This window comes from Bactrocera oleae, chromosome 6 (assembly GCF_042242935.1).
Source record: "Bactrocera oleae isolate idBacOlea1 chromosome 6, idBacOlea1, whole genome shotgun sequence".
NCBI lineage: Eukaryota > Metazoa > Arthropoda > Insecta > Diptera > Tephritidae > Bactrocera > Bactrocera oleae.
The window spans coordinates 51,185,592-51,257,680 of record NC_091540.1 but is presented as its reverse complement, the minus strand read 5'-3'; the positions used below and the strand labels follow the sequence as shown (position 1 = coordinate 51,257,680).

General features: G+C 34.3%; 1 protein-coding gene, 1 long non-coding RNA gene and 1 pseudogene across 2 annotated transcripts; 2 read left to right on the top strand and 1 right to left on the bottom strand.

The window, feature by feature from the left end:
- Positions 1–438, top strand: part of LOC138857905 (uncharacterized) — a 14,152-nt pseudogene extending 13,714 nt beyond the window's left edge.
- A 12,668-nt stretch (positions 439–13,106) lies between these two features.
- Positions 13,107–59,049, bottom strand: LOC106623660 (homeobox protein caupolican). Its single transcript, XM_014243257.3, has 5 exons — positions 56,790–59,049; positions 38,827–39,471; positions 24,826–24,941; positions 19,838–20,226; positions 13,107–17,688 (listed from the first exon to the last, which is right to left on the bottom strand). Exons 1-5 carry the CDS (start codon positions 56,835–56,837, stop codon positions 16,514–16,516), a joined length of 2,373 nt encoding a protein of 790 aa, XP_014098732.3. The 5' UTR covers positions 56,838–59,049; the 3' UTR covers positions 13,107–16,513.
- LOC138857656 (uncharacterized) lies at positions 25,577–31,590 on the top strand. The gene is made up of 2 exons (XR_011396845.1): positions 25,577–26,078; positions 31,334–31,590. It is a non-coding gene; the product is annotated as an uncharacterized lncRNA (long non-coding RNA).
- Positions 59,050–72,089: the final 13,040 nt, after the last annotated feature.

Sequence of the window (72,089 nt, the reverse complement as noted above, 5' to 3'; positions counted from 1 at the left end):
TGTCTACACGACGATATGGACAGAGGCATGGTAAGGAAAATCTAAACGCGACGGAGCAATCTACCTGCGTGCAAAACTGCAAAAGTAATGTGTAAACCGGTAGATTGGAAGTTTTCAAAATTGGTACTGGCACTCGATAGAAGAGACTGTAGCAACTTGATCGGAATACTCACTGGTCACTGTTTGGTGGCTGCACATGCCTGCAAAATGGGGCTGATAGATCGAGAACACTGCAATAAATGTCAAGAGCTAGGCATTAGGGAAATAATAGAGCATCTCCTGTGCACATGTCACTCATTGTCAAGGCTACACCTTAAGCATTTGGGGGCTCCACGGTATGAGATACTGAAAGAGGTATGGATAGTGAGGCCACCGAGTCCATTGAAATTCGCGTCAAGCGCAGGCATTCTAAATGACTACTCCTCATGGACCTCGTAATTTAATTCCATCTGGTAATACAAAGGATCGAAACATGTCTATGCGTGGCTCAGTTATTCTAACCTAACCTAGAGAGGGTAAAAAAAAAATATTTATTTTGCGGTCGGCCCTCTGAAAAATTGGTTCTTGTACACTTCGTAAAACTAACCGTTTAGAAGATAAGATAGGATGAAATTTGATTATTTTAAGGCAAATATTTTTTTCTTATGAATTTTATAACTGCGTAAAAAAATATCATTTTGAATTACAAAACTCACAGTTTCGTAAGAAATTTACTGCTCTGCTAAAATGGTCTCTTTATGTTCAGTTTATTAAAAAAAAATTATTATTGTATATTTTTTTTCGTTGATTTTTGACGATGGATATCTCATAAACGCTTAACTTAAGCGAAAAATCATACAGATTTTAAGAGCTCATACTTGGAGATATTTTGGTTGAGGCGCCTATGAACCTACTTTCAGAATACTAGGCGAAAAAAAATCGATATTTTGATCCACCCTAATATACATGTATGTACATTTACTTAAATATATTTAACCTTTCTGTATCATTTCTTAAGTTATATCCCAACTATGGTCCGAATACATCGCTCGATTGATTAAAGTCGTCGAGGGAAGCGTTCCACCAAAATTCGGAAGTTTTAAAATGTATAAAGATATATCATTGAAAAAATATTCTATGGCAAATTCTGCGAAGATGTCTAGTCAAATAAGAAAGTTTTCCATAAGAACGTGTGGAAAATTTCAATCGATGTCTCAAAAACTGACCTCTGAAGCCCATTAAACACTGTCTGCTAGAATTAATTTACAATACCGTATTTGGACAACAGAAAATCCAGGAAAATGCGTTAAAAAAATTTATTGATAAAAACTGGTTTAAATAAAATAGGGCGCCATATTACTTTACGAATTATATAAAAATACGATGAACGTCTCACGCTAAAAAGAGGCGCCATTGAATGATAACTTCAAACTGCAGATTTAGCTCCCTGTCTTCTGCTTGGGAGGTTATTTTAAAAGCACAGTGTGCGCCAGCAATCCGTAGAGCAACTCAAAGCAAACATTCGTGCTAAAGATCATTGATATACATACCTTCGAAATTTCTCCAAAGAGTAACGCTGCAAAAATATATATTGATTTTATATAGTCTAATTAAATTATAAAAATCACAGTTTAGTTAAAATATCTAAAATATAAAAAAACGTTGATTTATAATAATATAATGTCATAAAACAAGATGCACCCTGTACACTTAAAAGTTTCTTAGAGTCAGAATGATTGTAATAAGATTTATTGAGCAGAAAGCTTCTCAAGCAATTAAACGTTGGCCTTCCTATTTTACTATTCTGCATACGCTGACATAACCTTTGTGCGTTTTTGCTCAATTTACCACTGCTGTCTATTAGATCCCCACAAGCCATAATTCTTCAGCGCCTATCTATGATCCTGTCTAACAGCATGAAGACAAGAAATTAGGGTCAACTTAGGTGTGCGTGCTAGCGAATAGAGAGGTGCTGAACCCGAACCTTAACAACGAAGTAATCAACAGTAACATTAACGCCACCACCAACAACACCAACACCAGCATTGGCAATATTTTCCAACAAAGCAACACGTTGACAGCGATGACAGACAACGTCTAGAGGCCAAATGGGTGAAGCGTAGTGCAAAAAGTAGTCGAAGAGTATGTCTAAAAAAGACTTAAAGCAGCGTCAGCAGCAGCAGAAGGCTGAAGAAATGGCGAAATCTTCATAAATTATTTCTAGCGCTTTCATAACATTTTAGGTAGGACAAATGTATGCAAAACTATTGGTGTTAAGCAGCTTTCAACACCTCATTGAGAACGCATGTCCCAAGCGACGTGCAGAGCATGAGTGGTCGATGGCACACACATACATACATGTGTGGCATGTTGCAACAACAGTGAAGCAGAAGCAGCAGCGGGGGCTGCAGCTGTTGCACGCCGTGGTACTGGGCAGCGATTTTCATCGAACATTTAGGCGAAAAAGAAAAACCTAAAACTGAAACAAGCGAGGTGAGGCCAAGTCCGAACGGCTGCAGCAACTGCAAACGTACAACACAAGATCAGATCGAACATCAAAATAAATCAACGCAAAATTAACTTGACTTATGCGCAGTCATATTCTTAGCGGGATATCGAATTGCCAACCGAACGCGTTATGCACACACGCACACACCAGCAACACCGCCACCTCAGCGAAAGAAATCAGCAGCTTGTTGTTGTTGTATTGTTTTAGGTGACTTGGCACTCAGTTTTACGCGCTACGAGGCAAGCGGTAGGCAGACAGCTACGATTGGACGTTGCAGCGGAGGGCAACAGTACACTGACGAAACAAAATCCACAAACAGATCAGTACACAGACAGGCGGATGTTTGGCGGACAGTAGGCTGTGATGGCCGTATGCTAAGTAAGCAACAACAGGACTGGCGATCACTAGCCAGCTAGCTGGTGCAGCCAACGCACAGCGAAAGCTCATCAAATGCATGCAAATGCCAAATCGCAAGCTGTGATCACCAGCCAACAGGCAGTTAGTTAACCGGGCTGTCACAGCGGCGCACAACGATTTACATAAACGAGCACCCGGCGAACAGGCGCATAGCCGAACATACGAGGGCGGTTTGATCAAAATTTAAACCACCAAACGAAGGTTTGAAAATTTTAGCAAATAATTTCTCAACTTGTTGTCAATTTACTGCGATACTTCTCAAGCGGTATTTCTGTAACTACTGTATTCCTGCGGTTTGCAAAGTAGGCCTCGGTGGCGGCAATAATCTCCTTATTCGGCCGAAATTTCTATCCGGCGAGTAACTCTTTCAAGTTTAGCAGCAAAAGGAGTTTGCACTACGTCAAATCTGAATTGAAAAATGAATACGGTGAATAGGGCAGCAGTTCGTAGCTTAACTCGACCAATTTGGTAGTAGCGTTGTCATAGTAGAAGAGTACCATTTTCTTCGACTGTTGGGAACGCTTTGCTAGGCGTTGATCACACCTTGTGAAACCGATAAAGCGTAGACTATCACCTTTGCAGTCGATATGACAATTTTCGTCGTCTTCGGAGAAAGTTCGCCTGTGACTCCCACTGTTTGGACCATTCCTTGACTTCTGAGGTGTACCATTGGGTCTCTGTTTGCTCAACAATCCTTCGAATTGTGCTTAAACAGCATCCAAACTGCTGCGAAGTGGTCTCCTTTTTGCATTTTTTAACTGAAGTTATCAAAAGTGACACCAATCGTTCCGACAGCTTTCTCATGCTCAGTATATTTAAATTTTTCTAAAATCCGCAAACACGCTGAAACTCTGACGGTAATCGTCTGCGCATATGTGTTGCACGATAGTAAATTTTCCTTATGATAGCGGCGCGATCGGACTGTATGACTATATATTTATTGAAACACCCTCGTATGCTGAATGGCAGAGGTTACACGGCAGCAAAAAATCTGAATTCGAATCTTCAGCGCTGGAAAAGAAACAACTACAACAAAAAATGCTGCCTATAAAGCGACAATGCCAATTGATTAAAAATTTTAATTATGGTGGAAGGCTTAGTTGGACCAAAGCGCCAACTGTGCGCCACTAGTGGTGGTTGAGATTGAGCCCAGAACGAAACGCTTTACACATTTATTGGCGTTTCTGCTTTGAATTCATATTTAATTTGTTTTATTTTCTATATTATGCATATACTTTTTATAATTTTTTTGTTGTTGTTCAGTTGTGCACCCGCCCACCTGAACAAAAGTCTCAGAAAATGAAGACAGCGTACATGATTTATGTATCGTTCGAATCATGTTTGGCATATGGTGTGTTCGAGTCATCTGTGAATGATACTCATAAATACGCATAGATGGCCGAGGGGAGAACTGAAATAGTATTTTGGAGCGCTGGGCCGCTTTCTAAATTTATTAGATGAAAATGCTTATATACATGTAAGCATATACGTATGTATACCTATATACATATATAAACCGGCACTTACATAAAATGAAGTGGCTAAAATTGCTTGCAGCAAGCATCAATCAAATTACCCCTGTTGCAACAAAAATTATCTGGTGCTTCTCCTTTCCAAAGTATTACAGATTTTTGTGCGTAAACGAATGCCCAAAAAAATTAATACGAGGGCAACTCGTTAATAGCTAAGCCTCATCACCCGATAGAGTCATTAACGCAGGAGAAACTTACCATCGTGTCGTACACTCTCGTTGATAATTATTTTGACCGAGTTTTAGATTTTTATACCCTGAATTAATAGTTTTGCGACAAAGTTTGTAGTTTGTGAAGGGTATTATAGTTTCCATGCAGCCCAAATTAAAATTTTCTCTTGTTTCAATTTAACGGCCACCTTTTTCTCGGATTCCTCGGATTGATGATCTAAATCGACTACCTGAAGAAGGATCACAGCGCAATTTACCGAAGAATAAAGTACTCTTCCACTAAGACAATTGATCGGCTTACACCTCAGCATCCGTTAAAATCATCCAAAAAAGATGAAATACAGAAGTTGGAAACACCCCTAGATCAAGTGTATCGACCTAAACGTAGAAATAAAATAATCACTATTTTTCGAAAATTTCGTTTTTGTTTTGTAGGTTAAATAGTTATTGGACCACCCTCGTGCTAAGATTAGAAAAATCATAATCAAGCACTAGCGCAAATGTTTCACGCTTATAACTAATTTCAAAACACTGACACTACAAGCTGTCAACCGCAATTATCCTACCCAAATATTTTACCGAATTTTATGTCATAATTTAATTTCCATTTTATTGGGGCGTGGGGAATTTAAAAATATCCACAAATGAATTTGAAAAATGTAAAATAAAGATTTGTAATCGCTGCACGATTATAAAGATATTTTTCTTCGTCGTAAAACAAAAATGGAGCGATCAATTTTCTAGTGTCTATTACAGTTGCTTTAGTGGCTCCAAATGACACACAAGCAGAAGTCAAGCATATTGTATAATATGCGCCCCAATTGTTGCAACAATCACTTTCAACCGTGAGTGTGTGTATGCAACTGTTGAAGATCAATACAGTGATCCATTGTTGTCATTTGACTCATCTTTTGCTCTTTCCATTTTCGTTAGTTTGACAGTTGAATGTCAACGTCACACATCCATATTTACACGCAACTACATACATACTTGTATATATTGCATAGTATGTGCATACAGCCTCCATGTGGCGCCTCGTTCACCAAATTACAATGGGAATATACAGTTTTGGTATTGAAGACGAGCAATAAAAATCATTGACACCACCAATTCACTCACACGCAATCAAAGTCAGCGATCTTTATTGATAATCGCTCTCAACGCTATGCAAGTGAGCAATATGTTGCGAAGGGTTGATGGCTCTTGCTCTTTGAGTTGCAAAGAAAGACGTGAATCGAGGGTTTGTATTTGTGTTTGTTTTCAACTGCAGCATTCCATCGATTGGTAATGGCATTGTCTTGAGAGTATATAATATCTTCAGTGTGTCACATGAAATGTCAAATAGTCGGAAATAAATTAGGCTTTTAGGCGATAAACAATTGAGAGCGATGAGTTTGATGGAATTCGTTGATAGACGGACATGTGTACATATGTATGTAGATACATATATGCATATATTAGTTATAGATAAACATTTTTATGGCGACAGTAAATGTTAAAATGATGTGTAGTATCAGCCAAAGCATCTTGTTCAAGCAAATTATGGATACTATATCGCTAAAAACATATTTAATGTAACTTTTCACAAATACTCGAACCTAAAAATATCGTTCAATTTGCTGAATTTCAAATTTTTGTTCTCCAATTTATAAGCCGAAAACAAACCTTTTCAGAAAACCTACAGAAGGATATAATATATATACCTCAGAGAGAGTCGGTTAGTTTTTATGGCAGCTATACGCTATAATGGTCAACAAATGAGCAGATGTGGGAACTTAAGGACGTGTACAAAGTTTCATCGTTATCACAAAAACTGAGAGACTAATTCGCGTACATATATACAGAAGGACAGAGAGCCCGACATGGATAAACCAACGCAGCTCCTCGTTCTCATTCTGACTGAGGGTCAAATTTGTAGATTATAAAAAAAGATTTCAGCAAAAAAAATTTTAACATCTAGAGGCTCACTTTTAAAGTAAAGTTTCGAGTTGAAATTTTTATTTCGTAAAAAGTTTTTGATAAGTGTTCTAGAAGCTGTGGAGAGTCCACTTTCTGGCCAATTACAATTTATCAACTTAAAGAAATTTTTTGTGGTCATTATTGGAGTTTTAAAAAAAAAGTCTTAAATGACAACATGCTTTCCTTAAGCGTTAAAATAAATTTTGAGTCAAAAACCGTCAAATTCGGTAATTTTTACATAAATGTAAAGAGTTTAACGCAAAAAAAACTTTTTTTTGTCCAAAAAAAGTTTTAACTCGAAATTTACTTTAAAAGCGATGTTAAAAAATTTTTTTTTTTTTACAAAAACTTTCTTTTTTTCTAATCTCTTCTTTTTTTCTTTTTTAATAATCTACAAATTTTACCCTCAGGCTAAGCAAAAAAAAATTGTTTTTTGCTCCAACCTTATAGATATATGTATACATATATACTCTATAGGGTCTCCGAAATTTCCTTCTGGGTGTTACAAATTTCATGGCAAACTTTGATACCAAAAGTATTACTGTATGCTGGAAAAATAATACAGACTTGATTAAAGTAGATCCATTCTAGTTTTGCTTGTCAAAACATTGTCTAGTTATTGTTTCTGTAATTATTATTCACACTTTTTAATGAATTCAGATTTACATACGTTTAGTGTATATTTGTTTTAAATTTTTGCAACTGAAGAAAGCACTAAATATCGACAAAACTTCCTGAACCGTATACAAAATTTTTTGATTCTTCAAATTTCCATACTCAGAACATAGTTTTCCGTCATGACCTCTTACGCATATATATAAATACATCAGTGCAAAATTTAGAAGGGTCTTGAAGATCCTAAAAAACTTTCATTGCACGATCAGAATGTTCAGCGCAACCATCGCTTCCTTAGGATCAAAGTAAATCCGTACCTCCTTTGTACGGTAACTTGACACTATGGTTGATGTCACGACTTTAGTTTCTCAAACAATCTTCCAAACGAACGTCAAACTATTTGTGTTGAACTATTTCGTTCCACTCACTCAGCAGCTCCGCTCTAAACAAACGTTCCCCACAAAAACAAGTTCAAGGGGCAATAATAAAATAGAATTGAAGTTACTGAGTGTACAAGGACATAACATACACAAGCCTTATAGCCTTAAAGTCTTCGCAATGACACAACTATCAGCATGCTGAGCTTAAAAAGGCGTTGAGAGGCACAATTGTTATGGTATAAATCGCAGCACAACAAAAATATTGTTAAGAGCCGTTCGTGGTAACGTTTAAGTTTAAGTTTTTTTAGCGAGTGTAACCTCTCACTACTATTTCCAAATATAAAGGCATTGTAATTAGAAAGTACTATACATATACATACATTTAATTTTGCTTTAAAAATACGTTAAGAAAACTACTAGAAAATTTTATATATCATAATAAAATTAAGAGAATTAGTTGGATTCGAAAAAGTTTTATATAAATTATTTATGAAACTTTTGGTCAAACAAAGTATAAAAATTTATCAAAATTTCAAAATATATTCCGTTAAAAATAGGATTTATAAATTTTTTTTATTAAAAACAATCATATAACTCCCTTTTCTCCGCGCGTATCTCCGTTTTGACGAACTTTCTAACAGCAACTTTCTAGACGATTTAAAAAATATCGCCAATTGTCTAATTATTTATGACAAGCAATTTATCATGTCTTCCAAATAATATTTCTCTTGATGAAAATATGTCAAGGCACTTCACGCTAATTGAATTTCTACAAAATTTTGTAGATATTAAAATTCAAGCGAAAAGCAAAAAATAATGCTCAATCCATTATCCGATTCTTAAGTGCTTGTTGTGGCTCCTTAATCAATTGTGACAAATATCAGATGAATGGCTACCACTAATCCTTTTCTTCTAATGTCACAAAATTGTTAAATAGGCACGCTGAGTAGGCCGCCAATATATGGACTTACTGTAAAAGTATGTATGTAGATAGTGTGTGTGTGCTTGTAATACACTCGACATTTTCAGCCGTGCGCGCACTCCCATATAATTAATTGAAACACATTAATAAAAAAAAGGAATGCTGAAAAAAGGCGAAAAAGTCAAACAGCGAAACGCCGAGTTGAACATGAAAAACACTTCAGACGAAATGAGCGATACAGCTAAAAAAGTAGTCGACGGCGAAGGCAAAAACTAACAACGAAATGCTAATAAAATGCTTGTATATGTGTGTGTATGCAACAGTTGTGAAGGTATCGCTTTTTTCTTTTAATTTTATTTCTATTTTTTCTGTTATTAATGACGGTAATTTTTTCAATGATCATCAGGTGAAGTCATACCGCTGCGCAAGAGCCACCGCTTCAGTTGATGAATAATAGCGATGCCACATACATTCATATATCTATACGAGTGAGCATCGCGGTCGGGCAGGAGCGTGTGACGATCGTACAAAAAAGCACTTGCTCCTTGAGCAGCGAGCATTGCGACAGCTAACGAACGGCTTGCCACCACTGCCGACACTACACAATAGTCAGTTACCGAAATGTGTGATATGAGGTGAATACTTATGACCACTGTGTGACTCCTGTCGGTCCAGCCTACCGTCTAACCGTCCAAGCGTCAGGCACAGTGCTGCGTTCATTGATGCAACGGCTGCGGCTACCATCTCTTCAGGCCTTTCTACCCTGCCATCTCATTGCCTCTCTACCTGTCTGCATTTGCTTGATTTTCTCGCGATGATGATTATGATTGCCTTGAGCCCATTGAGTTAAGATCCCGACAATGTGATAAGTTGTGTCATCATTTTTTTTTATCCACCAGCTTATCCGCACACATTTACATTGCCTGTTGCAAGTGCCCGCTTGCTATCTTCACGTTTTGACCATAAGCAATGGAGCGGCTGCTATTGGAGGAGTTTTCCCAGGAATAAAATTTCGGTTTAACCGCCAATAGTTGACTGCACAACAACATAAGCACTAAGGCTGTTGGACGTCTAAAAACATATATACATACGAGGGCGGTTCAAAATAATTTTGCCTCACCGCACGATGACGCCACTATCGCAATAGAACCTTGCTATACTAGTATGTTCTCGTAGTCCATTGCTGCCGCCGAATCAGAGTCTTAATTTTGTTTTGGCTGGCTGTGCACGCGGATTTTACAAAACTGGAAAAAGAGAAGAGTCGGTCGTTTATTTGATCAAAGGGGACTTGGCTACTGTATACGATGACTTTTCTCCTTCTATATTCTTAGTTTATTGAGTTTCAATGTGGTCACCAATCAATTTTCGATGAGCCACATCTAGGTGCCCTAGAAGATAATGTGAGAAAAGTCCATGCGTGAGATGATTGAGAAGTATATTAGGCATCTCAAAAGATAGTGCGGGTCATTCCTGCATGAAATATTGAGCATTATTAAGTGGTTGGCTCACTTCAGAATGGAAGCCCATTCACGAGCTATTTTAGCGCAAACCGAAGACGTGAAACAGAGACCAAGGAACAGTCGAAACAGCGCACTTTACCCGTTGATCTTACTCTGAAGAAAGCAAAGACTGATGAGCACCGTTTTTAGGAATTCACAAGTTCTATTCTAAATCGAGTTGCAAAAAAAACGCCCTTTTGAGCAAAGGAAAAGTGCTCTTCCACCATGACAATGTGACTCACATCTTCGCCGTCGCCACCTCCAAGAAATGTATTTTTAAAACAGGTTTAAGGAAGTTCGAGCATCGCTGGGTTAAGTGTATCGATGTAAAAAAAAATATGTGTAAAGTTTTAATAAATAAATTGCCATTTTGCCAGAATTTTCATTTGTCTTTATTCGGATAAATATTTTTCGGACCGCCCTCATATACCGCTTGTATTGAAGAATGAAATATTTTTTACCTCTACTAAAGACGTACTAACAAAAAAGGCTAAAACTGATTAGTTGTCATTTTTCAACTGTCATAAGCAACGGCTACTGGTTTTTCCAAGTATCTTCCATCCACAGCTCGTTTTACATACACATATGTACATATGTTGGGGCAACTTGATGGATTCTGTAACCCTGTCCGTAGTCTTCTTCAGTGGCTTTCAGTGGCTACTTGCCACTTAAATGAATGCGTTTTTAATTTTTATTGTTGGCCTTTGTGGCATTTAATGGGTTATTTGCGCTGCTTGACGCTCTAAAATTCATATCGCGTCCTATGTGTCCGTCCAGCAGGTAGCAATCGGCAATGATTAACTGCCACGACTACTATTAATATCGCACACGCTCACAACACAATGATGCGTTCCACTTCATATAACCAATTACGCCGTCGTCAATGAGTTTGGTCACATCTATTAATGATATTTGGTTCGTCGATTCTTTCATTCCTAGTCGAGCATCTTTCTTGAAGATATGAAACACACACACACACACTCAATAGCAATACGTCCATTCATATTACAACTACATATCTTCGGCTATTTATCTCCACTTCTCAGCATTGTTAAAATTTGATCCGCTTGGAACTCCCATGAATCTTTCACGCGCCTGCTGCGCCTGCGCACACCATTTACCCTATTGACTTTCGCTCGCCGATCCCAAGCAAATGCGAGAAAATCGAAGCGATTAATTTATCATCTCTCTACTTGTTCTCTCTTCGTACCTTTGTGTGGTATAATAGTATAATAATTTGATATAAAACACTCTAATCTGACTACTGCTGCGCTACGAAGCCACATTTAGATCACAGTTAAATTATTGCTATGCGCCTGACTAAACGATCTTTTTAACCTTCCTGGTATTTTTGTGAGATTTTTGAATTTCGGGGGATTTCTTGAAATGCTTCTCTTTAAACTCGTAGTTTTTCGTTTCGTAATTAATAGCTGTGAGTTTTGCTGACTCCGTACTAATTATAATAATTCACATTGTATGTAGTCACTTAATAATGTTGAGTGTTGTTTGTGGTTTTTTGTTGTAGTATGTTTTATTTGAAGAAATTGTTTGTAAATGATTTAAGTAATATATTGAAACTTCAGTTTATAATTTATTTATGCCATTTTTTAGAAGTTCTTATATTATACTTGTATATCCATCTTATAGTCCGGAACTGACATTAAGTGATTATTAACTGTTCCTGTATATTCTGCTGGTGAAACATTCGAAAGAAGTTTGTGAAAACCAACTGTCCTCGAATTTTCCCGATAGAGATGAGCGTTTCTTTTAGGTGCCATTATGAAATTACCTTCAAAACTGCAACAATTTATCTAACAATTTATCGAACAACATTTTATTTTAGCATTGCTACTTGTATAAATTTTATGTGTGCAATGAATGCAGCGAAATAGCAACGAATATTGAAAATGACGCAAAGATGCTTCTAGATGGCCATTTTAATCGAGAATTTAAGCATTTGAGTGTCAAAAAATATTCGTTATATTGTAGGACAGATTATACATGCTCTCCTTTTCTCCTATAAACCAATTTAAATCCATTTAGTTAACTCAATGTATGTCAAAAGACATGATTTGGTTATAATAATTTGAAAGAAGATTTTCAAAAGAAAATGTTAGTTAGTTATCGTTCCAAAAAATTTAGGCGTGGAAAATTTCTGCACAAAGTAGGCATCTTCTCACCGATTCACGGTCTTACAAAGCAATGTAAACGCTAGCAAAAATACAAGGAATGGGTTCGAATTGCTTGCGCTTTCAGCCCATTCTTCGGATCTGAATATCACTCATTTTGTTTTTTTTTTTTGCTTCCAGATAGTCGCTGAAAAAAATTTTCAATATTCAAGTTTATTTTGAAACATGAAACCAATTAAAATACGAAAATGATATCGGAAAGTTTGAAGATATAATCGATGTAGTGTCATGGCATCTACATGAAGTAATAAATTGGAATTTTGACAAAAAAGTGATTTTCTTTAAAATGATACGATTCACTCGTTCAGGTGATACCGTTTATAGATAAGATACAAACATATGTTCTTCAGTGCAGTAGCAAAGTCACTTTTATTTCACTCGAGTAGATTACTATAGAATTTCTCCTAACACAAATTCATCAAAAGTGTTATTTATAGATTTTTAATAGATCACCCTCTAAATATTATATGTTATTACAGTATTAACAAATTAATATAACCGAAATAATTTAAAATATTGCACTTTCTTAGTTTTAGACTCAAAGTCGATTTTCTTATAAATTGTATAATATTAGGCATTGTTCTAAAAAAAGAAAAAATAAATATGAATATTAATTTATGATAACATCGAAAAAATAAAGAGAGCGCTGCTTGAAAACAGCCGAGAAAGCATATGTTTAATCCTAAACGCACTTGCATCTATTTTGCATCGAATTGACACAATTATCGTAATATTTTGACCAAATTATTAAAGTATGTAATCTCAATACTTACGCAAAGTGGTGTATATAAGACCTTTGTGTTTTCTAAAAACGAAAGAAGTTATTAGCGTAGCAGAAATTTAGAATTTCTCCTTACGAGAAAGCCTTATACTCTCAGCACTCTAAACTATTACCCTCTCAAGGTTAAACCTACAGACATAGCATCAAAATAATATAAATTTAAATGTAGTATATGATTTCTTTATTTAAATTTGAGTTATAAGTGTACTTAGAAATTAATTAGTTTTATCAATCAATTATGCGAATCAACAAGATTTAAATTTACGATATACTTTTACGATATATATTATTTGTTATTGTGTTTTTTTTTCTCCTCTCTTCTCTGCTCTTATATTTATTTTATTTACATTCAATTGCAACCTAAGTGCTTAGGAATTTCATGGTTTTCTTTACATTTCAATAGTAATATTTATCACAGATTTTAATTTTTACTTAATCGTATTGCAATTATGTAGGTATATGTTTATACATGTAACTGTGTATGTATATGTAATGCTAGTATATACATTAAACAAATAATTATAGAATAGAATATATGTAATTAATATTATTTCATTATATATATTAATTATTTTTTCTGAATTTCGAATTGCAATTACATTCGTGTGTGTGTGTTTATGTATTGATTAATTTACGTTATTAATTTTTATACAATATATATATTTTTATACCATTGTAAGTAATACTATTTATATTGATTAAATTACTTGTAATTTGTTGTAGTTGTTATTGCTATTTGCTGTTATTACACACAAGTTAAACAACAAATTAATTGGCAGGTGTCTTAATTAATAATTTTGCGTTTGTTGTATGCCATAAATGTGCTACCGTTATGCACATATTATATGTGTATACTTGTGTATATACATATGTATGTGTGTACTATTACTATTACAATTGTTGCAGAAAAACATATTTTAACTAGGTTAATATGCATTTGTATATACATATATGTTTATATGTACACATTATAATATTATATACGTATCTCGGCAACGCACACGCAAAAGTAGTTGATCTAGCAATATGTACATGTGCTTTTAATTCAAAAGTTTTCTGTAAATTTTTTATTGCTGTTATTAAGTCAGTTATGAGCAATCATTATTTGTTTTGTGTATTTTTTTCGGTGCGAATAATGAAAATTTAATGTAAATGTGTTAATAATTAAATAAGTTTGTTTTTGGTTTTGCAGATTTTTATACGATGCCCATACATATCTACATAAGTGGTACTTATGAGGAGTTGTATATATTTAGAGCACATTGTTAGCGTAGTGGGTGGTCCGAAAACATATTTTCTTATATCCTTTATGTTTTAGAGCATTTTTAAATTTTTTATATTTTTAGTTTTCTTGATTACTTATTTACTTCTTCTATTTTTAACCCTTTAGACATGGTTGATGGATGTTATGAAATCGAGAAAACTAGTAAACAAATAATAAGTAAAATAAAAAACAACAAAAATCGATGGATTGAAACAAATAAAAATAATAATAAAATAATAAAAATAATAATAATAAAAAAATAAATAAATAAACAATACAAATATTTATGCTTTAAATTACAAATCATTAGCAACAGCGAAAAGGCAAAGTTACAAACAAAAGTTTTCATACCTTTGACGCTCACCATATTTACACGCTGTTATTATAACGTATATATATTAAGTTTGCCGCAAGGTTTGTAATACGCAGAAAGAAACATCGAAGACCCTATAAAATATATGCTACATATTAATGATCAGCGTGACTAATCCAGTCGATTTTGCCATGTATGTCTGACTTTTCGTCTGTACATACACGAACGCAGTTTTAGAGATATCGAACTGAAATTTGGGACACATATTTTTTCTTCAAGAAAATGTTTACTTGTCTGAAACCGCCGACATTGGTCCACTATGGCATTTAGCTATTATACAAACTGATTGGTAAAGTCCAGTCCTTGTATGGAAAACTTGTTTATTTAACGACATATCATTACGAAATTCAGCACAGATTACTGTCCAAGTCAACGGTACAATATCCGAAGAATCAAACTACTCTAGCATATAGCTGTCATATAAACTGACCGACCAAATTCAAGATAAAGATTTTTTTTATAATTTTTCATGCTATAACAAATGCACCTGTGAAGGGTATATTAGCTTAAGTGCAGCCGAAGTTAACGTTTTTTATGTTTTGTTATATAAAATGCTATGCGGTCTAAAACAGGACGATAATGTCATAAAATGTTCGCCTCTGTTTTACCGCCAAATATAAACTCTATTAAGTTTTACGCAGACTCCAAAGCTTTTCGTGCGAGAAAGTTGAAATGTGAATATGATTGTCGCAAGATAGATATTGCCTAAAATGGTCGCAATAAAAAAAAAAATTTTGATATCAATCGGAAACTGAGATCAAACCCTAAATCTTCTACACTTATTTTTTTCTGAAATTGAAAATACATTTTAATTCACAGTTTCTGTTTATTAATTTTGCTGTTGTGGTTATTTTTCATTATGTAATGTTATTATTATGATTACTATTATGATTATGACGATGATTATTATTATAATTATTATTATTAATAAAATTGTTTATGATTATTATTTTTAGTTTCTTGTTGGTTTTAATAATTTTATCATTATTTTATATTTTGTAAACATGTTTCCGAACCACTCCATATTTTTCGCCAACAGCAAATGAATGCCGCGTGTATGTGTACGCATTTATTTTTAGCACTTTTTAATTGCTATTTTTTTAATGTGCTTTTAATCTTAAATTATAAGTTTTACAAGCATTTTTATCAAGGTTTAATTGTTATTTTTACAACACCTTTGCGCTTGTTACCGATAGTGTTATTGTTGCAGCGGCGGTTTGCCGCTTAGTTGCGCCTGCTACTGTAGAAAGAGTCGTTAACCCGTCGCTGGTGTGACTAATAGGATGTGCGTATGCTTTAATTCGCTTTTATTGCTATATTAATAAAACACTATTAATTGCACAATAACAACTGCAACAGCACAAGCAATTCGCCGCAACCACCCTCTCCATATTTTCATGTATTTGCTGCGGCAAGTTCGCGCCTTAAGTCTTCAGTTATTACTTTAACTGTTTTCATCTTATCTTGTTTTTTGCGTTATGTTTTTATTATTTTTGTTTTACTGCGCGCGCGCGCGCGCGCGTTGAATTACGCAGCCGACAGGCGACCTTTTTTCCACGCACGCGAATTGCAATAAACACTTTTGATTACCGCTTACTCAAATTACGTTTTTATTGCAAAATAATTAGCGCGTTTAAATTGTGACGGCAGGCACTTCTGCGATCAACGGTTTTGCAGTGTATATACATATATACGACGTTGTTGTACAAGAAAAACTAATTAAAAAACTAGTGTGACTTACTTCCGCCGTCCGAAAGCGCTGCGTTTTTTTCTTCAAAATTTTCAATTATTTTATATTTTTACAATTGATTGCCTGTTTTTATTGTTGCACATGTCCCACAGATGACACGAGTTGCGTGCACTAATTGTTGTTGTCAGCTTTACTTCAGCGTCTGATTAACTCATGGTCTCCACCTGTCTCCACTCAGCCCTCAGCACGTGCCGCTGCCAACGCGTAATTGATACCAACATTCGAACCCAATCCGGCGCCGTACGCGCTTTGCGACACACCGATACCATTACCACCGTTGTAGCACATGCCAGCCGCGACGCTCGTAGGCGTCGACATTAAGCCGTTGCGCGCCAGCTGATTCAAAGCGATGCCACCGCTGCTGCCGCCGGCGCTCACCAATTTCATGTTGGGTGGCGTTTGTGGCGGCGTATCCGGCTGTATTTCAGTGAAACCCAAACGCTGCTGTTGCTGTTGTTGTTGCTGCAGCTGGTGATACTGTTGTGCTGTCAGCAGCGGTGGTCCTTGCGTCATTGAAGGTGGTGTGGAGGCGCTACTGTTGCTGCTGCCACTGCCAATATTGGCGTTGTGGTTGTTGCTGCCATTGCCAGTGCTGCTGATGTTGCTGGAGCTGAGATTGAGAAAATGAGCGTTGCTGTTGTTGTTGCTGCTGCCAGTTGCCGCGTACGCCGTAGGTATGCGCGAATAAGGCAATGCGCCGACGTAGCCGTTCATCATACTCAGCGATGTCGAATTGTTGCTGTTGCTGTTGCTGCTGCTGTTGTTGTTGTGCGCTGGCTGCGTGTTGCTGCTGCTGTGTGGATTGAGTTGACTGAGCTGTTGCAAGTGTGTCGGCATTTGTTGATAGTATTGCGATCGGCTCTGCAGCAACGATTGTTGCTGTTGTTGTTGTTGTAGCTGCTGCTGCTGCTGCTGCTGCTGCTGATATGTGTTCATTTGTATAGGTGGTGGCAATGTGGCCAGCGGCGGCGGCGGCGGAGGTGGCGGTGTCTTGCAAGCGACCGTGTCTGCCAAACTCCAGATCTTGGGTTTGCTCGCTGGGAGCGGTATACCACAGTCCGCCGCACGCAGCAGGTTTTTTGAGACATTATACTCATCCGCTGCGTTGATTTGGCTTGGTGTGCCGTAAGTCATACTAACTGCATGCTGCTGCTGTTGCTGTTGTTGGTAGTAAGCTGATGTATGTTGTTGTTGGTAAGGATGATAGCTGGGATGTTGTCCATAAGGTGAATTGTAGACACCACTCATATTGCGTAAGGAAGGTATATCGCCGAATTTCGGTTCATCCATTGGGCAACCATCCATTTTGTCCTCCTTCCCCAATAATTCGGACTTCACTACTGGGTCATCTGCAAAAGAGTGAGAGGAGAGTGGAATATGCAAATTAATTTAATTTCAGTTTGTTTGCGAATTGAGTGCGGAAATCTCTGATAACTCGCACAATTACACGTAAGAGTCATACACAATAGTTAAGTTACGACAACAACAAAAACAAATGTAATAGCAATTCTCCGTATTTGTCAAAAAAGGTTGCCAACCCTGCTTTGTGCTACCATTTCCGTAGGTGTTGAAGCGCTCAGCCCTCGCAATGCCACAACTTTCAGCTAAAAAATATTTCATCTTCCGTTAGTTTGAATCCACCCAACCCTCCTTTTATGCAGTAATTTCACAAGCAGTTCACTCGTGTTTACTCTACTCGCTGTTGTCTTGTCTTGAAGTTAACTTAATTTGGTAAAAGTCGCAGCATTTGCCGGGGCCACTTAAAGGCGTTGTTGCACAGCCCACCGAACAGCCCTTAAGTCAATGGCAGCCATATGCCAGCCATTTCCGGCCGCCGCCGACCAGCAGTCGAGGCAGCTCAGTTGTATAATTGTCAATATCAGTGCAAAAGTTGGCAATAACAACAACATATGTATGGAAAACAACAACGGCCCGCAAGTGGCAGTTAGTGAGTGGAAGAAGACAAAAGGGGGAATGCGAAATGTCGCGCCACATAAATATCACTTAAAGTGAATGAGCCGCCAGCCAAAAAGCCAACCCCTATGCTAGCGGTACATGAGCTCGTAAACGCTTTGTTGCGCTTTGTTGAAGCAAGCACTGATTTTGGCAAGCGAAATTTTGGCGCGTTTCGTTACAATGTGACCTTTATAAGGGTTGTTCGAAAAATACGCAAAACATATGAAAATTAAAGTTTGTGACTAAAAAGATTAAAGAGTAATTTTGCTTTGTAGTTTCGTATAACTTAACTTTAATCGATCTTAAAATGGATACATTTTGGAGTGAAAGTATTCAAGTCGAGGTGATAAAAGCAAGTTACACAGCTGTTCAGTTTCTGCTGTTATGATTAAAAGAATTTTTGAAGTCTTTACAGCGACCTTTAGACTTTTGTAAGCAGACAATTTTGATAGCGAATACTTTATAAAATTAGTAATTTGCATTACTTCACTAGCAGTATTAAGGCAATTACTTTTTTGCGTTCTTTTTGTGCGCAAATTATAGATCTCGAAGCTTTTAAGGTTTCTTTAAGCACTTTTTTGCTGAACTTCTTGTCAATATTCTCCCAAGCTGCCCCGAATTTTTTTTTAGGAAATTTGAACTCACAACCCTTAAAATGGACATCTGTTTAAGTTATAGTACCATTTTGATATATGGTTAGAACAAGTAGAAATCTAAATTTGTTTCGAATCTGAGTTTTTGACCTTACTCAAACCTAAGAGAGTATAGGAAAGAACAGATAACACGTTAGGTCTTTAACGAATTATTCTTACAAGCATAGGATCCTTGGAAAATGTTGAACTGTATTTCTACCTTAAATAAGAATTCAGGTGTGCTTTGGGAATGACCTATATTTGCAAACCCTTGTTTAGTAAGATAAAGCTGGCTAACAAGACGGAATGTGATTGGAAAAAAGATCATAAATTATAGCTACCGGTGTTTTAACACGCTTTTATTCGCGAATTACATAACTTTAATTTTTAAATCAATATATACGACTTTAAAACATTCTACATCGATATTAATCCAAAGTATTATTTCACTAACAAGAATCTCTAAATTTTCTACATCAAATATTTTTCGCACCACCCTCATTTGCAGTGCAACAAAAGGCCAACAACCCTCATGCGACGGACCAAAAGGAGTGCGGTCATCACTTTGTGCTGCTTAAGTACTTAAGGCAAGGAAACGACCTTAAGAAACAGAGTGTAACCATAAGCGATGCCAAAGTGCAAATCAACGGTTGAGGGTTTCAAAAAACAAATAAAGCAACAACAATTACCAAATGGTGTGTCTGACGTTGACTTAGGGCAGTAAAGCACTTAAAAGTAAACTTAAATTGACAAATCTTGAAGGCTTAAATTAAATTAAATAACCTTTATATTACCTACTTAAGTTAGAGAATAGTGATATAACTAATCTACGAAAAACTATAACACACACACTTCACTTGATAATATATTCCACATAATAAACATTTAATAATTAAGATCACCAACTCACCTTTACGCAAGTCACTGCCACTTATAGCTGCGCCACCGTAAACACCTCCAACGACGTCGGAAGCGCCAACATTACCACTACTCAGCTTATCAACCTCATCGGCATCTTTTTCCTTCTCATCGTCCGACAGCATTGCTTCATCATCGTCATCGGTTTTATTCTTTGGTTCCCAAGTCATTTTATTCTCCTTCTTGAGCCGTCGGCGCGCATTCGCGAACCATGTAGAGACCTGTGTCAGCGTCATCTTTGTAATGATGGCCAACATTATTTTCTCACCTTTGGTGGGGTAAGGATTCTTCTTGTGCTCACTGAGCCAGGCCTTAAGCGTGGCTGTGGACTCACGTGTGGCGTTCTTGCGGCGTGCCGCCAAGTCATAACTGGAACCGTAACTGAAAAAAAAAACAATTTTTTTTAAATATTTTTAAAAATTACCGTTAGAATGTGATAATTGCAGGATTTAATAACAATCGGACAAATGTAGGGTATAGCTGCCATACAAACTGAACGATCAGATGTTCAAAATAATCAAGTTCTTGTATGGAACACTTTTTTATTTGCCAAGGTATCTTCATGAAATATGGCATAGTTTTCACTCCAATACAACCCTACTTCTGCACATATTATTCAGATTGGATAACTATCGCATATATATGTCAAACAAACCGATAAATTTATAAGAAATACAGCTCAGAAAGGCTGCATAGCTCCGGTGCTACCGCAGTGAACGGTTTTTCTTGTATTTTAATAAAGAACTCAAGCTTAATTAGATTAAAATCGTCTTAATGTTTTCCCCACCAAGCTTCATCGCCTTCCAAGTGATTCGAGTATTAACTCGCTAGCTTTAAGCGGTCAATTAAAACAATTCGAAATATATATAAGTACATATACATATACAATATGTAAATAAATACTCGCTTGATTCACTCAAGTCGAGTGGCGGTAATTAAGTGTCGGCTGTGCCTCAAAGCGCTATCGAGTGTGCAATTTGTAAATATTGCCAAAGCGTCAACCGCACAATCGAACAACAAAAATAATAACATTAACAGTAACAACAACAACTGGCTAACAACCGCCGCGATAACGTCAATAGTGTAATCAAAGCTCCACTAGACAAGCACACAAGCACACATTGCAAACTTTGAAATTTAGAAGAAAAACAACAACAACCACTATATGAAATATGAACAACTAATTGTCAGTTGGAATGTTGATTGAGCCAGTAATACTGTCATTTTAGCCATTGCCTTCGCCACCGCCTCAATCACCAACTCCTGCCAACAACACCGCCACCGCCATGGTAGCGCACGAGCGCCGTTCGCTAACTTTTGCGCTTTTAGTTGAGTAATTTTGTTATCTGCACCGGAGACACCTTGGTACAGTAATTGACTTGACTTGAATATGGTTTTGGAATGGAGTTGCAGTTTAGCTTACCTAATCAACGCTAATATGTATTAGTGTTATTGGCGGTATTATCTAAGTAAGCTCTTTGATGCCATATCTGTAAGTGCATTTAATCGATAAGCATTCATTTTTAATAATACGTGGAGTATGTGCAAAATAAAGATATTGCCATTATTGGGCTTATAATAAATATTTTGTATATACATATGTATCGATTATTTTGTGTCTATACTTATTATCTTATTAATGATATATAAATAGTGCGCAGATTGATCAAAGTACGATCCATTAAACTGTAAATGGATTTACTTAGAATTGATTATCGCGCTCATTGATCGGAAGTTGACTGCACACATAGAATACAGATGAGATCAGTAGTTCGTACGGCCACTGACTTCCCAATGACACAGGGTCTCATATTGTGCCGCATTCACAACAAACACGATCACAGCGAAAGAGGAGAGAACTTTTCGCACACTTTTTAAGCGAATTTTTCGTTACGGCCTCGTTCAGAAGAGAATATGTGTAATAAGTAACCTTTTTGCAAAATAGGATCTAACTTTGAGTTTTAACTTGCAAGAAGTTTTCTCATCCGAGGTAAAAACAAGAAGAAATGTTAACTACGATTGCACCGAAGCTATAATATCCTACACAAATACAAAAAAATCAGTCTGTCAAAAGTCAGTTTTTATGGCAGATATATGCTATAGTGATCCGATCTGAATAATTTATTCGTTACCGTTGACTTGGCTGATAATCCATGTCGTGAAGATATCTTGTCAAATAAAAAAGTTTTGCACACAAAGCCATGATTTTGATCGTTCATGTGGAGATAAAGATGTGTTTTGCACACAGATCAATATCTCTAAACCTGAGGGACTAGTTAGCGTATATATATGGCTGCATCGACTAGCTCGTCATGCTGATCAATTATGTATATACAATACTTTATAAGGTCTCCGACGTTTCCTTCAGCTTCATAGCAAACTTAATATACTCTATTTAGGGTATAAAAAATTTAGACTGTACAAGGATTAATGTTCTAGCCTACATGCTATTCAAAAATTATAAAATTGCTCGGCTCTTAAATTTGTCTTTTCGGTCAAGTAACTAACCAAAAACGAAACCTGCGCTGCAATAAAATACTAAAATACTATACTATCTGGTTAATCAGGCACTTCATAACAGTTATATTGCTATAATAAATATTGAAACTTCACATTTTTCCCTTGTTGGAATTGAATAGGTCTTCTTCTCAGATTAAATATCATACTTGTATTATCAGCTGGGGATTAGACTCCTAGAACTATAACCATATGGAATCTTTTCTGCCCCTAGAACAACAAATACTCAACACAAGCAGAATTTTAAGAATTTAAAAATTATTTACAAAATTAGTCTTCTACAAGTTGCATGTGATCAAATTTTATCAAGGCTGTCAAAAAATACTTGGTGCAACAAGTCCTTAAATTTTAACATGTTTCAATTAAAATCTTTATTATCGCCTTCGACATGGGCTGCTGAGCCATCCAATTCTAAATCCAATTCTCTGTAAACTTGTTATAAATCTCGGCGGAGATAGCATTCAGTGCCTTAAAAATTTTAAATTAATTTAAATTTAAAATAATTTACGTTTTGATTGAAATTATTTAATTTTTACTCCCAAATACTGGATTGAAAAAGACGTAATCCCTAACATATAAATGAAAATAAAAAAAAATAAAAAATTGTCTAAGAATTTTTTCGCGTTTGCGTACTTCATGTTCTACTACATATTATAAACTAGAGTTCGCACAGATATATCATATTCAATGCTCTAGAGCACTGGTCGGCAAACTTACACATTAAAATTAAAAAAGAAAAATTTTCAATTTTTATTTCCCAAATGTTTCGTATTGACCATGACATTGGCATTACAAATAGATTTTTAACTTTTAATAAAATATTTTGTTTAAAAAATGGTTAATTAAAAAGCCAGTTTCAATCCACATCCAATTGAAAATCTAACTTCCAGCACAATTCCAGACCAACAGACCTGGCCTCTTATTTGGCAGAGGTGAATATATAAAGCCGCTACTAAAACCAATGTCAACTCAATTTAGAGATTTATTTAAGAGTTTTTATTTAGATATTCGCTTTGCGATCATTCGTTTTTCAAATATTTATACTATATTACTTATAAATATATTTTTTTTTATATTTTTATATTATTTTTACGATATAATTCTTTGAGGGATACTGTCAACCGAATATTTAAAACTATTAAATTTTAGTTCATAAAAAATATTTATAACATCTAAATTCTGCAAATTATATCATTTACTTGTAGTAGCTTGTACATTGCAATAAAATTTTAAAAATTTATTAGTGAAATATTGCACAAGCACCACTTTCTCTTGACTTAAGCTCTGAACAAGTTCAGTTAATTTGGATTTCTCTATTACATGAAACTAAATTAAAAGCTTTCCAATACAAATCCTTTTAAGTCTTTAAACCAACAAATTAATTTTTTAAACAACAAAATCCTAAAATCGCTTGAACTTTAGCAGCTTTAGCGTGAAAATTCACAGCAAAATCCTTGAAAGTGACAGCTGGCCATAATAAAAGCTTTTTAACCACGGCTGAACGCACAACGAATTTAAATCTTTCGATAATTTTAAGTGTCCCATTTGGAAAACAATAACAGCTACAAACACAAATAGCTAGTAACTAAACGCACGAAATAAAAAAGAAGTAACTGTTATAGTCAGAACGGAAAAGAAAACATATTGTTGATACCAACGAAAGGCGATGAAATCGGGCGATGTGGCCGACAGCACATTGAAGCAGCGAAGGATGCACCACTTGTTGAACTGCCACAGACTAGGAATGTACGCGAGGGATTTAGTTGGGTTCATAGACAAAGTTGCTTCGTTGTTGCTGTGCTTGTGTTATACGCCATTTTTTGTGGCACTTAACCGCAGACAAGCTCGTCGCACTCTCATAGTGAACGCAGCAGCCGACTGCGGCTTGCGGGCAAATAGAAAATCTCTAGCGTCGTTATTGGCTGACTTAGTTGTCTTTTTTACTTAAATAGAAATTCATTCACTTCCACATGATATCAATAGTTTAGTGTTTAAATAGAATATAAAGAGAATTTTAACGCACAATAACAATATTTAAGTCTTTCATTAAATCGAACAAAACTTGTTAATCTCGCTCGTTTAACGCTTGGCGGCGTAGACGCTAACAAAAACCGAAACTGCTGTTTTGGCAGTAAGTAAGTAATAAATCACATACATAGCATGTCCCACTTACAACAACCGTTAGCTGACACACGCCACAACCACAGCGTGTGAGGTCATGAGAAGAAAGTCGCTGGCTCACTGATAAGCCACTTATGAGTATAAAGACCATGCAACATATTGTCAACACCTCATAAGTCATCGCGTTTACGTTCAAGTGCTTAAGATTTATTTCTTATTTCTGTTGTTGCACTTCCACATGCATACATATATATTTATAAATAAGTAGTTCGCTGATAATATTTTTTTTTTTGTTTTTTGTTGAAACTTAATAATTGCAGATAAATGACTCTGATTACTTACCCATAAGCGGCAATAGGATCATATGAATAATAACCAGTGGTGGGCTGCAGACTAGCTGAGGTCCAAGCAGACATGTCAGAGCCAGCGTTGCCTTCTTTCAGTGCATAGGGGTTACTCTGTAAGAAGAAGAATAGATATATAGTTTAGTTTAAAGAAAAATTTTAGATTAAATTTTAATGCATGAAAATATGTAGTCATCAAAAACTAACGCAGCGCATTTTTTTAGGCTGAAGAAGAATCAAAATACGTATATGGGGGTTTTCTCACATAAAAAAATGTTATTAAAAATATAAAAATAAATGTCTTCATACAAAAATGCTTTAAAAATTTCGTTTATGCTCAAAGTAGTTTAACAATTTTCTTTATTTAATTTTTTTAATTTTAAATATTCTCGACAGTGTTTTAATACTGCATCCTCTTAAGAGTTTTGGAGGCCTTGCAAGTGTTGGGTAATTTATTTTAGCTGCTATCGAGTACTGAGTATTATCGATTGACAATACCTAAGCTGTATAAGTTAGCACCAAATAAGCTATCCCTCCCTAAAAATATCAAACTCCTAACTAACTAAACGTAAAGTGCAATACGACTCTTCACCTGAAGGCCATATTGCACGCGCAATAAAAAAGTGCTGACCGAACACTTGTTTCCCGTGGGAACGGAATGTCAACCGTTTCCCGTAAACAACATCGGCAGCGCTGCTTTAGAAGTTAAGCTTAATGTTAAGTAAAAATAGAATTAAGATTAGTGTAATTATTATACTCATAAATAAAGGACTTATGCTCCATTGAAAAAATATTTTTTTACGGGTTTTATTAAAAGAAAACCTAACTGGCGCCCGAGCAGTTAGTTTCGGTAATTCCAATGAAGAAAAGCGGTCCGCGTGTGAAATAAAATATATTAAGTGCCACAAAAAAGTGCCACGTAAATAATAAGGAACCTTTAAATAAAAAGAAAAAATATATAAAGTGTCACAAAAAAGTGCCACGAAAATAATAAGGAACTTTAAAAAAAAAATAAAATAAAAAAAATAAATAAATATAAAGTGCCAAGAAAAAAAGAGGAAATAAAATAAACCACCGTGGGACAAGTATTGTCATTTCCAAGATAGAGGAAGTGAACAATACCAGCGAATCAACAAAGGAAAAAATTACCGACTAAAAAGTGTGAAGAAGGAGGCCCCTGAGTAGCAGACGCAAAAAGGACGACGAGGGAAAAGACGTCAGCCGCTTCACCAGAACGATGATCCTATTATTGTAAGTTTTAAATATATATAAATAATAAAATAATAAATAAATTCAGAAAAAAGAGAAAAAAAGCTAGATCTATAGCTCTAATAAATGTAAAATCTTAAGAATTCTATACCATAATTCAAATTATGTTTGCAACATTGTAATTGTTTTACCACTTACAAATATTATTACTACTATATCAATTTATTTTAAAATATTTGTGACTAATTTCAAAATATCTAAACATAAAATCAGGGTCGTACACCCTATAAAATAAAAAATATATTCAAGCTGCGATTCACCACCTACGGGGGGACCCTCCAGCTTATAACAAAAAATAACTCTGCGATTCACCAAAAAAGGGACCCTCCAGAGATTATTAACAAATAAATAAAAAAATAAAAAATATATATACTTATAAACAAAGACTTGTACAGTCTATAATATTGTAAGAAAAACACATTTATAACAAAACAATAACTCCGCGATTCACCACCTTTAAGGGGGACCCTCCGGTCATATAACTTAAACACAGCTCTGCGATTCACCACAAAAGGGACCCTCCAGAGACTGATCAAAATAAAACAAAATATATACAATTTTTTTAAGTGAAAGAAAAAACGTTTGAAATGAATCAAGATTCGATTATTAGACCTCCTGTCCTTAGACAACCCCCCAGTGCGCAAGCACCACCCAATCCATCCCAGCCTGCCAATGCCACCCCAGAATTTAGGGAGATCATAAGAAATCTCATGACAGAAATCCTCCAGACAGACAATTCAATTCTACACAGAGATAATATACAACAAATAATGACAGACCAGACAATCGACGAACGCTTTAGGGACAATATTTCAGATATGGACAAAGTGCCAGATGTTGTTCGTTCCTTACGGGAATTTAATGGCAAACATACTGAATTTAGTAGTTGGAAAAAAAGCGTAGAGAGGATACTTAAAATCTACGAACCATCAATAGGTACGCCAAAATACTTCGGTATTTTGAACGTCATAAGAAATAAAATAGTTGGAAGTGCGGATGCTGCACTTGAAGCTTATAACACTCCACTAAATTGGAAAGCGATCTCTCGCTGCCTTACAACCCACTATGCAGATAAGAGAGACCTTAGCACCCTTGAATATCAGATGACCTGCTTGATACAAGGACGCAAAACAATTCAAGAGTTTTACGCTGAGGTCTACACACACCTTTCCCTCATCCTTAACAAGATATCATGCATGGAAATCAACACCGAAGCTATGCATGTACTCACCAATACATACCGCGACAAAGCACTGGATACCTTTGTAAGAGGACTATCAGGTGATCTTTCAAGGCTTCTCGGAATGAAAGAACCCTCCGACTTACCCGAAGCTCTCCACCTCTGTACAAAACTGGAGAATCAAAATTATAGATCAATCCACGCCAATAACCAATACAATATGCCAAAAGGAACAAATTTTCGCCAAATTCCACTTCAACAAAAACCCTTCATTCCTCCAAGGAAATTCCAACCACAGAATCATCCTTTTTATCCAAATCTTGCCTACATCCCTCAACCAAATTTCCCTTCACAATCTCAGAACCAGCAAAACTTTTATCAACAGCCATCTTACCAGCAACAATTCTACCAACAACCCACATACAGGCAATCTCAACATTTACAACCATTTTACTTTAATAAACCTTTCAACAACCAGACATTTAATAACCCACCGCCAAGACCAATAGAACCAAAACCACCCGTACCCATGGAAGTTGATCAATCACTACAGACTAGGAACGCAAATTATATTAATAGACCAAATAACAATAATTACCCGCAAAAGCGACCACCACCCGCACAGTCGCACCAATATAGCAAAAATGTTCCAAACAAGATTCAAAGAGTAAACCACATCTCTCAGAGTATTGAACCCACTACAACTGAAACTTATAATGACTATAACAACCAAGATTACAACCCCGGATACCAAGACCAACAATGGCAGGACTACTATAACACATATGAACAACACGATCAGTACAACGAAAATGAATACGCAGACGTCCATTTTTTAGATTAGCCTCCTCATCGCTTCCTTATTTCGAATGCAAGACAAGCGATGGAAGAATCCTTAAATTTCTCATTGACACCGGCTCAAATAAAAATTATATACAATCAGATTTAGTACCGAATCCGAAAAGAAATGATAACCATTTTTTTGCAAATTCTGTTGGCGGTAAAATAAAAATTACGCATCACACCTTTTTAAATTTATTTAATATAGAAGAATGCAAATTAAAATTCTTCTTATTACCAGCTCTTTCAACCTTTCATGCAATACTTGGACATGATAGTCTAAAAGAATTATCAGCAGTAATACATACTAGAGAAAATTTTATGATTGTAGCAAATAGACGGAAAATTCAACTCCATCAATATAAGGCTCAAGATGTTAATTCAATCCAAATCCGTGATGAGCATATGAAATCTTCAGAAAAGAACGAAATTAAACAACTTATACAAAAACACAAACACTTATTTTCGGAACCCAACGAAAAATTAACTTATACAACAAAAGTAGTAGCAGAAATCAGAACAAATTCAGACACACCTATTTATTCAAAATCTTACCCATATCCGATTAGTTTAAAACAAGAAGTAGAAAAGCAAATAAATAAATTACTAGAAGACGGTATTATTAGGAAATCCAGATCACCATATAACTCACCCATATGGGTTGTACCCAAAAAAGACGACGCATCAGGCGAGAAAAAATTCAGACTGGTTATTGATTACAGAAAACTAAATACGGTTACTATTGCAGACAGATATCCCATACCAGAGATAAACGAAGTACTGTCACAATTAGGGGAAAATCGAGTATTTTCGGTAATCGATTTAAAAAGTGGTTTCCATCAAATTCCTCTTAAGGAATCTGACGTGGAGAAAACAGCTTTTTCGGTGAACAACGGAAAATATGAGTTCACTAGACTACCATTCGGACTAAAGAATGCCCCATCCATATTCCAAAGGACATTAGATGATATACTCAGACAACACATTGGAAAAATATGTTATGTCTATATAGACGACATAATAATATTTAGCAAAGACGCAAAATCACACTCAGAACATATAGACACAATCTTCGATACACTCCGTAAAGCCAATATGAAAGTTCAAGCAGACAAATGCGAATTCTATAAAGATAAAGTAGAATTTTTAGGATTTATAATTTCATCTGCTGGAATTTCCACAAACCCATCCAAAGTAAAAGCCATAGAAAATGTCCCATATCCCAAAACACTTAAAGACCTTAGATCATTTTTAGGACTCTCAGGATACTATAGACGCTTCATAAGAGACTACGCAAAATTAGCAAAACCACTTACGAACTTACTTCGTGGTGAAGAAGGCAGAATTTCGAAAAATATTTCAAAAAAAATTAGTATTCAATTAACAGAAGAATCCAAAGAAGCATTTGACAAAATAAAATCCGCTCTCATTTCAAAAGACGTCATACTCCAATATCCCAATTATAATGTAGAATTTAATCTTACAACAGACGCTTCAAAATATGCAATAGGCGCAGTACTAGAACAAAACGGTAAACCCATTACTTTTATTTCTAGAACCTTAAACAAAACAGAAGAAAACTATGCAGTTAACGAAAAAGAAATGCTTGCCATAATCTGGGCACTCAATTCTCTTAGAAATTATCTGTATGGTCAAGCTAAAATTATAATACATACTGATCATCAACCACTAACCTATTCACTTAGTAACAAAAACAACAATTCAAAACTAAAGCGATGGAAATCAATTCTAGAAGAATATAATTATGAATTAAAATATAAACCTGGAAAATCCAACATAGTAGCGGATGCACTCTCTAGACCATTTCAAATAAACTCATTATCAGTAGCTACAAACTCAGATGACAGCTCATCTCATAATCTAATTCCCTCAGTAGAAGCCCCAATTAATGTTTTCAAAAACCAAATCTTCCTATTAATAGGACAAGAAAATAGCTATCAATTTAAATTACCCTTCCCAACTTACCATAGACATATAATAACCCAACCAAATTACTCAACTGAAGACTTGTTAGCAATTTTAAAAAGAAGACTTAACCCTTCAGTAATAAATGGAATATTTACTTCAGAAGAAATAATCGGCAGAATTCAAGAAATTTACCCAATACATTTTAGTAATTACAAAGTTAGACACACACAAACAAAAGTTAAAAACCTAGAATCGAATGAAGAACAGGAAAACCAAATATTAATAGAACATAAAAGAGCTCATCGAAATGCAATAGAAAATAAAAAACAAATTTTAGAAAAATTTTATTTTCCAAAAATGTTACAAAAAATCAAAGTAATAGTTAAACAATGCAGCATTTGCGCAGTAAACAAATACGATAGACACCCTAATAATCCAGAAATTCAAGCAACCCCAATTCCAGAATATCCAGGACAAATAGTGCATATAGATATATACATAGCCGACAAAAATTTAATATTAACAGCAGTTGACAAATTTTCCAAATACGCACAAGCAAAACTAATAAAATCAAGATCTTCAGAAGATATACGAGAACCACTTAGACAAATCATTTTCAATTTTGGAGTACCGCAGAATATTATAATAGACAACGAAAAATCTTTAAATGCCAACTCAATAATTTTTATGTTAAAAGACCAACTTAGGATTAATATACATAGAATACCTCCACACACCAGCACAGCTAATGGACAAGTTGAACGTTTCCACTCCACTTTATCAGAAATAATAAGATGTTTAAAATCAGAGAATATAGAAAGATCCTTTCCAGAACTTCTAGATAGAGCAGTTTACGAATACAATTATTCCATACATTCAACTACAGGACAAAAACCTGTCGAATCATTTTTTGGACGAAGAATATATACCAACCCTGAGCAATATGAAAAAGCAAGACAAAATAATATACAGAGACTGAGACAGAAACAGGAACAAGATTTAACTCTTCACAATAAACACAGAAAACCATTTAATAACTATAACATTGGACAAACAATTTATATCAAAATTAATAAAAGATACGGCAATAAACAGACTTCAAAATATAAAAAAGAAATAGTAAAAGAAAATCATAACTCCACAGTTACAACACAATCCGGCAAAATAGTCCACAAAAGCCTTATAAAAGGATAAAGAATAATAATAATAATAAAAAAAAAAAAAAAAAAAAAAAAAAAAAATAAAAAATACTATTTTGAAAAATAAAACCTTATCCTCTCCTTTCTAGATTTTTTGCTGCGGTAACTACAGCAAATGTGCAAATTCTAGATTACAGTTCTTCCCAATTGATAACAATAGACAACGGACCAGCAAAATTGCAAACAGGGAATTTTAAAATTATTCATATCATAGAGACAGAACAGTACGAAAATATAATTAGTACTCTTGAAACAATAGTATTAAAAAAATTAATGGCACACCCTCTTCATCCCATTCTATCATCCCTACTAAACCAATCCAAAACCTACTTAAATTCAATTAAAATTAATAAAAAATTACAAAAGAGATCACTAGATTTTATAGGTACCGCGTGGAAATGGATAGCAGGAAATCCTGACCATAGCGACTATGAGATCTTAACTAACAAAATGAATAATGTTTTAGAAAATAATAACCAACAAGTTATTATAAATAAATTAATGAATAACAAAATAAATGAATTAATTAATATCACAAATAAATTAACAAAATCAATTGAAGAAGACAAAAAGATGGAATATGACTTAGTTCTAACCATCAAATTCAAATTAGAAATTATAAAAGAAGAATTAATCAATACGGCTTACGCAATTCATTGGGCCAAAGCCAATATAGTAAATTCATTTATATTGTCAGATAAAGAAATGAACATAACAAAAAAAATTATAGAAAATGAAAATATACCATTTTTTAATATAGACGAAGCGTTAGAATTCGCTGAAGTCAAATTAGCAGCAAACGAAAATTGTTTAATTTATATAATAAGTTTACCGACAACGGGAACTGAAGAATGTAGGTCTACAGAAATACGACCAATAAAGAAAAACGAAGTAATAAATAAAATAATGTTTAAACTAATATTATTATGTCCAAACAAAGTTTATGGCATATATACGAATTGTAAATCATATAACAGCATATCAATTTGCCCTAAAAACGCAGTAAAAGATATATCAGATGATGCATGTATCACACATTTATTAAATAGTAAAACGGAAAATTGTACGAAAATCAATAATGAACATATAAAATCGGTCGAAGAAATTTCAAGCGACTTAATATTTTTAAATCAATTTAATGATGTAATAAAAATTAATAATGAAAGTTTAATGGTAAATGGCACATATTTAATAAAATATCATAATGCTAGCTTAGAAATAGATGGAATATTGTACAACTCTAATATGATAACAGGAAAAAAGCCATTACCGGCAATATTACAGCCATTATCTAAATATAATAATTTAGAAGAAATATTGTCATTAGAATCAATAAAAAAATTTCAAACTAACGAGACTATACATTTGAATCTATTAAAAAAACAAAATAATGTATTTTTCTCAATAAATATATTGTCAATGTTTGTAATATTAATTTTAATAATATTAATGTTCAAAAAAATGAGAATTAAAAATAATTCTAATGTAACTGAAACCAATACAAATGAAATTGGTATTCAAAATTTGTCAAGATTTTTTGTAAGAGCGTCGAACGAGGACGTTCGAATTTAAGGGCGGAGGAGTTAGCACCAAATAAGCTATCCCTCCCTAAAAATATCAAACTCCTAACTAACTAAACGTAAAGTGCAATACGACTCTTCACCTGAAGGCCATATTGCACGCGCAATAAAAAAGTGCTGACCGAACACTTGTTTCCCGTGGGAACGGAATGTCAACCGTTTCCCGTAAACAACATCGGCAGCGCTGCTTTAGAAGTTAAGCTTAATGTTAAGTAAAAATAGAATTAAGATTCAGTGTAATTATTATACTCATAAATAAAGGACTTATGCTCCATTGAAAAAATATTTTTTTACGGGTTTTATTAAAAGAAAACCTAACTTATACAATATTGGTACCGTTATTACTAAAGCTTTATAGCATGAACAATTGGAATTGGAATAGGGCTGCAGGAAAATGTAATCCAAAAATATGATAAAATTGCACACGGACTGCTCTATTTAGACTGCATGGACAAACCGAATCGATAAATAATTTTTTCCTAGATTAGTACAACTTTTTTTATATTCATGTTAAGATCTTTATATGTATGTAAATTAGTGTTTGGCAGCTTTGTTTATCACATGAAACGTTTGTAGAACGATTTTTACCTCGAAAAAAATGTCTACAAAAAATTGCTTGAAATTATGTGTTTGCAATGAAATCACGGCTACGGAATCATTGAAAATGTTGTGGAAGGGTTTTGGGGACTCTACTTTATCACGAACACAAGTATTTGAGTGGTATAAAGCATGCCATCATCGAAAATGCCATCTCGTGCGAGAAGAAAGGCTTGAAAATCGTCATGTTGGCAAGAGAAATATAGCAGAGGACCTCTACATCTCTTATGAATCGACTCAGTACATTATGGTTAATATTTTGAATATGAAGCATGTCAATGCTAGACTTGTACCAAAAGACCTGAAACCTGTGCAAAAAAGACGGTGAGTAGAGGTCGCAAAAGAAATGCTTGACAACGAAGCTACAATGAAGCCGCTTCAGTGAATGCGCCATGAGCCCAATAAAAATCATTCGCTGAATGAATTCACTAAAGGTCATCTCAGCCAAAATTTATAACAAGTGTAAGAAAAATTGGATTAAGGGTAGGTATATTTGTACCGGCTCAAAAGGATGCTTTTTAAGGCCATAATAAAGATTTAAATTGAAACATGTGAAAATGTATATTTTATTTGTCCGTCCAGGTAGGTTGATCAAACGGTATTTTAGCAATGTAGAGAATATTCTATATATTATTGCAATTTCTTTTAACATATTACTCCTTTTAGCTTGAAATATTGATAAAACAATTAACTAATAGTTTTTACTATTTAAAAGACAGTAATTTTAATATGTGAGCTATTTAATTTCGGCTTATACTCAAAAGTCATTCTAAAAAGCAACTACGTAACTATATGTACAGTTAATTATAGAATTGCTGAATTGAAATAATAAAGAATTGGAAAACATTTATTCATTTGTCTACATTAATGTTGTATTTTTCAAAATAGTCCCCATTCGATATTATGCACTCATGCCAGCGCTTCTTTCCATCTTCGGAACCTTTCTCAAACACGATTTTTGGTATAGCCTTTAGCTCTTTCAGCAATGCGCCTTTAATGTCATCTATGCTTGTCAAACGACGGCTTCTTAATATGTTCTGTTTATTTTTAGAAAAAACAAAAAGTCACATGACGGTCACAAGTCCATGTTGGACTATTAACAAACGAAAATCGCCAAACTCATAAAAATACGTCTAACATTAACAGCTGCTACAGAAAAAGTACGCAATTAATACTACTGAAAATTTTATCATAATTCAGGGGCATATAATCGGCATAATAAAAAAAATGTTTCCGTTGTTTTTTAAAGCATATATGTACATATGTATATGTTTCGTCATAAACTTGATTTAAAATTTAAAGAAAATCTATTCAAAACACACTAAATAAAAAATTTAATATTACACAATATTTAAATGGTTTGGATGTGCGATATCATTATATGAATACCCACACTTTAATATTTATTCTATTTTATTTTCTCCATCTCTTATTTAATAAATTTGATTAGTTTTAAAAACCAATCAATACACACAAAGGCACACTAAAACAATGAGAAAGAAAAAGAAAACTAAACATAAACAAAGCTGCAAAATAAAATGCAGAAATAGAATAAAATTGACTTGCTGAACAATAACAATTGAAAAGCAGCAAAACAATAATAATTTCTATATGTGTATAATAAAATTGACAAAGACTTATAATTAAATACTAAATAAAACCGAATAAAAGTAAACTCACAATGACAGCGCTGACAAGTGAGCCAACAACAAAAAGCAAATATGGACGTCAAAGCGATCCCACGCGATGATGGCGGCAAAACTCCATGTATGAGTAAATGAATGAATTTATTTATACAAGCATTGCTGCCAAATGCAAAAAAAAAAGTAACAACAACAAGTGCAAAAACAAAGCCGAAATTTAACTAAGTTCAAATTGGCTAAAAGGGAAGTGGACGACTGCAGCGCTAATACACAGATATGATATATTTACATAAATATACAATATATAATATGTATGTATATATGTGTATATATAGGAACATATGCAACTGTGTATGTGTGTGTGTTTCCGCTCAAAATAAAGGTGTCTCACCGGCAAGGCAATACATTGCTGCAATTCCTGTTGTTGTCATGTTTTAGTTTAGTTAACATAGATGCAAGTGTAAAACACGAGCAACAAGCATTGCTAAAACAACAACAATTACAAATACATAAACGCGAACAGACACGTTTGCATGTAACACAATAGTAATAATAACAAATGCAAGGGCACACACAAGTATAGAAACCACATTTATATATATATATATAAATATATTTATGTTATATGCTTATTTATTTATTTAAATATGTACAAAATAGCGTGCTGTTAAAACGGAAGAGGCTAAATATACTCTTACATAGATTTACTCAGATATTCCTAAAAGCACACACATTGCTCTGGGATAGAAGACCTACATAGATATAGAATTCTTTTATAGGTCTCCGTTGTATTTATTCCAACTAAACAATAGTTTTTGTACTTTAAATAAAGGGTGTTTTTTTAAGTGGTTTTCAAAATGAAATAAAACGCATATAATTGTTATGGCCAGGAATTTAGCTTTATTATAAAGCTAAGGACTAAGCTATTATGTTTTAGAAATGATTTCGGGCAAGTAATCGCTGCGGCTGGCTTGAATAAATTCCAGCCGAGATGCCCTACTTTCAACCACTTTGCAACAACAATAACAATAACATGCCGAATATTCTATTCCAAAGCGTCAATCGTCTCCAAAATTTTCCTTCAATAAATCGATTTTTCGTTGGCTGTAAGGCATCTAGCTTGAGCCATCTCGTGGGAACCAAAAGTCATCCGCATCAACATTCTCTGTTTTAGACACGAAAAAATCATTAATAATGGCTTTACAGTGTTTTAAATTGAATTTAATATTATGCCTGGCTTAATTTTTGAAGAAATATGGACCAATGATTTCCTCTGCCCAAAGAGCACACAATGACTTTTGAGGGTGTACCGATGTCTCAACAATAGCTTGTGGATTATTCTCACTCTAAATGCGAACCGAAATTTGCACAATTTGCAAACGTCGTTCCCTAGTAAATCTGTTTATTATGAAATGGCAAACCAAACTGAGTATATCAAGTATCAAGAAACACCTGTCAGAAAGACTAACTACGGAAAAAGTATTGACTTATTGAAAATCACACGTCTATAAAGCACACTATACTACAAGTATTGTAGTATGCAAACTTCTCGAACAAAATGTTTTTTGGAACAATAAATAAGATAGGAAAAGTCGTCGTTTCAGGTAAAATTATTATTGAAGCTTAGGCGATGGTGGAACATTCAAGTGTTCTGTGCAAGTTGCAAGAACTTACAAATTGTATAAATTAATATTGATAAATATTACTAAAATACTGTATAATGTTGAGGCTTATTTTTGCACTCCATTTTGAATGATCGAAAAGGCTCGTAAAACATCGCTGGTTCATAATAATCACTTTTGGGCATATGAAGAGTTAATGTCGATCGAATTCCTATTGTGGAGTTGAAAACGTAAAGGAAAGTAACTCTAAAAGCATTAATAAGGTCAAGTAAAAGAATTATGCTAAAAATGTCAATTTACTACATGCTAGAAAGTCTTTTAATACATAGTAAACGGGCTACAATTAATTTTGCTATGAAAAAATACCACTCGAGAGATCTGTTATTGAAAACCTTGTGTTTGTTTTTTTGAACTAAGAACTAATATGAAAAAATATACATATAATTTAAGCCTCTAATAATACTATATGCTGATTTTGAGAGTTCGAAATTTCTAAAATCGTAGTTCGAAGAGTAACAACTTTTGCATCCCTTTGGAGTTCGTCACTTCCCAATTATGTATAATTACGCTAAAATGTATAGTATATGTACATACAAGTATATAAAGCAGGTAAGAAATGGATTAGTTTGGTTGCAGCCGATTTTTTTGTACTCCCGAAATTTTCAGTAGTCAAACATGAAAATATTTTCAGGTTTAGGCAAAACTTTTTATTCATAGGTCATATGTACATAACATGAATATAATATTACCCTAGTGGCCAACTATCGGTTAAGTCACCGGTTAATTACCCAGGAGCACTACCAGAAACTTCTGTTAAAGTTTCTATGAGTTTCTTTAGGGCGAACTGAACTCTTGTACGGTGTGTATGTGTTAGTTTCCAAGCCAACTCTTTTAATGTATTGGAGTTTCGGTGGTAGTAACATGTTGGATAGTTATTTGATGAAATTTGATTATACTTAATCGGAATCGTGGAAATCATTACCTTAGATATATGAAGATACATATTATTATTGGGAAAAGCGATGGATCGAAAACGTTGCTAACATAGATTCGCTAACATGTCTTACAAATTATGCCATATTTTCGATAAAAAGACAAAAGGTTCGTAACTTGACGCATTCGGTATTTGGGTTTTAAGAAGAGAGATACCACAACTTAGAGACACTATTCGTGCAAATACCGATATTTTCATTGATTCTACATTTTTACATTGTAAAGTGTTATATTAGCAGTAGGCGTGGTTGTAGTCCGATCGTGCCCAGTTTCATACCACAACATAAGCATGTTCAGTTAATGTTACCGACGAAATTTGGCTGAAGAACTGCTGATATAAGTGATTTAACCAAAGGTGGGCCATACCACATTCATTATACTCAAGGTATCACTTGCAAACGACGGATAGAAATCATATCATACTATATAATTCAATATCCAACCCGATTATTTTAAGGTATTACAAACAACCGAGGGGTGAACAAAATTACTTTACTCTGTGCAACATGTTGCAAGACCTTAGAAAAAAATTAGTAGCAGAAGAATTTTTCAGTCAGTAGGAATGCTTGTTTTATAACAGTCGTAAGGATTTAGTGACTAGTCCAATAAAAAATTCATCTACAAACCCGAAACAGATTTTGTTATATAAATTAATGCAGTTATTCTCTGAAGAGTGCTTGAATGGATAACTGTTTGTGATACAAATTCAAAGTACAACAACAAAAGATATACCTATATATGACAAAGCGCCAACATACAGGCCACTTACTAAGCCTGACTTTGACACATTCAATTTTCACTATAAATTTATTTTCGGCGCACAATAACTCAATTGAGTACAAACGGTTCGACTATTTCCAAAACCACATAATCCGCACTTCAATGTCAAAAAGCTCAATTCAATTATCTTGTCAGTACAGTCGCGTCAGTAAGCAGTGCGCCGTCACACGCGCGTACCAAATGCTGCCTGCTGACCGCTGTCTATTTGCATAACGAAAGGATCGTACTTTCAGCGTACACAAACCACAAAAGCGAACAAATGATAATCCAATTAAACCTTAACGATTTACGTAACACATACACACACGCATATACGCACGTATTTACAACGTATAATACCGTAATAAAATAGCCAACAACTACTTACCAGCGGCGAATAGAACGCCGAACTATCCACGCCAATGCTGGGATAGGGATTTTGCTCACTTGATGGATAGGGCGTGCCATAAACACCAACGCCGACACCGGCTGACGCACCAGCGCCGGGCATGCGTGTGTAGCCGGAGAGCGCCAAGCGCGCCGAATCGTATTGGCACGAGCAGACTGTCTGCCCAGAGACGGGATCTGTTATGATGGGGCGGCCATTCTCACAGCAGGGCGTAGTGCCATCATTGATAGCGGACACATTTGTGGCAGCGGCGCCTGCACCATCAATACCCATGCCGACATCACCCTCGCTACCGCTGACATCTGCATTTAGGCTCAAACTCAAGCCGATTGCATTGGCGGTGCTGCTATGCAGTATGCTGAGGCCGGCTGAGTTAGAGCCGCTGTTATTATTGTTGTTTGTATTATTTGAAGTTTGCGAAATTGCACCTGGACTAAGCGGTCCAGTAGTTGTGACACCGCCGGTTGTGGTCGCCGACGAGCCGCCAGATGGGCTGAGTGATGCATCATTGCCGCCAGAAAGCGGTGACGGTGCGCTGCCACTAACGATGCCGATGCTGTTGGCCGACATGCCGTTGGAAATGGCAGCGGCGGCGGCTGCTGACTGTGCAACACCGTTGAGTAACTGCAAGTTGGAAGTAAAATGAGTAAGGAAATTGAAATTTTATGAAATTAAATGGCGCATAAAGCGATAAGTAAAAGTATTGGAGAAATGTTGCAAGAGCAGGTGATTTGTGAAACGGCTATGCAAAGCAATAGTGCGCAACAAAAACAAACTTTAGTAGCGCCGATCAAAAACCCGCTAACAAGACATTCATACCGCTGCCAGCGCAAGAAGAAGCACGTACTTTCGATAAAAAAAAAAACAACAAAAATCCACACGCTGCCGACATACCAGCCACACCAAGCAACAGTATTGACGCGGTCAACTCGAGTCAGCCAAGCAGATTAAGACGATAACTCCAAATGTCAAAATATTTTATTGGCCCGGCGCAATTTGCGATCCGTTCCATCTATTTTCACTTCATTAATTTTCAATTTATCACAGTCAGATTTCAGATACGCCAGCGTGCAACGGACAGACGGACAGCGCGATCAAGGAAGCTAGCAGACACGCTGAACTACAAAACAACTAAAATAACAAAAACAACAATGTATAGTACCTACTTGGTTACCGGTATAGGGTCGTGTGAGATGGTCGAGTGAAGTCGATGGAGCTGTTGTCGCAACAACAACAACAACAGCCAAAAACAAATAATGGGGGTTTGTCTACAAAAAAGAAAAGAAAATTCGATTGTGGTTGTTGATGCGCGGCATGCAGCGTTAACGGTGCAACAATCAATAAAACAATGAAATGAAAAAAAAAACAACGCCAATATGAAATGGACAGTGAGAAAAACCACAGAAGGAAATAAGAAAGCAAAACAATGCCATAAAACGTTTGGGACACGATCACGCACACAAATATACATGCAAATAGCAAATCAGCAATGGATAAGTGACTGGTGGCGCATGCGCGCAGGTATGCTACGGTAACCGCAACGAATCGCAATGTGACCGTAAGATTGAGGCTACAGAAAAGCTAAAGTCACCTTTAAAGCAGAAAACTAAAACAACAAAAACAACTCTAAATTACGCCAAACCCAACAAAAGCAAAAAATTAAGAAAATAAAATAAACGAAATTCAAATATCGCTCGTTGCTGGCGATCGGCTGCCTCATACATTTCGGTTGGCCCTGCTGCACGCCGCGCTGTCACTGCGCCGATTCATTAGCTGTGGCTGTCACATTTTATTAGCCAGCATTTTGATGTCCGCCACAAAACGAAAGCAAAAACGAAGACTGAGCAGAGCACAGCGCAAACCAAGTATGTACGTGTATGAAACGAAAAAAAAAAACATAGAGTACATAGAAATTGTAGCAACAGAAGAAGGAATTAAGCTACAAACTAAGCGGCCAAATTTGGCTGCCAACAAAAGACGGTTTTATAAACAAAGTTTCAGAAACTAAAAAAAAAAAAACACGAGGCCAAGATCAAAACTCAACTGGACACAAGCTCTACCTAGTGATGCCATGTGTATTGAGTAAAACATAAAATTGTTTAGTAGGAAGTCTAAAAGAAATAAAACATAGAAATATCGAGCAAGTCTAAAGGCTAGCGGCTGGCACAAAAACCGTGGACGCGTCACTGGCGGCAGCAAGTAAGCAAGTAGTGAACTCACCGCTGTTTTTTTCACAAAACTACTTTAACTTCACTTTTTTGAAGAAACTACCTTGGAAAAATGTTTCAGTGCCTTGCTTTTTTCTGTTTTTTTTGGTTTTGGTTTTTTGGTGAACTCCTTGTCGTGGCACTGACAGACGAGTCAGCAACGATCCCACAGCACAAACACTGGCCACATTTTATCAGATGCTAAAGACTCGCTGCAAAGTAAAGACATTCAAAGTGAAAATAAGGTACGACTAGAATTGGCTAAATGGCAGCTGATAGTTGATGACAAATTTCGTACGCCATTTGGAATGTGGCAGCATTGAGTGGTCGCAACCATTAAACGGCGGCGACGACGACGAACGTCAAGAGGCGCACTGGCACCAGCACAGGTCAGCGATGCAAATGAGCGCGGTTCGAGGTAAATATATACATACATATTCTCGGGTTCAACCGCTAGCTTAGTCATTATAGCCAAAAGCAAGTGGAGTCTGCAATAAAAAGAACTTAAAGCTTCGCACAACTGTCTGCCTCAATTCTGTTGTGCCCGAGCTCCACTCACGCTCAGTTAATGTGTTCTCAACGCGCGATCACTGCCAACTGATTGCAAATTATTGTTTTATATGTGAGATGTGGCAAAATATGCAAATTGCCCCATGACAAGTGTTGCTATTTATTTAAGCGCTGCGTAAGTCCGTCTGTCTATCTGTCTGTCTGTCTGCATTGCGTTGCTTTGTTTCATTCATCTGTTTGTCAGTTTTATGTCGTTATTGTTATTTAACTGTATAATTTTCACGCATTTAGCATATCAAATTTCTTTATGATTCCTGACGTAGATTATGAACACGTCTTCGGATACATATATTACATATTATATGTAAACAAAGGCAGAGCACGAGGCAACGTGTGTTCGCATAAAATTTTCTTTGTTGTTTGTGTGATTTAAAAGCCAGAATGGCGTTAACTTCTTAGGAATAGTTACAATTTGCAAAAGAAACGTTAATATTTCTTGTTTTAAATGAGAAAAGTTCATATTTTATAAAGTAAAATACATTTTATTGCAGCAGAGAAAACATCGGACACAATATCAAATATATATACATTATTTTAATGATCAACAAACAAGCTGCGTCAATTTAGACATGTCCTTCTGCCTGTATATACGCGAAATAGTCCCTAAATTTTTGAGTTATCTCTCCAAAAAGCTGCTAATTAGTCAGAATCACTATAGCATATAGCTGCCATACAAACTGAGCGATCGGAATAAAGTGCTTGTATGGAAAACTTTTTAATTTGAAGAAAGTTCTTCACCAAATTTAGCAAGGGTTATTGCCCGAGGCAACAGTGAAATCTCCTATGAATTTTTTAAATTGGATTACCATATCATTTAGCTGAATCAAATTCTTGTAAGAAATATTTTTTATTAAGCTTCGGTGTAACCGGAGTATGCTTGCCTTTAATGAGTGCTTCAACCTCTATATGTTAGTAGACACAGCAAACTGATGAGACTATGTCAATATTGTGCAAGTGTTTCTTGTTCCTTAACTGGCTTGTGCATATTACCAGCATAATACTAACTTGGTCCAAAGAGAGCTTCTTAGCAGGCCAGTGTCTCTTCCTCTTCGCCCTTGCTCCTTTTTCAGAACTTCTCGATTATATTATGACCGCTTGCATTTGAAAGAGCTAGGTTCCTTGGAAACAACCTTAAAATATTTTTTTTATTTTTGTTATTTTTTTTTGTCAAATTATTATGAATCATATTATTTTTACTAGTTAGTAAACTCTGATTGTGCTAAAAGAAAAGTGGCTAGCCCCATCGCACGGAAGCAATCGATTTATTGAGGGAAAATTTTGGTGAGCGTATTATATTGCGTGGTGGCCTCCAAGATCGTGCGAATTAACACCGCTGGACTACTTTTTGTCGGCTTATGTGAAGTCGCGTTTTATTTCTTATTGATAACCACATGTCTGAAAAAACACCCTTTATATGGGCCTTTAAATAACAAGCAATCATTATTCAAACCGACGCCTTCTATACCGGCATGAAATCATTCTAAAAAGAGAAAAAAATATTAACAACAATTGAAGTTCCTAAAAACACATATTCATTGCCTCATATATATTTTAATCAATTTTTTCTATCGCACACTAACATAGTATTAGTGCAGAAATTGCAAATTAGCAACATGATAAGCAAACGGTACGCTAAACAAACATTAAGCACAATAACCATAATCATCTAGTAGCAGCAAATCTGCATGCAATTGCAGCCAATGCGAACGCCCAACAAAAAAACACCAGAAATACATATACACACACATGCGCTCGTAATCTGCATATGCCAACGTGCAACATAACATTGTCAGCCAAAGAAATTGCGAGACGAAATTGCCTGAAGCCGCAGCTACTGCGCAACACAACATGCAACACATACACACATACACCAATACTGCATGTAAAGGCTTACGAACACAACGCGTTATTTACGTTTATGGTCAAACACAATTGAGAAGTTGAAAGAAAAAAAAAGTAAACAAAGCCTCTGCCGTGGTAAGCGGGTGGCGCATTGGCGTTACGGAGCGCGCAGAAGGTAGAGGAGGTCGTAGCATAACATGCAAGATCTATAATAATGGTAATTTGGCGCTATGTCGAAACTGCACCTCAACACCTTCGGATGACTCCATCCAATCGAACGTAATGGACACTCAATTGGACAGCCACTATCTAATCACATTCATAATTCGCAGTTATTGGAGGTCATTAAGCGCAGGCGCGCACGCACACACACACCTATACATATATACGCTAACACCACAGAGCAGGCAGATTAAGGCACAACGACGCAAATTACAGACGAAAACGTTCTCGCATAATAAAAACATTTTCATGAATGAAATCTAATGAATTCTGAATGAATGTGCACCGCTGTCGGCCACAAGTGCCGTACACACACTCACTCACAAACACGAGCAACATGAATTTGCTGCTATCAAGTGTAGTTGCTTTTTCTTTGCTTACTGTGACAGATAAAAAAGACATAAAAGCTGCACGAAGAAAGGTTGCACAAGTCATTTACAAGTGTGTGAGTTGCAACATGTCCACCATTCGGCAGGCAACGCGCCACAGCACCTTCACAATGCTACAAGTCTGCACCTTGCCTTCATTTCGTAACTCACAACGTCCAACAGTGTACGATATATAAATATATGTGTGAATGTGTGTCTGTGTGCGGCTGACTTTTCTTGACTTGGCTGTTGTTGCACGCTTATTATCAGCACGCAAGACAGTTTATTTTTAATGATCCTCCACACTTTGTTCGCAATGAACGCTCGCATTTTAACGAGGCAACCAACTCCAGCGCTCGAAAACCCTTTTTTTCGTCGCCCCACACACAACGCTTCCACTCATCGTGAATCCAAAAACAAAACAAAAATGCTACCAAATGCTCCACATATCGCATTGCTACACACGCTGCCCATCCGCTGGAGTGCGTTGTGTTGCATTGCACTAGCCGTGTTGTACTTCAACAGCCGTGTTGCAAGGTGTGTTGCCAACTCTTGCTGTTGCTTTTATTCCGGTCTCAAAATTTTCCGGAATTTATCGAAAAATTACTGTAGATAGGATATGAGCAGACACTTAGAGATAGTTAAGCGCAATCGTCTTCATGCTCCTTGTGGCAACGTAACACCACCGCACAATCTCTGCATAGATTTATAAATTATTGCCGGAATACTCTTCTCGAGGTGTTGGCAGAGTTTTGCACAATTTAGGAGCGTTTAATTTTTATTGCTTGGATTTTGATTGCAAACTCAAGTACCACAATATCAATTAAATGAAAAAGTATGGGCTTTATGTGAGTGAAAAATTGCACAATTGGCGTTGATTGCTTTGTTTACAGGTATCCTCCCCGCAGGCAGGATATGGATGATAAATTGGCGATATTGACAGCGTTTCAAGGTGCCCTATTCAGGCTATAAAGATCTTTATCTTGATTTTGATCTGGCAATTTTAATGGTAGCTTATTGCTATATTGGTCCAATCTAATCTATGTTTAATTTCTTGGAGATACCTTGTCAAATAAAAAGTTTTCCATACAAGAACTTTAGTTCGATCGGTCAATTCTTCAAAAATTGTTTCGATGCCTTGGATAAAAATTTACGCCAAATTTCGTAAAAATACTTTCTCAAATAAAAAAGCTTTCCATACACTTAAGTCACCAGAGATTCGTGCACTTGAGACTTTATAAGATGGCACCAATCACATCTTTACCTACTGTGGATGATAAAACTTATACACACAAAAGCTCCATCTAAGCTCAATAAAAGGCTAAGTAACTGTAAAAATTTTGAGTGTTTCGTACTTAATAATAAGTCTTCTTCGTCGACTCGTTTTTGACTTCCTCCTTTTTTTTGACAAGAATCACCAAAATAAGAGCGAACAGAGCAGCTTAGTATTAACGATTACTTTATTTACTGTTTAAGTTGAATTTGTGTTAATTTTTATGACGGAAGCAATTCAGAAAGTAATTCAGGACAATTTGTATTTGAGAAACTAGTATAAGCAGTTTTTTTTTTGTAGAACTGAGTATTGTATGTATAGCAGTATATATGGGTCGTTCCATCTAAAATTTACATTCAAACATTTTTTTCGAACAAAACATTTTTTGATTCTTTGAAGCAAAACGCATTCTTATTTTATTTCAACTCAATATGAAAAATTTTTGAATTATGAATCCTCGTTAAGTAAAAATATATGTTGGAACTTACAGTTTCAACTAGGTTAACTCAAAATAAAGTTTCGATAAAGTTTTAGTACAAAAAAGTAGCTTAAAAGGTTAGGCCAGTCTACGATTTTCAAAACTTCGGTACAAATTTAACTAGCAATTCTCATGTAGATTGAGAACCCGATTTTATTTTTTCCTACATATAGCATGAGTCCCTAGAATCCCCGCCGCCTGTAGAAGCCGCCATGAAAAATATGATTCTGAAGATAGACTCATTAACTATCATTTTGTATCAGAGTGTCAATAAAATTTTTGTTTATACGACAATGCAGCTAAATGCTTAATAAAGCCGGAAAAAAGGAAGTTTGATTTATATATCTTTATTCCTAGAACAAATTGTTCAAATTAGGCCGTTTTATCTGGCTCTAGACTAACCTAACTATTAAATACTTAATAAGAATTACCTCACGAAATTCAGGTATTGAGATCAAAGAATATCACAATTATTGAAATTTTAATGACCTTTTCGTTTCGTTATGATTTTTTACGACCTCTAAAAATTTTCATTCCCCTAATCCAATTTACTTTCAAAATGCTAACAACGCCCTACACATTTGTCTAATACCAACATGTGGCAGCAATACATTTCAGACTAAAATTTTCTAATGCACTTATAGGTACATTAGGTCAGTTCAATGAGAAACACGCTTAAAAGGATACATTTCTCTAGCTTAGCTAACACAGAAATCGCTCATAGCGAAGCGGAAGTAAAACGGAAATTGTAACTTCATGCTATGCAAACAAAAAATGCAAAAAAAAAAAACAAGACAAACATCAAAAGTTTGTCCGTTGAAGTGTTTGGCCGCACGCACTTATATACATATACATATGTACATATACAAACAAATGAATACATCTCCTGCTGGTGGTTCATGCCCACTCCCTTTATATTTATTTGCCAATCAAGCTGATTTGCGCGTGCGAGCGCCGAGCGGTTGTGTGAGCATGACGAGCGCTGTTCAAACTTTTCGGCGAAAAATCATATAACAGCTGGCCGAAGTTGCGAGGCGAAAAGAAGATCAAAGTAGCGCCTATAAAAGGTAATAATGTGCAAATATTAAAACAGCAAATTATTGCAATTGAAGCACCGATTGCTGTGTAAAGAAGGTGGGGCGTGGAAGAAAAAAATAAAAATATGCAAAAATACAAACAGAGAAGCAAACAGCAATTGCGGAGGCGAAACAAAAGGCAAAACAAAAAATCAAACAGAGATAATGCCAAGTCAAACGTGACTAAAACAAGCCGAAACAAAATGGGGGGACACGCCAATTGCAAATGCGCTGCTCAAGTTTATGACAACAACAACAACAGCAGCAATAATTGCGAATGCAGCAGAACAACTGAAAAAGTGATGAGCATGCGCTTGAGAATAAATACAAAAAATTTTAATAAGGAAACAAAGAAAAATTTAAGCGTACAATAGAAAGTGTGCTGGCGTTACGTTTCGTTAATTTGCCAAAAAGCAGGCAAAAACAATGATCAGAACAGAGAAAAGCTAAATAAAGTTGTAAAACATTCCATGGCAGCATTGAGGCTTGAAGCGATGCTTGCACAGATTTTTTTTTCATTTCAAATGATTTTTGGGATTTCAAATTTGGTCGAGATTGGTTATACAATTTTTTTCTGATCATGGTGTAGGAAATTATGACATATACACTCCACATTACGCTCAAGCGGTGATCTCTCCCGCTGTTTAAAGATTTTTCGACAAAAAATTAATTAAATTGGCAAAAAAAAATTTAGGTTAGTGATGGTTATTTTAATGGTTAATTTAAAAAGTTCATCCTCATTAAGATTTATTTTTTTCCGATTTATTTTTTTTATCGTGATTTTTTTATGTGTTAAATATTTTCTTTATTCTTGTCTGTAAATTTTGTCAAACATCTATTTCATCATAACAACTTTTGGAAAATGCGGCCTTAAAATACCTGCTAGTATGAGCATATAACGATTTAACTACGAATTCCGTCGAATGACAAACTGAATTTTCTACTTTGAAATATTGTTGATAAATATATGGTATAAGCTGCCTTCGATTCCCCATGCGTTAGGGAATAACAATCGAAAAAAAATATATATACCGGAAGCACTTGCAATGCAAGCTTACATTTGTATGTCCTCTGACGCAGGTGGAGAAATAATTCTTTCTGTGCCAAAAAACATTTCAGTTACCCCTTGTTGTCAAGCAACGTTCATATCTTACATTACCTATAAGCAATTTTACATATTTTTCAAAACTTAAGTTTTTAAAAACAACCAGAAAAATATTTTTATTGACACTTGTCAAAGTAATATGTCATTTGAGTCAGTCAAATAATGCAACTGGGCTAAAATTTGTAAAACCAAATTTCTCAAAACTTTCAAAACTAACAAGCAAGTTATAATTTGAAAAAGTGTAAATAATGTATCTAGCAATATAAGTTATAATTTTGTAATTGTCGCTAAGGGACAGATTCCTCGATAGAAAAACCTGTGCAATTCGTTCATTTCAAAAGAAATCGATGCTGTTGTGTTTCAGTAAAATTCTTATATATGTGAGCTATAGAGATTTTCGTTTTGTACGATTTAGTTGAGTTTTCGCACAGAACAAAGGTTCTTTACAATCCGCACCATTACCGAAGAAAAAAGCAGTATTGATCTGAGTAAAATTTGAATAACTGTTCGAAGTTATATGGAAAAGGCTTTCACGTTTTGCCTATAGGTTTATTTTTGGCTTTATATGGTTGTCCATTAAATGGACATTTTCATTGATTATAAATTTTACAGCGACTAAATATTGGAAAATCCCACAGAACAGTATTCGGTTATTTAACTCATATAATTATATATCTAATGCTCAGGTCTATATATGCTTTAGTAAAAGCCGTAATCCAATAGGGGGGCGCTTGCCAAATTAACGACTTTCGCAGAGTTTTTTCAACTTAATCTAAGATTTGTGCACGAGTATGAATGTGTCGCAGAAAAAACTAAAAGAAAACAAACAATGAGGACACAAAAACATAAGTATGTATATATGTGAGTGTATCCACCTCCTTATTGCTAAATTGTAAAGAGCGCTGCGGTCTTCTCGAGACGGTTATTAGATTTATGATTTATGTATTTTATATACACTTGAATTTGCGAACCTGCGAGCGCCTTTTTATTGCAAATAAATTTGCTGGTCAACGCTAATGCTACAACTACAAAGAGTGCGACCAAGCGCCAATGCCGTTATTCTTGACGAAAAATTAAAAACTAATAAAAACACAACAGCAAGGTAAAAAACATATATGCAGCTTTTTACTTTTGTTGCTGATTTTATCTTGTTTTTGTTTTTGCGAAAGCTAACTGGCATCAACAACAATAACAAAGTCTAAGCATAAAACGCATAACAGTAGCTGTGGTCAAAATGCGAAGGTAAACCGTTGAACTACTTTGAAAAACCACATTTGGCCAACAGTCAATACAAAACCACAACAACAACAGACAAAAATATATACAAACGCCGAGTGGCGCTGCTTTGGCTACCGCCGTTGCTGTTTGCCTGCTGTCTGCTACTCCTGCAACTGGTAATGAAGTTCGCCTCCACAAAGCAAGCCACTCACTTAAATATTCACACAATGAGCTGAAAAGTTGGCCGAAAAAAATTGTTTGCAAAGTAGCAGCAATAATGATTTCGCTCACCAGCGACTGCTGCAGAATGACAATAATTGCTTGAGTTGTTGTTGTTGTTGTTGCTGCTGTTTGTAGTGCTGCTACAAATGCTGCTACCGCTGTCTTCTTAACAGAAGTTTTTGCATTGTTCCAAATGCTACGCAGCCTCTGTACATACGTTTGTATGTATTTATGTTTATGTGCGCGTGTGTGTGTGTGTTTGTGTTTCTTAGTTGCTATTGTGTTTTCAACGCGCATACGCACATTAAAAATTCATAAATCAATTATGGAATGTGGAACTGAAAAATTCCTGCTATGCTTTTTGCCGTCTGGTCCTATGAGCCAAGATATTATATGTTGTATGTGTGTGTGTGTGTACATTTGTCCTTTCCACAGCTTCTGTGCTCATTTTGTGCTACTTTTGTTGTTTTTGTTAGTTTTTGTTTTTGTACATGTTGTCTGCTTTGTTTTTTGCGCCTGCCACACTCATTCGCTCATTCATTCATGCAATCAATGTGCATTTTTGCAACGCATTGTCTTCGGCATCGTTGTGGATAATAAGGACACCTCATAAAAATTCATATGCACTGATACATGGACACGTACGCGTCCAAGTATGTGTAGACGTACATTTATGAATAAATATTGATAAATACCCAGGGTGTAAATGCACTATTTCGGAGTTATCGGGTACTAGTCCGATTTGGCTCAATATAAGAATGATTCAAAAAAAAAAATTTCTATAAAGATTGTAAGCATTAAAATTCTTCATATTTAAGAATTACCCAACCATACTCCTTTTAATTTTTAAAATTAGTGGGTTAGTTTTAGAGTTCTTAAAATTGAAGGACTTCTTTTAGAAATACTTTCATTTGCAGTTTTTTTAGTGAAAAAATATTTTACAAATTTTATTTAGTGCTCTAAAATTAATTGTACATTTATTTCATTAAAAGGTGTGTACTTGTAGAGCTGTTAGTCTTCAAGAAGTACAAAGCTTTAGCAACAATCTTTTGTAGTGTTATTGTAATTCGATGATAGAATTCAAAAAATGTTTACAAATATCGCTATGATAAATATATAAATAATTTCATGCATATGCATACATCTACAAATATATGTAGATGTCGTACACATAGTATGTGCTGGCATTTTCTATTCGATTTCTATTCTTTAATGGTGTAATTTTTTATTTGTTGCGATATGTGCAAATACTTCGTATGATTACTCCTATTATAAAAAAAGATCAATTAAAAAAGATCTCTCAAAAAAAATTTTTTTTTGATTATATTAAAATTTAAGAAATGTGTCATTTTAATGAAGCAACCCTTAACAATGGGCGATGAGTCCTTAATTTGTGTAATTTGGATACCAAATATTGAAAATTATAATTGAAAAATTTATAAAAATTTCAAAAATCTTTATAGCACTGTTTAAGGCTTGTATCTTAACCTTAACCTTAAACATATTAGTATTATAGAAGTTGATAAATAAATTCTCTTTTTGTTACGAAGAGAAAGAATCTGAACAGAAAAGTTGAGCTAAGGCAATATTATTTATATTAAGCGATAAACTTGTTAAAAATGAACTGAACAAAGAAGTCATGGGTAAACTATAAATCTGCTCTAAAAGCTAAAAATATTCGCAAACTTATGAATTTAAGGGTTGAATTAGAAGTTTTTAAAAACTGAAAATAAGAAAATATCTTCTCAAAAGGATTTTCGAAATTCGAAATAATTCAACAGTGACAGCCATTTTAGTGTCACAGCAATTCGTTTAATTAAATTACCTCAAGCTTAACTTAAAGCTTTAAATCATTTTTCTCGAAATATATATTTTTGAGGCATTTAAAAAAAATTTAATTTCCACTCAACCGATTTACTTGAAATTGACATGCTTTTTATTTATGTATATTTTTATAATAAAATTTTAATTTTTACTGTTTTTAAAAAATTGTGAGAAAATAAAAAATTTACTGAAAATATTTATATATATTTTTTTAAGTAGCTGTCATTTACAAAAACAATTTTTTTCAGTTTTTTTGCTTTCCACTATAATGACATTTTTATTGATTGCGTTTATTTTGCTTTCAGATGACCACAAGAAGGGTAATCATGACCCTTTTTTTAACCCTTGTAACTTTTGAAATTTAATTTTTTTGCGCTGACATTTTATAACTAATCCTAATCAACAACTGATAAAAAAAATGTATCGTTAAAATAATAACCCTTTTTCTTTAAGCGAGTCTCAAAAAATGTTCGAAATACAGACTTCTAGAATACCCACTTAAAGAAATATTATAACTCACAACTACTCCTACATACATATTTGTCAAGTAGCCGCCCTACAATTGCATTACCAAAAAAATGAATTATATATACTTCGGCTACTGGTTAGAAATGGTGTGAGGAAATTAGCTGCTTAAAAAGTCAGCTGAAACTGGGAAAATCTTTTTTTTTTCACTGCTTATATAACGACAGCATAGAGTTGCCATGTGATAGTACAAAAAAATGCTAGTGTTTGCAAATTCATATCTTCACATCACTAAGCATTTTTCTCTGTTTTACATATACTATAAATATAATTTCAAATTTGTATGCAATAAAGTTTTCATTTAAACTCAATAACTTGACATTACATAATAAACTACATTTTGATGATACTAGGAATTAATTCAATAACTTTGTTATTTCATAATAATTTAATTCACATAATTTCAACTAATTTTAACTTCAATCATCATTACTATAACGAAACATGCTTCTTTAACCACAAAATATTTACAAAACTGCATAAAATATATACTCGTATGTTAGGGTGGGCCAAAACAAAACGAATATCATTTTTTCGCTTGGTGCTCTGAAAAATAGGTTCTTAAACACCTTTACGAAAATCTCACCAAATATGAGATTGCTTGTTATCAGATAGAAAAAAGCATATCTCGCTTCTAACTACTTGAAAAATATCTCCTTTAATAGATTTTGTAGGAAATTGAAAGGTCTTCTACGATTTAACCTAACCGTTTAAGAGATATATACGGTTGAAGTTTGATTATTTTACGGATTTTCTTATGTATTTTATAACTCAATAAAAAAAGTCATTAGAGATCGGAAAACTCATAGGCACTTTACTGTTTTACCTCTTTTTGTAGCGTTGGAATTAGCTCATACTAGGAGAGACTTTCTTAGAGATATCTAAGAACCTAGTTTTGAAAGTACCAACCAAACAAACAATCGCCTTTTGAACCACCCTAATATATACAAATACATATGTTCATACATATATATTATATGAGGGTAAAATCTGTAGATTATAAAAAAAAAATTTATGGACAAAAAAAAATAGTTTTGGTTTAAAAAGAGTGCTGGTTTTTGACTCAAAATTTATTTTAACGCTTAAGAAAAGCATGTTGGCGTTTAAGGCTTTTTTTTTAAACTCCAATAATGATCACCAAAATTTTTTTTTATTTGATAACTTTTAATTGGCCAGAAAGAGGACTATCCACAGCTTCAAGAACATTTATCCAAAAAATGTTACGAAGTAAAAATTTTAACTCGAAAATATACTTTAAAACTGATGTTAAAAAAAAAAAATTTTCGCTCCACCTTAATATATATTTATTATTCCTACATTCTCATATATCTATCTATATATCAACATTTGCAATGAATTTTGTTATATACCTAAAAAGTTTATACAGTGCAAACTAAAATTTCCTCTCCGCGCTTCTTCAATGGGGTGTAATTATAATTACCGATAATCTTCAACATACATGCATTACTTTAATTATAATAATTTAGGACAAGTTTGCTTATTATAATAAATGGGAAGCCATTCCGACCAATTTATTATGAATACACATCCATACGTAAGTACATGCGTGTGTGTGTGTGTGTAAATACACTTAGAATGTTTAAGCGCATTGCGGTAGCGTTAAGGTCCTGCGTAAGGAGCAAATTTGCAAACAAAACAACAAGCAAGTAAGTAAACGTCTGCAGGCACACACACACATACATACACATGCACAAGCTTGCGACAGCACTTTGAGTGCAGTGTAAATTATCTCCAAATAAGTAGCAACGGAATTCGCCATTCGAGGGAAGCTTCAGCCAAAGAGTGAGTGTAGTGCAAGTGGGATGCGCTATTCAAATATACATACATACATATATAGGGTATGTACAAAGTCCATGTATTTGTATAACCATTAAGTTTATATACACATAGATCTATATTTGTATGTATGTATGCACTTCTGCCACCGTCTTGTAATTACCGATATGCAAGTTGCAGTTAAGCTGCCTCCTATACATATGTACACTCACATATACATATATTCGACATTGTTGTCCCTGTTATTGTTGTTGTGGCGTTGTCCTAAATTGTTGCAAACATTTCCTTGCATAATTTGCTGAATTAACGCGCGACCAACGCTCGCCAAACGGCAGCACAGTGCACACAGTCCATATACAACACGGCCTGCGGCCAATAGTTTCCAAGCCATTACCCGCCTCCCGCTGTATCCCGTCTGGCGCTGTCTTCCACGGGCAACAATTTTCATCTTCTGAATATTCATGCCTGTGGCGCTTTTGTGATTTAAACTTCTACTTTTTCCACAAACTACGCACACACACACACACAGACAGCCCACACATTTTGCCTTTGCATGAAATAATCGCAGTTTTCTTGTTCTATCCGCTTTATAAGCTTTTGCTCTAATTATCGAACGTTTTTAAAATTATAATAAAATTATTTTTAATGTTGTGTGGCGCGTTATGCTTGAGTATTTAACGTTCACACAAATAGATACGTAGAGTAGTGGCAGCAACCGAAATTAGCGTTGATTTAAAATTTAATCACGTTTCATGAACGTTGGTCGGGTTCTTCAGGCTGCCCACAAAGGAGTCAAGTGGTGTATGGGGCAGTGAGAGCAGTGTATGCAGAGGATGTTAACTTGTGCGCTTGTCTGCTTAGAACATTAAGCTAATTATGGGTTTCGACACGTTTTTAGTGCGAAATAATTTTGTGCGGAATTTGCGTATGAGTCAGGCGCTTGAATGGTGAAAAGTAGCAAAGAAAGGTAAAACACCGGAAAAATAAATGTATGCGTGAACGATGTTTGACATAGAAGATATAAAGTTCGAGCAATAAAAATAGGAAATCATTGCTTTTCACTTAAAAGTAAGGGGTTTGAATAAATCGAGGACGACAATATTAAGAAGCACAATGTTTGATGTTGTTCTAGGTTAAATATATGGCAAATGGCACAAATATTGAATGTATAAGAAAGGTATGACAGATCGATCACTTCGATAACAACAAAAATTTATAAATTCACCGTTACGCATAAACTATGTATATGTTCTTATACCTACAAATATAATTAATAATTCAACCAAATCTTTGTTGACTTTATATTTCACATCTCGAATCTTTTTTAGTTTTAAGTCGATTTTTTTTTACAAATTTATTACTTAAATATCTGGTTTTAAAATATTTGAAAAATATACCAATTGGCATATAAGTATTAAATAAGTATGATGTCATTGTAAAGCTATGTGATGAACTAGATTTCGTTAAAAAATACATTTATGTTGGTTTAGGCTTCCTTTCTTCTACGCATACTTAGCAGAGATACTACAATATACTTTGGTTTTTGTTAATGTGGTTTTTTACTTATATGATATATACATACTGTTATATAATATTATATTAACGCCAATTTTATTTGAACGAATAAGTAAAATCACTTGAAAATATGTCTGTAAGAGAGATTGACAAAACTGAATTAAGAATTCGGCCAGTCCTCAAAATGGCCCTAACTTTTACAATTTATTCTGTGAGTATAGAAGCAACAACTAAACTTCACTATTTCATTACTTTTTTATTTTTAGTATATTTATTTTGGGATTTTGATACAAAATAGCGGTTACTGGGTTAATCTTCGAAATTTTTCCTTTTAGCGGTCCTCGACGGGCGCCGCTGATGCTAGGAACTCGTGTAATTAAACAAAATGAAAGACGGGATCGTAATTTACATAAGACTTGCTAATAAATTACATACGTTCTCAGCCTTACATATTTCATAATTATTTTCGCAAATAGGCGAAAACTATATAAATTAACAGCAAATTATTAATAAAATAAGAAAAAACGTTAACTTCGGTTACGTTGAAACAAATAAAAAAAATTTTCATACACGAACTTGAATTGGTTAGGTCAGTTAGTAAGGCAACTGTAAGCTACAGTGGTTCGATCTGAAAAATTTGTTTGGATATTATAGCGTTGTCTTAGGCAATAACTCATGCCGAATTTCGTGAAGATATCTTGAAAAATAGAAAAGTTTTCAATACAATGACTTGTTTTGGATCGTTCAGTTTATATGGCAGCTATATGCTATAGTAGTCCGATATTAGAAGTTTTCACAAATGAGATGCTGCTTGGGAAGTAAAAGAGGTGTTCAATATTTAAGATCTATGTTTCAGAAACTTGGGAACTAGTTCATATATATATGAATAGACAGACAGACTTGGCAAAATCAACTCACCTCGTCGCGTTGATCATTTATAAATATACTAGATGGTATAAGATCTGAGAAAGCTTACTTCGTGGTAAACTTTATATACCCTGTCCAGGGAACAAAAGTTTACCATAATGGAAAGGGTATTCTTAGATAATATTAATGTGAAAGCTATAGTTAAAATTTCAATTGGATTCGCACGACACTGTCCGATTATCATTGTCGACAGAATAAAAAAATACAGTTTCAAGCAAAATGTTCAAAAAATTTTCTTGCTAAAGCTGAACAAACCAAACGCTTCGTCATTACTATGAATTGTACAGAAAAAAAAATGAGGTTTTCAGTACTCTGCAGATGTATTACTATTTAAGGACTCTAAAGGATACTTTATGAAAAAATATTGATTTTAAGAAAATCGCTTACTGGTCTAATCGTTTGACTAAAGTGATAATCTGAGCATATCACAATCAATTATATCTGACAATCTTACAAGCAAAACACCACGTTGAAATAAAAAAAATCTAAAAGAACACATTGAATTGTTCCCACTAAATTATATATAATTAATGGGCCGCCTTTATATATTGCCACAAATACATTTACAGCAAAAGAAAAATTTAAATAATTCGACTTTAATTTATTTAAAATTCATATAGCAGAAGACATTGCGCAATATGAACTCATCATTTTTTTCTTATCCATATATAAATAATCTTTCATTTAATATATTAGAATAATTAATTAATTAATTAAAAAATCTTAATATTGCTTCGCATTTACTTATAAGCTATAAGCAAAATTTTGCTCACCTGATTTGCCGACGGGTAATTGTAACCAAACTGCGTGTAGGCGGCCATTTCTTAATTCTTGCCACACACGATTCTATTGTTGTTGTTGTTGTTTTCTCGCTGCTCTTGCCGCTAAAGCAGCTTTTATTTGAAAAACACTGTTAGCAAAAGCTATACGCAAGTTATTGGGCACTGTTATTAACAGCAACGACAATTGTTTGTGGCAACAGTGGTATGAAATGTTCGCCAACAAAAAAATCAAGTAGCCACAGGACATTCACGGGCAAACACACACATTTAAATGTGTCCCAAGCGACAGTCGGCGCTGCGCTAAGGATACTTGCACGTTGGATGCTGCCTAGTGGTGCAAACAACGGACACCCACACACTCGCACCCGTACCCCCTTTGTGGCCTGAACGCGCCCACCGGATGTGGTGTCGACGTCGACGTCGCTGCGCTGCTTTTGTGTATAAAAGCACTTTTTCGTGCGGCACAGGATTCTGCTGTCAACTCGTGCACACCCGCACTGTTGTTGTGGTTGTTGTTGTTGCTGCTGCCTTATATGGCTAGTCAATACAGTCGCTTGGTGTGGCTGGAAATTGGTAAAACAAATTGTCAAGCATTTGTGTTAATGTCAGCGGGAAATGTTTTCAGCTTCACTCTTTGGCGACTTTTTCGCAGCGATTTTTTATTTACATATTTTTGTATTATTACATGCACATACATGCATACATATAAGCTTTGTTTATTTGTTTGCTCCTCAACTTGTTTCCTGTTCCGCTGTGAACGCTTTTTTTCAAGTCTCGTGCTTTACAAATATTTTCTTCGTTTTTTATTTCGGGAATACTATTTAGTTCACACGCTTTGTGGGTGTAGCATGCAACGTATGCACATACTTATGTATGTATGTGTGCTGTGCAGCGGTGGGTGTAGTGCTGATTTTCAGGGATTTATTGGCTGTGTTGCCCTCGCCTTTATTGTTATAGCTTTATTGTTGTTTCTATTGTTGTTGCATATCCTTTTTGACGGTTTTATGATTATTTGTTTACTGATTTGCTGTGCTTTCTTCGTTCTTCAGTTGCTCGCGCGATTTCAGCGCGTCTGTAGTGTTGTTGTTTTTGTTTTTATAACAGTTGTTGCTTGTTTAAGCTGTCGCATAAATGTAAAACATGCCGTAATAAACGTTTTATTCGCTTGACGATTGCTTAGCGGCGTATGTTTCTGTGTATCAGTGACTTCATCACAGCATTAATGTTATTGTTGTTGTTTAATTTTTTGCATTTCATTATTTTTAAATTGCTGACGATCTAGCATGTGGCTTTCAAAATACAAAAACTGAATTAAATTAGCATGGCTTAGAGTAACTTTATTATATCTCTTCAATTTCATCTAGAATCAATTATCCAATTTAATTGCCAAATTAATTTTACTTAAGTTTGCTGCGTTAGAAAATTTTCCGTTGTGTTTTTGGCATTATTTCCATACGTTAGTACATGTATGTGTAGCACTGTGAGTTTTTTTTATAAATATTATATATTTTTATATGCCCATTATTGTTCTCCAAACGCTCAAAATTTGTTTAGCTTGATCCAAAAACTTTTTTCTAAATTCAAATAATTTTTGTAAATTTATGCGCTCCACACTTCATAAACAACGTTTTTTACAGTCAATAATTTTATAGGAATATATTATATTTTGGACTGTGTTGACTGGCTGTCTTTGATGATATCAAATCGTGAAATTTTATTTATTCTTTTTATTTATTTGTGTATTATTACTTTTACCGTATTTAAATGCCCAACAATGTTTGTTGTTGCGTTCTCTTTTAATTTTTTTTTTATTTTTTGCTGATTATTATTTCTTCTTATTTCTTATTTCGTCTTTATTACTGAATTTTCGGTCTTTTGCACATTCAAAGTTTAGCTTTATTTTGAGTGAAAACTCGTTTCACAACCTGTTCTCTCGCATTGTGCTGTCTGTCACAGTATCTATCAAATATTTTTCGTTGTTACAAATTACTGTTTATATTTAATTTGTTAATCCGAATTTTTTATTTAACACTTTTTCTCAATAACATTTTACAGCTATTTAGGTCCAAACAGTTTTCATCACTAATCCACTTTTTTCGAAATTTTGCAATCACGAATTTCTTACATAAAGAAGCGCAATCTCACGATGCACACCAATTCGCGTTCGAACACAAACTAGTCGCACGCATCCAACGGTTCATACGACATTTTTCCAACATAACTGTGGCACTGCTTCGCAAGTACAACAACTACAATATTTGTGATGTGTTTTTTTTATTAAATGACTGCAAGCTAACTGAAATCATTTTCTGGGCTGACCGCATAGCAGTAGAGTGCAAGAGCTGGCTATAACAGGCAATCTTACTCACCCATTTTTACTCACTGGCTGCTAACGGAATATCAGCGCACAACAACAGCTTAGTGGTGCGTCTGCTGATATGGCTACCCAGCGACGGTGACAGCAAGAGCACAACAGCAGCAAGGCTCTCCAAAAATAAATAGGCAACGCCCACTGAGCTGAGCGCACAACACCAGCGAGTAACTGGCTGCCAGCGAGTGGTACAACGAGTGCTGTTGGTGCTGCAAGTACACGAATATACGTGTGTGTGTGTGTGTGGAATTGCATTGCAAGCAGCCGCTGACGTTGCTGCAACTCAGGTCTACACTGTTGCACGGCTGGTCAAATGCTCGTAGAATGATTATGGCCGACTAGCGCATTTCGCACAGCCCCACTCACATCCCCTTCGCGCTTTTCGCATGTCGGCGACCATTTCGTATGTGGCTTTCGCTGATTTATGCTGCAAAATGCAGTGTTGCCAACAGTAATTGTATTTGAATTTTATGGCGACTGCTGCGTTGCACCCTTCACTCCTCACTTATGTGTATATAAACGCCTGCAACTCAAGCAAAATTAAGGGGCACGAAGCCATAAAAATCCATAGCTTACGAATATAGCGGCGAGTACATAGAATAGTAAATGTTGGTCACAGAGGGTGGGTTGCGGAGGGTTTAGGCGGCCTATATGTGGGATTTGCCCACCTTTGCATGTTCAAATAAGGTTGTTTGCGTCTATTTTGCCATTTTGTTTTACCTATGTTTTTATTAGTACAAATACATATAATATATTTTTATCAATGTAGGCGAAATTTCTCTTATTCGATTTGCAATTTTGTTTTCACTTCTTTTGTGTATTTTAGAAATATTTTTAATTGTTGCATGTTTTGTGTGCTCGCCGACTTTTAATTTTGCTATACATACACACATACACACATATGTATATAGAAATGTCGGTTTGTATGCGCATACACACATGTGCTAGGAGTGGTTTAATTTTGTTGATTTTAGCGTGGAACATCTTCGCACAAGCAGCTAGGCACAAATAATATTTATATACAAAAAAAAAAAAATCAAAAGAAAATCATTATAAACACTCGTGGAAACAAACTTGTGTTGCTAAATTAGAAAAAATCGCAAACATGATATGTACATAAAATCAATAAATAAATTGCACACATTTGATTGATGGAATTTTTATTGTGATTGTAATTTAATTTATGTTTTTAATTGCAATATTTGTACGTATTTTTTTTATTAATCAAACTTTTGATAGTCCAACCTTGTATTGTATATATGTAAAAATATACATACATATATGCTATATTAGTATGGTTATATATGGGCAGTAATTTATGGCCTTCACGAGTGGAGTACAGGCGCCAAACCCCAATAATTCTATAAAAAATTTCAATTAGCTTCATGTTCGCGTGTTCTTTATGTGCTTTGAGCCATTTTCATACCTACATGTACATATGCATATATACATATATGCTCACGTTCACGGTATCGTTTCTAAATTTCTTTGACGTTTCCTTAACCGACATAGATTTTCCAAAAATATTTTTACAACAAGGGCTGTGAATAATGCATTAAAAAATAATGTACTCTTGGTGATCTTTTGGAAAGTAAATTTAATTTTTAATAAAATATCTACACAGTTTAGAACTTTTTGTTTGATACATACAAATATACATATGTACATGTATAAATATTTCCTATTTTACCCTTTTAATACCAGCTTTTAATTAAAAAAAAAAATTATTATTTTTAATTAAAAAAATATTTTCTAATTCCGATTTCAATAAAATTTTTTTTTGAAAACTTAATTATTAATGCAACATTTTTTAAATAAAAAAATCGCAACCTTGTATATGAAAATAAAATTTCAGAAATACTATAATTTCATTTTGAAGATACATAAAATTGGCAAATGTAAATTCTTAATTATACAACTTTTTAAATAATTATGGTGTCCGAATTCTCACCAAAGCTACAGATTTATATACAATATATCTTTTCTTTAGATTTTTTGCAATAAATTGTAGAAAACAGATTCTAGAGTATATTTTAAAAATAATGTTTTTTAAATTAGTCTGAAAGTACGGAATGCCACAGATAACACAAAAATTAATAATAAATTATGATATCTCGAATAAACAAGCATGCCAATTTCAATTTTGCTTTTGAGCATGAACATTAGACATATTTAATATATGATTATATATAAAAAGAACGTGTAACATGAAAATATTGCAACGGGACTTTGAAGAGAAATCATTAGGATAAATTAGTAAAATTTTAACAAAAAAAAGGGTTTTATGACCAAAGAAAATTCTTCATATATATTTTTTTTTAAATACAAAATATCAATAAAGTTAAATACGTGGTTTCGAAAACTAGTTCAAACTATAAAACATATAAATTCAATTAGGTTCTCAATTAATACATCAGGGAAAAGATTCGAACTTTTCAAGCAATTAAGTAAATATATTATATAATATTACGTTGCCCACTGTTACTATCTCTTTAATTAGAAGTTTAAAATTCCTTAGAAATGTCCAAATACAAATCTGATCAAAATTGTTTGTATGTACGAAAACTATAAAAGGGTTGAGTTGAAAATATGTATTTCAAATTATTTTTTCACTCGAAAATAATCAATTTAACTGTTAGAACTTTGCTAGGTCAGTTTGTGTGGCTATGCTATAGTGATCCGATCTGAAACATTTCTTTGTATCATTGCCATGCCAAATTTCAAGAATATACCTCGTTAAATGAAAAAACTTTCTATTCAAGCACTTAATTCCGATCGTTCTGTGTGTTTGGCAGCTATATGCAATATTGGTGCGATATCGGCCTTTCCGGCAGCTTATTAGTAAGAAAAGGACGCGTGTAGAATTGCAGATCGATACCTCAAAAACTGAGCGACTAGTTCGCATCTAAACAAAGACGGCTGGACAGATGGACAGACAGACGGACTTGAATAAATCGACTACACTCGTCACGCTGATCATTTATATATGGTATATACTTTAAACGGTCTCTGACGTTTGATCTTGGGTGTTACAAACATCGTGGCAAACTTAATTAAAAGCGGACATAGATCATAATGTCAACATATAAATAGTCGACATAGTTATATTTAATTTCACTTCCAGTCAAGTCATTTGGCTATTAGAGTATAAATATACTTGTATTTAATCAATCGCATTGATTACAATTTGTAATAATTAACTCAATAATAAGCTTATAAGTCCATACATGTGTACATATATACCTACATACATATGTACCATGTATTCAATAGTTTCCAGCAACTAAAATTAAAAATACCATATGAAGATACACTAATTTGAAATTTCATACTCAAACCCAAAAATCCTTAACATAATAAGCATCAGAGTGTGTGGGAGTGACTACATATACACAGAAACATATAAGTATATACATGCATATGTACTTAAATACAAGTATATAAATCCATATCTAATGCGAGTGCTAATTGTGCGTACAGCCATAGTTTGAAGAATCTGCATGGCGAGTGCGCCACTTAAATGCGGATCACACACAAAACGAGAGAATCGCTATGCAGATTCTTGTAAACAAATAGCTCCAATTTCCAACTGTTGAATTTTCCATGCCTCACAACATGCACCGTTATGTAGCATCTGTTTTACGCGCGGAGATTTATTGGAATTTGAGCTCGACTAAAGCAGCATTTGTTTTTGTTTTTTTTAGCAGGAATTCGGTGTAAAGTGAGATTTTATAAAACACCAAATATTTAACGAACTCATTGCTGTTGTTGTTGCCTATGATGAGCATTTAAAAAGTGGGTGTTAACTTGTAGTAATTTATTATGTTTCGTCTAAGTTAGTGCATAATTTTGAGAGCACAGCACTTCCAATAGCGGCTACTCACTTGAGAATTCGAGGGTACTAATAGAGTGCGACACTTGATGGCGCCAGCGGAGTGAAGCTGTGCAAGGTTTGGGGTATAAGCATTTATCGTGTAGGCACAGCACATGCCAGGATATTTAAATATTTATGAATATTTGTAGCAGGACTATGGAGATCGGTGTATATTCATGTTTAAAATTAATATTTAATTCGATCTTATTGGCATTAGTTGCATTCTACTGATGCTGTTGAACTGAGGTTTTTAGGTTTTTAGGTTTATAATATTATAATTAGGCAACAGGGTGCATTTGATGGGTGGCAGCAGCAAATAAAAAAATTAAATTAATAAAAAATAATAAGTTGCGAAATAAATGATTAAAAGCTTTCTTTCTTCTTTTTTCTCTAAAAATAAGTAGAAGACAAAAACATCAATCCAAAAAGCTTATGACTTTTCATGTATCTGCATCTGTGCTTTCACATACTTACATTATAACTACTATATTCATTTTCATTAAGCTTTTTGTTTAAGCACTAGTACTCTGAAGTACCACTGCTTCTTCATTATACCAGGTATTCAAAAATGTATTATATTTCATGCAAAAACAAACGTACATCAAAAGACAAATTTCGATTATACTGCGATATATTATATAAAAAAAAAATTTAATTTAGTAGTGTTTCAGATTTTTTTAGATGATTGGAAGAAGTTCGATGCAGGAGTTCATAAATTTGAGCATGTGCATCATACCTTAAAGGGTTATGTCAGTCAAGGATATTCAAAAAATCAAATTTGTTTGGCTTAAAGTGGACTTTCATTTACTTAAACTTTCTTAAAACGTTTTCAAGTCCAATCCGTTCTAATCCAGTCAGTCAGTTTCATAATATAAAACTTCAACTGTATTTTTCAAATCTGGTGACGATGGTGCGATGGCCGGAAAACATCTAGTAAACTATTATATATACGGGTTTTTGTTATTAAAGGAATAATTTACTGTACGTATTTTCGGTAGAAAATTTAGCAAAAATTTTCAAAGGTAGTTTCACTTGGCGCTTCATCCTTAGAAGTAATCACGTCAAGTATTAAACTTTTAAATTTGAGGGTATTCGTATATGAAATTTCATAATGAGGAAATGCCGTCGTAAATATTTTGGTACATAGAAGTCGACTATTGTAATTAGATTTCAACAGAGAAAGATTTGAGAAACCTTACTTAATACATTACATTTATTCATAAAAATAAATAAACTGTTATTGTGCAGCGAAGCATTCGTCATAGCAGATATACGGACGCTCATTATCAACACAATTTTTGTGCAAAAATTACATACTTCAATTTAAGAGAAAACATTTTAACAAAACTTCTTAACTGAAATATTATCAAATACATATTTTAGTGTGGCCAGAGTGGCAAAAATAGAAAGAGGAAGAATACTACTTTTTCAATTAAATTATTTAGTTTTAAATGAGAATATATCAGACATTAAGCTTAGAATAGACTAAAACCACATTTTATATGTGGCAGCTCAACAATTACCTTTTAATTCTACCCATTATCTATTACCCTTTTCATAAACAAAATTGAAACGGAAAGCAATTATAACTTACAAAAACTTTTGCAAAACCTGAAAAACAAAATGGCTTTTCGGCTCAGTATACAAACTATTTTCAATTAGCTGTTTCTTCGAAATGACGCCACTGAATTTTAAATAATTTTTACTTAGTAATAAATACATTTTGAGGCATATATTTCCAAAGGAATAACGGAACAACGTGTAGATAACGAAAATGTACCGTTATCTAATCTGTGATCGTTGCAATTCGCGAAAATGCAAGGCTAGCACTTTTATTTCCAATTAGTTGGCAACAGCTCCACATATGTATTTCAAATTGTCTATAAAAAGTAGTTGTGAAAAATTCTTATAGTGAAAAGTATATACTTATGGTACATACTTGTACATATGTATGTATTTAAATCCTCATTGACCCAAATTCACAGATATACAAACTAAAAAACAACATAAAATAGTTTTAGTAAAGTTTTGATTTCTTTAACAAAATAAAATCTCTTTTTTTGACCGCTTTAAAATTGTCATTACTGTAATTTTATTTATTTTTTGGCTGCCAAATGTCTAGCTAGTTTCATGTTCTATATGCACATACATATGTATATATATATATATATTTGTTTGTGAGTTTGTCTACCAAGCACTTGTTGTGAACTATATTTTTTCCAATACTTCCAGCAGGGTATAAGTGTGCACATACATATGCACACATTTAAGAATGAAAGAGTGTGCCATACACACACACACACGCACATATGTATATGTGCAAGAGCGTTTGTGCCACATTGGCAACTGTATCTAGTGGCTGCACTTACGCCACACTGCCTAAGTGTTGTTTCATGTCACCTGGAAAGCATTTGGACATGAAATTGTCTATTTTTAAACGTTCGCAAGCACACATACAAACAAATATATACAAGTATGCGCAGGCACATGCAAATACGCAGGTGGCTGTTAGCTGATGTATGCATGTGTGTATATGTATGTGTTTGGAAGTAGAAGATGGAGCGACTGATGGCTGACGGCTGCCAACTTCAAATTCGAGTCTTTTGAATTTCGTGCATCGATTCACTTCAATGTAATAAAATCCTTGAACCGAACAAAAGGCAAAATTGGCGCTTGCAACGTGTATGTGTGGGAGTGTGTGTGCGCAGGAAGAGAGATAATATAAATGCATATGGAAGCCACTAAAAGGCAGACGGAAGGAAGAATTTAATGCAAATTGTTTTAAATAAATTTGTAAAGACACTGTTAATCCCCGGTGTGCAACGGAAGTAACGCTTACCTTTAGTAACATACTTGGATCTATACTTATATAGTGTATACTAACAGTTTTCGGATTCCAATTAAGATGCTTATACAGATTAGATAGAATTTGGCTAGTCACCTGAGAGTTTTCCCAAAAATTTAAATTTAATAGAATTTCTTACTGACGAAAATTAAAATATATTTTTTTTAACAAAAGTTTACAGCAAAATTGTATATGCATTTGAAACAATTACTAATTTACTGTTCTAATTCATTAAGGTTAGACACTTTGGGGTCTCTCTGACTTATCAGCAACAAATGTGTTGATAAATACAAATATTTCTAATAAATAGAAGTTAGTCATCATCAAAGGAATCTTATCTGTCGCCACTTGAAAATTGGTATTTTTGTTCAAACAAAAGTGCAACACTTTTTCAAACATCACTAAATGGAAACTTATTTGCTGACACTTTTACAGCCACACACACACACGCACACGGCAAGGCATATACTCACATAAACGTAAATATTAGATATACATATGTATGTACATATATACATATTTGTACAAGTATTTGGTATCTTTTGTTGGCATTGTTATTGTTTTTGTTTATGTACGAAAATCAACAAATCGGCTCACTTTGTATTTTCAAGTGGCTGACCGACCCATCGCCCACCCGCCTGTTGATACTTACCTAATATAGTCGTATGACGGTATATTACTTTGTATTGCTATTGTTTTTGTTTTTATCACAATGACATATAATATGGTTTGACATTTGCTGTTATTGCTGTAACAAATATTTTATTTTAGCACAAAAATTAATTTTCGTATTTTTAATTGGCCTTTTCTTGTTTTAAATTGTTGTTGTTATCAACATTTGTTTATTAACAGTTAATTAATGTGTGAGCTCAAACACATTTACATCATTTTTTTGCAATTTAACGGAGCATTTTGGTTTCAAAAATAGTAAGATAACAAAATTTTTAAATTAGTTGTGCGCAGATCGTTTATAAAGATTTAAGAACAGCCAAATCCACTTTTAAAAAATTTACAATTAATACCAAAACGACAATCCAAAGAAATAATAGAAAAAAAATTTAAGCAATAAAAAAGGAAAACTAAACGTTCTCTCTTAACTTTGCTTTACAACATATACAAACTTAAATATATACTTTTCAAATTTACCCTAAGTCAGTGGTATATGGTACATAGACCCTTGTTTACATATATACAGGTTGGTTGAAAGTTTCTGCGCTGTAAATAAAAAAAAAATCTGTTTTTGGTATGAAATATCTTTTTATTCAATATAATCCCCCTTAACTTCAATACACTTATTTCAATGATTCTCCAATAATTTTATGCCAACCCTATAATGACTTTCCGAAAGCTCTGCAAAATAGCCGTCAACGGCTGCAATAGCTTCTTCATTTGACGAAAAACGCTTTCCACGAAGGAATTCTTTCAAGTTTCGAAAGAGGTAATAGTTGTCGCTGGAAGCCAAATCTGGTGAATACGGTGGATGCTCAAGTATTTCGCACTTTAATTCATTGAATTTTGTCATTGTTAAAACACCTTTGTGAGCAGTTACATTGTCTTGATGAAAAATTATTGTTTTGTGCAGCAAACCCGGTATTTTCTCACGAAATTTTTAATCCAGCTGATCCGAAAGGCTGCAATAATATTTAGAGTTAATTGTTTTATCTTTCTGCAGGTAATCAATCAAGAAAATGTCTTTTACATCCTAAAAAACTGATGCCATAATCTTCTTTGCTGATCGTTGTGACTTCATCTGCTTTGGAGCTGAACAACTAGCTTCAGTCCACTGTGAACGTTCTTGTTTCAATTTAAGATCATGGTGGTAGTTCCAAGTCTCATCCATAGTTATAAATGATGCAATAAATCGGTTTTATTCTGTTTAAAACGCTCCAAATTATGCTGAGAAATTTGTTTTCGATCCCGTTTTTGTTGAATTGTTAACGTGTGCGGCACTAACTTTCCACACAGCCTTTTCATATATTATATAATTCTCCATGCAATATATGAAGTACTCATTCGTCTGAGATGCCTATGGCATTAGCAATTTCACGCTTAGTCAAACTTAGATCTTTACTCAAAATATTAAGATGGTTACGGTTTTTGGTATAAATTCACCAGCCCAAAATTAAAAAAAAAAAAAAAATTTGGAGCTAGTAGTGTTATTTCTTGGTGAGACCAACCAACTTGTATATTATACCTATATGGTACACATACATATTGTAGATATAGATATATGGGAAAATCTGAATATTTAAACTACACATAACAGTTGTTCGAGTTCTCAAAATATATTTGTATTATATATGTACTTTAATCTTTTAAGCAAATTTTAAGTTAAGAGCACTCAACCCTCATTTTGTTGCAAAGCCAATGAGCACACATAACAGAAATGCACTTGTCCGGCAAAAGTTATTTGTATTCAAATTCTAGCCTATCATGCAAACTGTCAGTGTAACGAGAGAAATCAATTTTCGTCTGTCAAATGAAACTTTCCTTGTTTACTTATCAAAATTGCAAAGTTCACAAATGATTGTAATCGATATCATATCATATTTAAGAATAATTTATATATTGAAAAACATTTATTTAAATTTCTTTTTGCGTTTATCATCGCATGAATTTTTAATTTTTTAGTGTAATATGTGGAAAAAGTTAAACGATAAAGTTGTAGATACTAAAAATATCTACAATTTTATGTTAAAATTTTTTTGACATAACCTCAAAATTTATGCGAAAAATGCAAAAAAAAAAATTATTTCATTAATTTTTGCTTAAATTAATCTTTTTCTTCCCAAATATACCATAAATCTTTTGGATTCAAAATATTGGTTTTTCACCTTATTTTGACTTAATATCGGAAATACTAATTATCAAATGAAATTTCTCACGTCAAGATATCAACTCATTTAAATTAGGTGGTATTAATGTTCGTTGAAATCACTATTTTTTGATGGTCTAAAAAATATTTACATTACTATGGTTAGTTTACTGCATTTAAATGCAGAAAACCCCACCGCCATTCAATTTTTTTCCATAGGACTCGTAGTGTGTCGGAAGACAGAAGATAAACTCGTTTTTAGCTCTTAATAGTTCAAACACCTCGCCCACTCCTCTTCCTGACCTCAGATCGCCAGTAAATTATTTTTCCTTTAATTTTTGTTATTTTAGCTTGCTTTTCCAATGGGTTTTATTCTAATATTATTGCATTCATTCAAAAATTATCGAACCTGGCCTATAAACGAAAGTAGAAAGTCATAACTTTTAAGAGATCTTTTTAGCACATTAACACTGAACTATAAAATATATTTGCGACAGAAGCTTTAATTTTATTTCTATCATGTTTTATTGAGATCTCCTCTCTGACCATACGATGCGCCCCAATAGACTGGGCAAATAGGCTGAATCAAACAATTGTCACTGTCATGAAGAGGCATTATTGAAAACTACTTAAAAAGCTGTAACCATCAGTACACAATTAAGCTACAAACTTAAATGGGAACTTTAATATTTGAAAGTTAATAATTTTAGCTCGCAAAAAGAGAACGGACATAAATAGTTTCCTAATTAACGAAAAAATGCTCATACCTATAATGATCTAGTGCTTCCATTGCACAAAATAAAGCATATGTTGCCGTAAAATTTTATTAAAATTCTCGAAACTCTACTTACAGATCCTCTTTTTTCGGAAAATGAACAATATGAATTCGAGATCCAGGCAATGTCATATTATGACCAAAAAGGTAACTGTTTGAGATGGCGTTTGGTCCAAATTATCATTGCGATATATTTTTCATACAACAAATAACATTATGCTTGTCCGAAATATTTATATAAAAATCAAGCTAATTAACTCAAATGCGATACATATATATATGTATGTGATATAAAATGAACCAAAATGTTTAATATAATATATGGGATATATGAGGAAAACGTCAATCAGTATATTAGGGATATGAGTTTTAGACCATGCTAAGCAACAATTTCATTCATATTCAGCGCTAAACCACATATATTTGAGAAAAATTGTCCACTTCATTACATTGGAGTAACACACATATTGACACACAAAATGATGGCTGATGGCATTGGCATTTCGAAGTACTCAAGTAAACTCGATAATATGTTTTCACGAAGTATTTTATCCATTTTTGGTACAAGGGCGTGCTGTTATCATAAAAATATTCGTACCGAATTTCAATTCTAGACCTAACAGATTGAACGATATGTTCGTTAAAGAATCTGCCATATGCACTGGGATTCAAATATTTGATGTTTGGCTCCTTGAAAAGTTATGATCATTTATAAATATATAACTGCAAATCTAACTCGATGAGTTTAAGATGTTACAAACAGCCGTTAGGTGAATGGAGTATAATGAAACTGTCGATGAAAATCGATTTCGAAGGATCTTGTCGTTTTATAGTATGTCTCTCCACAAATACTTAAAAATGGCGTTTCGATAGTTACTGTTTTCAACAAGTTGAGAAGTCATGCCACACTGGGAATCCAGTTTGCCAGTTTCCAAAACATAAATTTCCTGAGCGTGTGATGATCTCTTTTTGAACTCAAAATATTAACATTTTATATATTGAATTTTATTGGTTTCTTGAATAGTAAAGCGTTTTAGATTCCTTGATGCGCTCAAGAGCAGCGTATGTCCATACCATCCACATGTGATTATTTTAAATTTTTAATTAAACTCATTTGGCAACGGAGTTCAATAAAACATTGTAACTGGTCAGCATTTTTACGCTAACTATCGCACGGTTCGCGTGTCGAGGACCTCATTTTCTGCACACCAGTTGTTTGAGGTGTCAAAATTGAATTATCACCGAGGCATTAAGACTGCCGTTGTTGCTTTGCCGTTGCAGCAATTGCTGCGGTGTTGATGTCATTTGCAGCTTCATTTACGCACTCACTTACACATACACTATGTGTGTTGTTGTTGGTAGTGTACGCATTCATTCAATGGCAGGCGCTTCGGTTCACTGGTACGAGTATATTGAATTGCACACATTGCTTTTGCAATTGCAACATCTGCTGTGCGGTTTTCATATAATTTTCCAACAACGACAGCGGAGGGTTGAATGGGCTGTCGTTGTTGTTGTGCATATTTTTCAAGTAAAAAACACAAACACATATGTAGAAATAAATATGCAGCGAGATAAACTCATGCGTACCGTGTAATCATTCATTCATCTTCGCCAGCGATTCGTTGGTCCTTATACGGTGGTGTATGTAATTAAGGTGACATTTTTATGGTTGGCAACCCCTCGAAATGTTGCATAATTTATCGCAGTTAAATGATGCGGCCGCTATCCTTTTTACCTTACTTTGAAATTGAAATGTCAAAATAGTAATAAAAAGCAATTTCCATATATGAAAAATTGTCGATGATAATGCATACAAGCCAAAATATTATATGTATTGTATAATACCCAAACTATAGACACTTAGCCGCTAGAGAACAATAGCGGTTATAATTGTGTGTCTAATTTATTAAAATCACAACATTATCATTATTATTATTTTTTTTTTGCTGTAACTTGAAAAGCAAAATTACTTTAGAAAACCAGAGCTATTAATTAGAGAAATAAAAAAGTTATTTTCAACAAAAAAAAAAGAAAAACAAATAAATTTCATAACCGTCAACTCGCTTTTGCTGCAAGCGCTCGAGTTCAAAGTTTGAATGTGGCTGCAGCCTCTCGAGAATCCACTGTGTACAAGCATATTTATTAACTTTAATTGGGTCCAAGTACAGGCGTGCATAAACGCACATCTCGCATGGGGATAACGAGCCAACAGACTGCCAAAACACCTGCAGGCAGACAGTCGACCGTGTGGGGAAGCGCAACAGTCATCTGCCCAACCCCGAACACCCACAGCTTTGTGGCTCTATGTAGTTGTGTGTATGCGTATGTGACAGCTGGCTCACTGCGGCTAATGAAGCTGTGTCTTTTGCCGAATTTGCTGCAGGCACTTTAACGGTGAACACAGGTAAAAAGTCTCCCACAACCAAGGCACTAGACATAAGTAAAATATAACTGTACATACATGCATACATACATATGTGCATGTTGATATGTATAGTAACTATGTACTAACTTTGAAAACCCATTCGTCCATGCCATGTCATCCCAATTTTACGTGTTTATAGTGAACCTTGCTGATTTTTTCTACAATCAGAACATCTCCTTGAAG

Bases quoted from the DNA above. Each gene is read 5' to 3' on its own strand.
- LOC106623660 (XM_014243257.3), bottom strand. From the start codon at position 56,837: ATGGCCGCCTACACGCAGTTTGGTTACAATTACCCGTCGGCAAATCAG. The intron at 39,472-56,789 runs GTGAGCAAAATT...TCCAACTTGCAG, and splicing joins ATTACCCGTCGGCAAATCAG to TTACTCAACGGTGTTGCACA. The intron at 20,227-24,825 runs GTAAGTAATCAG...TTTTTTTTTCAG, and splicing joins GATCCTATTGCCGCTTATGG to TTACGGTTCCAGTTATGACT.